We start from the raw sequence: 72,089 nt of genomic DNA, 5'->3' as shown, positions 1-72,089 counted from the left end.
AGGATTTATAGACAGTGTTCAGTGCGTGTCTCATACTGTCCTTGTTAACTAGAGACCGAGGGAGTCAGCACACCAGGTCACAGTTACACATGCACTGTATGGCACAACCCACAGGAGGATCAGAGCAGGTGTATATTGTATTTTGGTTGTGGGATCAAGTCTGTGCTTAAGCTCAAAATTCTTTTTAATCCAGATTGCTTGGAAAGAACCATGGTATTTAAGAGAACTCAAAAGCAGGGTGGAGGAGAAAAGCTGGGCTTATTTCAACCATAAGCAGACCAAACCCTGTTCCTGTGGCTTGTTAACTTTTCTAAACAGTGTGTTGTGTCTTAAAAGTAGCACTACCTAATTTTATTATAATGGCCAGTTCAAGCTATAGAGCAAGCAAGGAAAAACATTTATTATTCTTCCTTTTTCTTTTTTTTTTTTTTTTTTGTTTTTAACTTAATCCTTCTTTATATATGTTGTGGTTTAAGCCCAGGCCGTACATCAGAACCATGCAGTCCACTTCCCCCCCCACCTTCCTTCCCCCGGCTCCTGGAGGGACGGGGAGGAAAATCGAAAGAATGCAACTCCCATGGGTTGAGATAAGAACAGTCCAGTAACTAAGGTATAACACAAATCACTACTGCTACCACCAATAATAATGATCAAGGAAATAACAAGGGAAGAGAATACAACCGCTCACCGACCGGTACCTCACCCCCACCCTGCCATGATCCAGCCCTTCCGGGAAACTCTCAGTTCCACATCCTGGACATGACGTGCTGTGGTATGGAATACCTCTTTGGCTAGTTTGGGTCAGGTGTCCTGTGTCTGCTTCCTCCTGGCAGAGCATGAGACTCACAAAGTCCTTGGTCAGGATAAACATTCTAACCAGCAACTGAAAACATTGGCTTTATCAGTATTATCCCCAGGCCGAAAGTCAAAACACAGCACTGCACCAGCTACTAAGAAGGAGAAAAAAATGACTGCTACTGCTGAACCAGGACAATATACAAATCCTTACAAAAAAAACAAAAAACAAACAAACAAAAAAAAACCAAAAAAAAACCCCAAAAACAAACACAAAAAAAACCCCCAAAAGCCCCAAAACACAAACAGACAAACAAAAAACTCAAAAACCCACAACAAAAAAAAACAAACCACACTTTCTATCAGTGTACATGACTAACTGTGTATGCACACACACAGACAAACATACATATTTTCACAGTGGTACATAGCATCATCCATTACAGATGTATGGTGGCCAACATTTGGCAGATGTGTCCTGGCAGTACAAAAACCTCTGGATGTGTGTCAGTAGAGCACCGTGCCACTGTAGGAACTGACCTGTTGAGGGTTTTACATGGTTGGGGCTCTGAGCTGGGTTCTCATGTCCTTTGAGGACCCCATAAAAAATGCATGTCCCCCATCTGTAAGTGTATTTACTTTACTAAAGAGTCTTTTACTTAAGGATGAAGATTTGAGCTCTCTGAGCTCAGAATTTCCTTCCTGCTACCTGCTCTGGGAACAGGAGTGAGTCCTGGCCCAGCCAGAGCACCCAGCTGCTTCTTTCTTTCACAAAGGAATAGTAGAAAGAGGCAACTGCCCAGAGGAGCTGTGGCTGCCCCATTCCTGGCAGGGTTCAAGGTCAGGTTGGACGGGACTTGGAGCAACCTGCTCTAGTGGAAGGTGTTCCTGTCAATGGTAGGGGTTTGGAGCTAGTTTTAAGGGTATGTTTTAAGGTCCCTTCCAACTAAAACTGGTCTGTGATTCTATGAACTGAAGAGGATAGTGGGTTTTTGCTGCATGTGGAAGTACAGAATATTTCACTTACCTTGTAAGTCTTGAAGATGAAGTTTTCCAGCAAGAAAACATCACTTGTCATGAGGCAGTGCATGATTGTCAAAAAGCCACCAGCTGGTAGCCCATGCCTGAACTGTATATTGCTTTGAAACAACCGTTTGGCTCTCATTTTTTAAATTATTTTAGGAAGGGTCATCACCTTTCAGAGACTCATATACATCAACTGATGAAGCTTCATTTCTTTCTTATTGTGAGCCAGATTTCTCCCTGTGCTCAGGCATCAAACAGGAAGACAGGCAAAGACAGGAGAACCACTCTTATTCTGCTGCTGGTGTGGGTCTTCTTTGCCCCCCACCATCATTCAGCTGCATCATGGGGTCTCCAAAGACCCCTGGAGTTTATTTTTCTGTGGGAAAGGGTGAGCAGGAGGAACAGGGAGTGCAGTTTGGTTTAGCAAGAAGATGGCAAGTGCTCTGCTGTGTGTTATAGCAGCTCTGCAAAGATGCCAAGCAGGCTGTACAGCACCAGCTGATGCCTTTGCAGTCCAGGCAAAAATGATACTCATAAATGATGAAGAAGCAGATTTCAGGTGTGTCCTGGTGGGCAGAATCTGCAAGATGGACAGCTTGGGGGGTGGGCTTTGGCAAACCAGTGCAATTTTCTCTGCCTCTTTATCCATGAATGATGGACAAAAAGATCTAGTTCTTTTGTACAATGTCTTGTAATTTCCATTACTAGTAATACCTATTACTACAAAATCCTCTGTGAGAGGCATGGTGTATTGTTATCTATGCTCCTTTATTTATCTAGGAGTTTGGTAATAATTTTTCATTCCAAATGACGTGGCCTATTTTAAAGGACATTTAAAACCTTCTTTTTCTCATTCTCCATTAATTTGTCCTTGTAAATGCATGTTTCCTTACAACAGGGTATTAGAGTGCTGTGTGCATCAAGGATATGATTGACAGGATATTTTTAGCATAGTGAAAAAAGAAAATCTTGAGAAAGGTCAGTTCTTTCACTGTGCTAATTAAATTGCTGTGAAAGGAGATTATATTATGGTGGTGGCCAGTAAGCTTGCCAGAACATCACACAGCAGCAGGTAGCCTTTGTGAGAGTGCTGGCATGAGCACAGCTGACAGAGATAGACAGACATGCTGACAGATCGCCCTGAGTCATTCAGCAGAAGATTTCTTTCTTTGATGTTTTCATTTCACAAAGCAGGGCAAGCAGATAGATCTCTTCAAAAGAGACTGTTTTCATCCTCTTTTTATTACATTTCCTATTAACTAAGTGCAGTTTGGTATACATGCTCTGTAGCAGCACAAGTGCCAAACCAAAGGATTCATGCAGGGTCGTGCCTGTTCATCACAGCCATCAGTGAGTCTTGCGCTTACACACAGCATGACACTAACACAGCTTTTGAAAGAAACTGAGGATGCCCTGAATAAATGGCAGGAGGGTAATTTCCCCCTCCAGCATGATGGTGTCCCACAGCCTCTGTGTGGTTCACACGAGCTGGCCAAATCCGCATGTGTTTTCATGTCACGACTTTATCAAGTTTACTTGCTAGTAGCACAACCAACTTTCAAGCTGCAAATTACTTGACTTGTTACCAAATCATAGAATCTTAGACTGGTTTTTAGGGGATGGGGCAGCCACAGCTTCTCTGGGCACCCTGTGCCAGGGCCTCACCACCCTCACAGGGAAGAACTTCTGCCTAAGATCTCATCTCAGTCTCCCCTCTGTCAGGTTAAAGCCATTCCCCTTGTCCTGTCCCTACAGCCACTTGTCCAAAGCCCCTCTCCAGGTTTCTCATAGCCACTTCATGCACTGGGAGCTGCTCTAAGGTCTCCCCTTAAGGAGCCTTCTGTTCTCCAGGCTGAACCAGCCCAGCTCTCTCAGTTTGTCTCCAGAGCAGAGCTGCTCCAGCCCTCGCAGCACCTCTGTGGCCTCCTCTGGACTCGCTCCAACAGCTCCACAACCCTCTTGTGTTGTTACCCCAGAGCTGGGCACAGGACTGCAGGGGGGGATCTCCCCAGAGCATAGCAGAGTGGCAGAATCCCCTCTCTGACTTACTGCTCATGCTCTGGGGATGCAGCCCAGGACACAGGGGGGTTCTGGGCTCAAGCACACATTGAAGCCGGTTCGTGCCACTCATGGTCTGACTGGCCTGAACTGGTGGTTGTGCCAGACTTGGTCCCCATCCCTGAAACCCTCTGCACCCCTATCACATGTGCTATCTCTTTCCCAAACTGTCTGCAATTCTGGCCAGCCACCTTCCCTCCTCTGCACCCACCAGTGACTACTCCAGCACTGGTCCTGTGTTCGTGCACCAGCATAGTTCTCTTCAGGGTTTCTGTCTGGGGACTGAGCAGAGGCCAGTTTTCTAGAACATGGTCACAGATCTCCTGCAGAGTCCTGAGGTAATTTAAAAAAGACCTTTCTGGCTAAAGACAATCTTGACTGGTGATCAATGAATGGGACAAGGACTGTTCACGCACCCAGCCAGGTAACTGTCCATTTCCAACAAACGTGAACACATCTTCACACTTCCACCAGCAGACAGCTGCTTGGGATATGTGTCTGTTCAGTGGGGGTATCCATCCTCTGGGTTGGAACTGTCACCGACTTTCAAGACACGGATTTTAATAAATATGTGCACAAAGCATTTAAACTCTAAACTGAATTACTGCTTTAAATGCAGCAATTAAGAAGATGAAGGGGGATAAGGCTAGCCTGCACACACTACATTAAGTGTCATATGCTTCACAAGAGTTCCCAGGCTAGGTGTGATAAATTCATGAGCAAATGGGCCAGTAGAAAAAGATCAGCAGAGTCAAACCTATGTCCTACAGTCATGGACCCAGCAAAGGGAGGTGGTGGCTGAAGATCCCAAAGGGATCAACAAGGCTTCCATCTGGGTCAGATTTAGGATCGTAAATTATTTATGAAATACTTTAACACATTATATTTAAATTCAAATTAATTGCCCCAATCTGCTGTTGGTTTTCAGAGCTGCTGACAGTGCGTCTTTGCCCTCCTAGACACAGACATGAGGGAGGCTTCTGAAGGAAATGCCTCTGGGTCAGCTATCGCCCTGCAAACCAGGGAGCATCGCTCCCAGTGTCATGCTGGTGGCCTCTGTCTCTTCTAGACATCCTCTCATAGACATTCTGGGTTGGATATGCAGAAAAATCGCAGCCCAGCATTTCTGACAATGTTTCTTACAGCAGCGATAATTACATGGTAAAATGCAAACTAACAAGCTGCATCTACTCAGTATTAAGGATTAATGATCTGAGCTTTAGTCTTTGCTTCCCTGCAGGGCAGCAAATTTCACTAAGATCATGCTTCAATAAATGCAGAAAGTGTGATACACAGCCTATGCCGAGTGTAGGTGTAGAAATAAGGTTTTGAATCTTCTTCCCTATTATCTGAGACCAGACTAAATGCTCTGTAGCTTCACTTGCCTGAGGATAAAACAAGATGCAGGTTTGCCATCACCTGTGACAGAAACCCAGCTCTGCTCTCCTCAAGGGTCTTTATCCCCCATTTCCATGCCACCTTCACCAGGTCTTTCTCACCACCCTTAATATGTTTTTCATATGGGTGAGTAGGTGCTTCCTGCATGCTGTGGGCCACACCACACAAAGGACTCGCAACCCAGCACTTTCCTTTTGAGTCCTCTCAGCAGTGCCACTTTTTACTGCAAAGATGTATTACTTCACACACCTTTGGTCCTGACCAGCCTGGACCTTCCCTGTGAACCATAGCACACTTGGATACCCTGTCTGATTGCCCTTTTGCTCTTGTTAGCATCCAGCTCCCATCTGCCCGCTGATGGTGGGCTCTTCTCGGGCTCCTTGCTGCTGGCTGGGTGAGTAGCAGAAGGCAATAAGCTTAAATGGTGAGAGACATGGCCAAGCTGCTTCAGCTTTATCCTCATGTCCGTGTTTTGAGCCTTCTCCAAAGCCACATGCAGCTGGAGTAGCACAGAAGGGAAAATGTTGTTTGTCAGAGTATGTGGAACAGCGGTTAGTATGAAAACACAGCTGCCCATCCCTGTGAAGTTTCTGATAAACCCGTATCTCCCACATCACACCTCTGTCAGCAATGTGCACGTAGAGGCTGGCTTATGTCATCATCACCACAACCCACAGCAGAACATGATTCAGTTCCCCATATAGTTTGATTTCAGTTTAAAGAGACTTTCCACTTCAAAGCAAGCCTCAGTCTCTGTTTGGGGTCACTTGTGTCAGATACTTACCCAAGACAGCAAATCTGCAGGTGCTTTTGCAAGCATGCAAGCTTTAAAAACACTTCAAAGCAGAGTACAAACTTCAACCATAAATGTAACTGAAACTTTCAGGAAGGGTTTTGCTGTTTGCTTGGTTTTTGTGTGTGTGGAAGCTACTTGAAAATGCTGCTCTTTCTTACCTTCCTTTAGTAGCTACTGCATGGAGTATTTTATCTGCATGATGGTGGCTGTGAAGGCACCAATGGGGTGTTTGTACAGACATCCAACTGGTCCAGCTTACCTATACTAGAACTGTGGGAAATTATACACTCAGAGCTCCCCGACAGATCCAAGTTTAACATCTGGAGCAGGAAAAAAAAGAACACAAAAAGTGGTATTTCTGAATGCAGAGAGCTGGGTTGTCTAAGTCGTACGGGCAGGACACACCAGAGCTGCCTTGGGCTCCAGTTTTTGGGGTCTCATTGAGCACCTAGAGGAGAACTGCATCCCTCCTCTCCTGGAGCACAAACCCTCTTTGTCAGGCTTGCTTACCAGCTAGTATATCTGTATTCTGGAAATATGTTGAAGGTTTCTTATTATGTCTTTTCTGTGGCTGATTGTGTGAGTAAATCTTGTAGTCAGGTGATGCGTGAATAGTTTGGCATATATAATTTACTCAATGTATTCAGATGTGGCATCCTGAATACTAAGCACAATGCTCTCATCAATGAAAAGGGCCAATTTTAAATGTCGGGTTTTAATTTTTCTTGACAGTTGGAGTTACATGTAAATCTTGTACTTGTGTGTCTGTTTCAAATAAATTGCTCTGGTTTTGTGGTTGTTTTGTGGTTTGGTTTTTTTTGATAATCTACACAGACTTGCAATAAGACAACTTGCTTGGCAAGTTAGACTCCATGGGGGTAACATAGGAAGAAAAGGCAGCTCTGAACTAAAATAGGTGTATAAACCTAAGGCTCAAAGAAGTGTGCTCTGTCCCACCAGCCCATGGAGCTAGAACATTCAAGCTTTTTTCAGTTCCTGAAGATGGTGTGAATCTCTGTCACTCATATCCAATTCTGTTAACCATTACCAGTGGTATTTCCATTAATTTAAGAGTGCCCAGTGCTCCTTTCATTTGCACCACTGTAAATCAGAAGCAAATATACAGAATGAACAGAGAGTAGAAGAGAGTACAAGAGCCAAGCCGACACACTACTTATGAGAGGTTTGATCTTTATGTTAGCTTACTCTCTCTCCAGTTTTATTCTGGGATCATTCCCTTTGGATTTACACCATGGCTCAGCCCCCTCCGAGGGTGCAGCCTGATGCCCTTGCTTAGGGAAGCCTCTCACTGTGGGTAGCAGTGGCTCTGTCAGGTGAAGCCTACGGTGACACTCCTGCCCCCCATCCCCAGGGAACAGCTAGGAATGTGTTGGCATTCACACTGGGAAATTAAGAGTGTTTAGAAGGAAAGCAGAAAGCTTCCTTTCTTTTCTTTGTATTTCCCCCCCCTTTTTTTTTTTTTTTTTTTTTTTTTTTTTGTAATTAGGAAGCCAGAGAGCACTGTAACATAGCCTGTCAGCTGTAGTGCTGGCAGGCAGGTGGCTACTGGTTGTGTCTTGTGTTTGCTGATAGGAACCTCGCACAAAGAATATCTTCTGCCTTCATCAGACCCTCTGAACTAACCTGCCAGCTCAGGAGACAGGGAACAAGGCTTAAGCCACGGTGATTGCAAGTCTCCTGCTCCTGCTGGGGAGCAAGGAAGACAGGAATCAAACCCCGGGGCTGGTTTCTAATTGGTAAGACAGTCAGACAGTTGAAACCAGATAGCTGCAATTAGGATGAGAGGGACTACAGAGATGAAGAGAAATTATTCTTCATAAGAACAAGCTGGTGCTTCTCCCAGGGGGCGTATGCACGGGGTGGTGGAAAGGTAGTCTGCTTGAAATGGATTAGCTGTGTTAGTTAGAAAACTCCATATATAGACAGAAATGTTTTCCTCCTTTGAGCTCACAACTGATTTCAATGAAATCAGGGCTCACTGAGAAATACAAATTAGTATTATTAATCTGGCAGCTTGCTTAGCAATAAACAACTGTTATTATTCTCTTTACCTTCATGTTGGGAACATAATTTTTAATGGCTTTTATCATTTTCAAGTATTCATGGAAGAGCACAGGGCCAACTGAAACATTTGAGAAGGATGAAACAGTATTTACGAATTCTGCAGTGGAAGCTGATGGCCCATCAGGCAGCTGCTCTCCCAGGCCAGGGTCCCAGAGGGGCTGCTCATGGAATGGTGGAGGTTCTGGCAGTGACTCTACGCTGTACGAATGGTTGCCATTCCCTGGCTTGCTTCCTTCACCTGCACCTTTACTCTCAAAGAGCGGTCAACCAGCTTGGGAAGGAAAAGGGTTCAGAGGTGCTTCTCACCCAGCACTCACACAGGGGAAGTGCACAAGTGTTCACCATTTAGTCATGGCAGACAGTAGCTGAGATATGGGCTGTTACCACAATTTCTGGTAAATAAACTCTTCCCAAAATTATAGAATCATAGAATCACAGAATGGTTTGGGTTAGAAAGGACCTTAAGATCATCCAGTTCCAACCCCCTGCTATGGGCAGGGACACCTCACACTAAACCATGTTCCCTAAGGCTCTGTCCTGAGCCTTGTCCTGAACACTGCCAGGAATGGAGCATTTACCACCTCTTTGGGCAACCTTTTCCAGGGCCTCACCACCCTCACAATAAAGAACTTCTTCCTTATATCTAACCTGAACTTCTCCTGTTTAAGTTTAAACCATCACCCTTTGTCCTATCATTACAAAATTAGTGGTAGAAGGCATCCTCCAGTAGCACAAAGCTCTTATCAAAAAAGTCACTTCACCTTCCTTATTCCTTCTGTGGTAATTTTAGTCTTCCATATTTAACATAGTTTGCAGGTTGCAGGTATCTATGATTTTCTGATGCCACAGAAAATCAGTCATTACACATCTTGGATGTGACCTGTTCATCCACGGAAAACTGGAGATGAAAATTTCAAGCATTTGAAGAATACTGCTTCAGCATATGAATGCTGAATGCAAGCAGCTGACATTTCCCTAGAAGTTATTCACAAACACCACTAATTGTCTTATTTTTTCCAAAATTTTGAGTGGCGTCAATACTTCAAAAAAATCAAAATGATCTGGAGAAGAAGGTTCTCCTGGAAATGTCAAGCAGAGGTCAGGGTTGTAGATGTTAAGGTCACAGGAAAAAGGAGCACAAAAGCTGAATTCCTTCTGACAACCTTCCTGGTGCAGCAATGTTGAGTATCATAGGAAAGCAGAGGTTTCCATCTCTAAAAATAGATTCAGACCAGAACATCGAAGAGCATCTTAGCAGCACAGTGCCGCAGCAGCTGTGGCACTTTCCTTAATCTCCTCAAAGCTCCAGCTGGAAGGAATCAGGCCACTGCCTTTGTATACTGATTAAATTGAAACCCTCAAAACAAGCAGCCAACAAATGCTTGGACACGAAAAACTTGCCTTCAGAGCTTCTGCTTTTCCACATACAATTTCTTTTTCTTCTTTCCTGCTTGTGCCTTGTTCTCCAGCCTTTATTAATACTCTTGTGTTGGGTCCTTTAAAAAAATCCAACCAAAACCCAGGATCAAGCACCTCTTTATGCTGGAGGAGTGCAGCAGAGAGAATAGTAGCCTCTCAATTAAGCTGCTGCCTGAAGCAGACACCCCTACCTGGGCACTGTCCTTGCCCCTTGTTGCATGCAGGGAACCAGGAGGGACATCACTAATATGTCCCCAGGGCATTGGGAAGGGGGTTTCTGTCCTCCCTGTGGGGTGCAGACCCCCAAGCATGGGCAGCACCTGAGGCCTCTCCATTAGAAATCAGAACTGTTGAGGTGACACAGACATCAATTTTCCCATTTTTTAACATCAGCTTTCCTTTGTTTAAGAGAGATACACATTTGGATGGGTAAATCAAATTATTTTTCCTCAGAATGACACCTACATGATCATAGAGAATGAACTTGACATCTACAGCATGTTATCTCCTGCTCTTGAAGAAGTTTTTTAAGGAATGATAGAAATCAGGACGCAAATGTACTTAAATAATAATCAAAGCTTGAGTCATGTTTGGCAGATGGATGCTCATATCCATACTCCATGCATGTCACCAGCCAGATAGCGTTCATGGTTCCCACGTGCGTATATTCTCTGTGGCACAGGGAAGAGGGTGTTTGAGTGACCTGGGCGATTGTGGTAATCTCAAACATGAGCTAACTGAGATCTCTGACTTGTTCTTCCTGGAGCTGTGGCAGTAAGCTATACTAACAGCCTTATAACATGTTATCATCCCTGCTCCTCTACCACTCTGCCTGTAGAAACAGTGGTGGGGAGGGAACTTACAAAGTGTGTGAGGTCCCCATCCTTTATTCACCACTATCATCAATAAAGCTCAGTGTAAATGCAATGGCATCAATGCAATCTATGCTGAAGACATGGTATAATAAGAACAATTACAGGTTATAGAGAAGCTTTCTGTATATCATAACAAATTTTGTGTCTTTCTGAAAATTAATGCTTCTCTTAACGTTTTCAGTAGGTACTAACGAAGTAGCTACTTTCAGCCACCTGATCTACTGGAAGGTGTCCCTCCCCATGGCAAGGGGTTGGAACTTGTAAGGAAGCTATTTCAGAGCTTGAAAACTGACTTTCAACAAATATGAGGAATGAAAAGCTCTCAGGATCTTTTATGTCAACTCACTGACTGCACAGAGCACTGGCCTGGCACTTGGGATGCCTAAATTTTGTCTGCCTGGCTGCATGGTCCCTGGTAAGTCAATGCATCTCCCTCTTCCTCCAGTTTCCCTCTGCATATAAAAGAAATAACAATTCTGTTCTTCACTGTAAAGTGTAAGCTGATGAATCATGCTGTCTTAAAGCTAGACCTCTTAACTTACCATTCTCCCAAAGGAAATTATATGAGACTGTCAGAGTACATATGAAAAAAAAAAAAAAAAACAACCCAACCAAAAAAACAAAACAAAAAAAAGCCAAACCCCAAAAAACCCTGGGATTTCTTCTTCTCATGATTTTCTTCACATCTCTAAAATCAGAACATGTCATTATTTTCTTCAGCTGAAACAGATCTATGATTTTTGGCTTTCTTTACAAACTAAGAGCTGACAAACTGATCCTAGAAATAGTGGTAGAACCTCAGGTCTGAATAGATTTGGGGCTTTTTGATTTTTCTTTAATTTGCACACCAGTGTGAGGCTTCTGCATGGCAGCTTTGTATTTGACAGTGCTTAGTCCCCTTTCATTGTTTGCATGAGCCAAAAGGAGAGGCAGAAATGGAGACTGAAAACCTCTCCCATGCTTGCCTTACTGAAGACCATCACCTGCTCTGTATCTGCAGCCAATGAGGCACCCAGACAGACAGACAGGACATGGTACCAATCTCTGTAACCACGGTTTGGGCACACGAACGCCTGATGAGCATGGCACAGGTAGAGGATATCCTAAACTGCCTATCTGGAAACATGTATTACTCTGGCAACAGGACGGATTTTACTGAAGGAAGCACCATGATAAAATACTAAGATTCTGATACAAAATCTCTTACAGTTCATCAGTAAAAGCAGGAAGGGAAGGGGAGGGGAGGGAAGGGAAGGGAAGGGAACGGGAAGGAAGGGAAGGGAAGGGAAGGGAAGGGAAGGGAAGGGAAGGGAAGGGAAGGGAAGGGAAGGGAAGGGAAGGGGTGGCAATAAAAGGAATGCCATGGTCACTTTGAACTCAGCAGCATCTTTTCACCATCCCCTCTTTTCTCTGTAGTCAGTTGGATAGGTGATACAAGCACTGCAATAGTGCAAACAAACATCTGCTCCAGTGGGTGTGTGCTTACTCACTCCAACATGCTCTTGAATGTAATTGGGAATTTCCAGGCATATATTGCTCATGCTTTTTCCAAAATAACTCTTATATGTGTAAAGTGTATGAATTAATCATCCTTTTAATCCAGCAAAAGCTGTGCTTTTGCAGATATTATGCAGATATACTGCTCAATCACAAGATATTTATTTCTGTCCTGACTATTCAGTATGGAGTATTTTTGTTACATTCTTTTTCTTTTCACAAGTGCCAGGAGGAATTTCCAGCTTAAAGGAAGAGAAGCAGTTGATTTTTGCAAGATTCACAGCCTGCAGTGCAGAGAACACTTAGCAGAATGGTTGTTCTAGGGAGAGGGTAGACGGGGGCTGTTTCTGTTTGGTTAAGTTAGTCCAGAGCTTCACACAACTTCAAAGCACCCAAGTACAACAGCACAGTGTCTTGAAGCTCTGAGTTCAATGCACATGCCAGACAGTCAGGACCGTTACTCCATCATGTCTCCTTGGTGTGGCTGAGAGTGAGCAATATGACCACACAGGCACCAGCCCAGGTACTGCATGTTGTTAAGCATTCTGATCATGCTGTCAGCACACTGGACCATGCAGCCAGCCATCATGGCATGAATTCTGGCACATCATTTAAGACAAGCCTACAGCACAGAGTGTGATGCAGACAGCTGTGGGCAAGGATGACCCAGGCAGGTGGATGTGACACAGCCAGTATACCCTGAGCATGCCTGTCCACAACGATAAGTGACTGGTGCACACCACACATCAGGGCTCCTGAGCACTGGGTGAATATGCCTGTTTGGTTCCTGCTCCTGAACTGTACCTGGGCAGCAGCCAGATTGCTGAGAAATGCACAAATGTCAGAAGACCTCCAAACCCACCAGAGGAACCAGGGGTGTATAACTCAGCCCACTGACATGGGGACAGATTTACGTGCACTGACTGCTCTGCCTGCAATGAGAGGGAGAAGATATACAAAAATAACCCAGTTCCAGAACTACAGTGACCTGTAAGAAATACAGCTTTGCCACTAAAGGAGACACTACTAAAGCCACTGGGGGTAATGACAAATCCACCTGCATGCTGAGCTGAGCTGAACAGGTCACCTCTGTCAGACCCACCACAAGGAGAAACCACTGAGAAAAAGTCCACTTCTCTGCAAGACCCTTCCCAGGCTGCAAAGCATTATCAGCTTTCTCACTTCGTTGCATCTATGAGGCAGGAGAGTGATCATTCACTGAGGCCTCCCTACAAAATAAAATGAAATTAAATGCAAGTGAAAGGACATTTTATGTTTTGGGTTTTTTTTTTCCTTACATGGAGAGTAAGCATTTAAGTGGTTCTCACAACAGTGAACATAAGGAATTTTTTACAGTAGAGCATTTCAGCAAAAGTTTCGGTTGCTGTGATTTGACTGGAGGAGAAAGAGCCATCCAAGTACTGATAGAATAGTGAAAGGGCCCTCTATTTAACATTCAGCCTGTATCACATATTATTCCAAGGTGGTCATTTAATAGTGGAAGCTGTCTAGCAGTTTAATCAAAATGATACCTTTTAGTCAAATAGCACTAGTTTTAATGGGATATATTCTAGAATATGGTGAAGTATAAAATACTAGTCACATAGTAATTTCAGATTATTACAGAAGAAAGCTGTTAAAGGAGAAGAGGTTACAAGAAAGTGAAATGCCTACAGCAATTTAAAGATGTGCTGGTGTGGCTTGCCTTCTATATTGATTTTGCTTTCCGCTTAGCAACAGGATTTCATGCTGGTTATATAAAAATACAGAGAAACCTGCACATATCCTCTTGCTGTTGCACAAACAGCTAACCAAATTATTTAGGATAACCTGATCTTGAAATGTTGCTGGTATTCATTTTAGATGGAATTGTTATTAACTTCGAAGATTTGAACAATAAAATACAAAGCCAAACTATTTGATCTGTAGAGAACTAACTGGAAGCACTTGCTTGTATCTGGAAAAGGCTTTGTCTTCAATTTGATTAAGTCTTTATAGTGAGTCCTGTTCAAACATACAATAAGCAACAGAAGACAGAAGACAAAGAAGATGGGTTAATGGAAAGCAGCTTAGAAGAGCAGGCTGTTCATAATGACATATTTTGGAGAAGAGGGTTTATTAAATATGATACAAAATTTCAAGATAAAACAAATATTTATATTTATGTAGTTCCACGCAACTTCCCCACAATGTTATGGTAGCATATCTTTTGGCCTAGGATATTCTGATTTTAAATAACACCCAATCTGACAGCTCTCACAGGACTTCTGAAACATTTTTTTGAGATGACTGTCCAAAAGTTTCAAATGCACTTGTTTTGGTTATGCTAACCTTTTATGTCTCTTTTCTAATGATACTCGATATCGTATTCCTCAGAAAGTACATTTTTGCCCATGGCTAGACACCATCATCCTGGGGAATGCTTCATGTTTTCAAGCTGTCACTGGAATTAAGTTGAGCTTGTTGGGAGCTGCATTTTTTTTCCTTACACAAGCAGCCTCATTTGCCTCACAGGGTTGTCTCTCCTGTCTCTCCCAGCCCATGGTACTGTGCTCTGCCTGAACCACCTTTTTTTAGAGAAGAGGCTGGAAGGTTGCTCTTCCTTGAACACAGCAGTGGTAGTAGTGAAATCACAACATGCCTTTTGTATGCAGCAGCAAGAAATGTCTGTGATTGTTTGGCATGAGAAAGATGATTTAGGGAAGATTGGTTTTGAGACATACACCTTTCTCCTTCTTTTGTTGCTTCCCCCAAATACAGGATGAGAATAAACCATCCAGTGACATTTCAAGCTGACACTTTTATGAATTACGAAAAAAATAGTTCTTTAGATAACTGGCAGTCACCTTATGGCATTTAATACTAAAATCACAGTCACACAGCTGTGATCAGTGCAGTAATCCTGATGTGTGTGCCTATGGGTAGTTTTCCTGCCTGTTTAAAGAATGCAGCTTTTCCCTTGGTGTTTCACCAGCCCACATCATTGCTCCATGGGTGACTACTGGTTCTGAAGTGCTTGCAGGGTTCAGCTCTCTCATATGCCAGCAGGCAACACTGAGACAATAAAGGTGAGGAAAGGGTCTTGTATCTCTTCTTAGCTTCTGTGTCTTTAAATACAAGTGTTAAAACCCCTAAATCTAAATCACCTTTGTGATCATTTATATATGTTAATGGCATATGGAAGTGGGCTGACCCCTGCCAGCCACCAAGCATCCACCCAGCTTTTCATTCACTCCCCTTTCCTGAGGATGGTGAGAAAAAAATCAAAGGAAGGCAAAAAGACTTGTGTGCTAAGATAAAGGAGTTTAACAAGGAAAGCAAAAGCTGTACACGTAAGTAAAGCAAAACAAACAATTCATTCACCATGTTGCATTGGCAGGTAGATGTCCAGCTGCTTCCTGGGAAGCAGAGACTCAGCTCGATTGATGGCTACTTACAAAGACAAATGCCACAATCTCTAACTTTCCTGCATCTTACTCCCTTCTTTGAGCTTTTATTGCTCAGCATGATGTCATATGGCATGGGATATCCCTTTGGTCAGCTATAACATTTCCATGTCCCCTTCCCCGCCTCCATCCCACTCTCTGCCCTGATGTCATGTGAGCACTGATCAGCAATAGCCAAAACATGGGTATGTTACCAACACTGGTTTAGTCACAGACATGAAGCACAGCATCATGTAGGCTGCTATGAGGTAAGTGACCTCTACTCTAGCCAGTGCTTGCACCAACAAGCACTGTGGTAGGTTGACCTCGGTTGACTGCCAGATACCAACCCAGCTGCTCTCTCACTCCCCTGCCTCAATGGGGCAGGGGAGAAATGAGATGGAAAGGCTCATGGGTTGATATAAAACAGGGATATCACTTACCAGTTACCATCATGAGCAAAACAGACATGACTTTGTGAAAATTGATTTAACACTGCCAACTATAATCAGTAATGGTTGGAAACAAAGACAAAAGCTAAAACCAGCTCTCCCCTTTGGCCTGTGCTTAACTTCACTCCTTTACTACTGACTCCTCCCACCCAAGTGGTACAAGGGGATGAACAATGGAGATTGTGGTCAGTTCAGAACTTGCTCTCATTCCTCCTCATGCTTTTATCCAGCTCCAGCATGGGTCTCTTCCCTGGACTGCAGTCCATTAGGATAAATCCATGCCAGTATAGGTCCTCTGCATGGGTCACAGATCCTGACTGAGAACTGAGAACCAGCTTCTGCAGGGGCACTTTTCCCCACACCATATCAAAATCCAAGTATCATCAGAGCACTGACCAAGGTGGACAATTTTAGCACACAATAAAACTCCACTACTTGGCCCCTCACAACATTACAACAACAAAAAATTCCCCACAATTATTCCCATTTCCGGCGAAGTTCAGTCCAAGTTTTGTCCAATACCACTCCCATGATCAGATCCCACTATCCTTGATCAGACCCTTCCTCCTCCTAACTAGAGGGGAAGGGAGACCCGTGTCCACCCTGATGCCATCCTCTGGTTCTTTCTGCTGACCAGGAAGATGATGTTAGGAGGTGATAGTGAAGCCACCTCTAAGCTGGCAGCCCACAAACACAGACTGATGGGAGAGACAGCTGCTTAGAAGGGGTCACCTCTTCCTTACTAATTGGTGGTATGGATCCTTCTATCTCCTTGTCCAGCGCTTCTTTTTGAGAGCTGGGTGATGGCAGTAATTGGGGGTTAGGTTGCTATTTCATCCACGGCATCCTTAGAGGTGGTGTGTGTCCCTGTCTCATCCATGTTCCTCCAATGGTGCTGAATGGAGGTACAATAGGCACATGCCAAGCCCCAGAAGAGTGGTAGGAGGTCTGAGCCTCCCTGAAGTCAGCAGGGCCAGGGCAGCTCAGCTGGTATGGTGTGGAACACTTAACCATGGTCATGGGTTTAAGCCCATGAAGGGGGGAGGAGGTTTCTTCTTATCTTTTCTCCTCACCATCCTACTCTATATTGAATCATCAATAAATTATTTCAAATTAAATTCAATTAGTTAAAAAAAATTAAATATTCCCAAGTAATAGAATCAATGAATTGTTTGGGTTGGAGAGGACCTTAAAGCTTACCCAGTTCCAAACCCCTTTCACAGGCAGGGACACCTTCCACTAGACCAGGTTGCTCCAAGCCCCATCCAACCTGGCCTTGAACACTGCCAGGGATGGGGCAGCCACAGTTTCTCTGGGCAACCTGTGCCAGGGCCTCACCACCCTCACAGGGAAGAACTTCTTCCTAAGATCTCATATCTATCACCCCTCTGTCAGCCTAAAGCCTTTCCCCCTTGTCCTGTCCCTACCGCCCATTGTAAAAAGTCATGTCTGTTTCGCCAGCAACAGTAATTGGCAAGTGGTATTGTCCTTATCTCAACCCACAAGGTATTGCAGCATATTTCTCCCCTGTTCTCTGTCAAGGAGGATGACTGAGAGAGCATGTGAGTGGGAGCCTGGAAGCCAGTCAAGGTTAACTCACCAAACATAAGAAGATATTATAACTTTGTATCCTTAATACTTTTTATTTAGGGTAACATCTGAGTTTTGTTATTTTCAAATAACAAAAAGTGCAGACAGTTTTGAAAACTCCACCAAAAATCCTCTGGAGAAATAATTCATCAGTATGACAGATGTAGAGCATAGCACATCAAGATTCAGGCTTCTTTAGTGGGCTGGGTATGTATATGAGATGATAGAAATGTGTTACTCGACATTCCCTTCTGGGATCCAGAAAATTCTCTGGCAAGCAGGCAGTGTGGTTCCATGCAGCATGGAGGTAGGGATACAGACCTGTCATTGGATCATGTTAGATGTGGGGGGTTGTATGCCTATGCAAATCTACTGTGGAAATCTTCTGATTTTTCTACTGCATCTTTAAAACATTTTCTAAAATGCATACCCTATCCGTAAAAATTGTATTTGCTTTGGCTACCACACTGCTCAGCACTGGTAAAAATGCTTTCAATAGCATGCAAGAGAGGCATGCAAGAAGGGCTGGCTCTGCATTTGAACAGCAGCTTTGGTCAAGGGTGAGTTATGTCCTTTGAAATGCCATTGCTTTACCATAGCTGAACCTTAGCTCGAAGAATATTTATAAACTCTTTGCCAACTCAGTGATGCTCCAATATCTCAAACATTTGCATTTTTCAAGATGTATTTTAATCACTTGATATAAATCTGCATTTCAGCCATTAGATGAAATTACACAGGTAGCTCCCAAAAGCCTCAAAGAGCACGAGGATGTATAGCAGAGACACCCAAAATACTGCCCCGAGGAGCAGAGCACAGGCACAAGCCTTGCCTATCCACAGCCTAATGCTGCTTTGGCTGTATTGGTCAAACCAACACAAGGATGTTCTAATTTCAGTTTAAGAATGACTTAAATTTATCCTTCATTGGCCATGAGGATGATCAGGGGACTGGAACACCTCCTGTATGAAGACAGGCTGAGAAAGTTGAGGCTGTTCATCCTGGAGAAGAGAAGGCTGCGTGGAGACCTCATAGCAGCCTTCCAGTATCTGAAGGGGGCTTATAAGAATGCTGGGGAATGACTCTTGATCAGGAACTGTAGTGAAAGGACAAGGGGCAATGGGTTAAAACTTGAACAGGGGAAGTTTAGATTGCATACAAGGATGAAGTTCTTTACTGTGAGGGTGGTGAGGCACTGGAATGGGTTGCCCAGGGAGGTTGTGAATGCTCCATCCTTGGCAGTGTTCAAGGCCAGGTTGGATGAGGCCTTGGGTGACATGGTTTAGTGTGGGGTGTCCCTGTCCGTGGCAGGGGGGTTGGAACTAGATGATCTTAAGGTCCTTTCCAACCCTAACTATTCTATGATTCTATGATTCTACTGCAACCCACAGGTAGATGTTTTAAGATGAAACAACGACGAGAGAAATTTTCCTGTTTGAATAAATCAGCCTGATTTTGGGCAAGTTTTACGGAGGGTAGGTGCATCTCCTAGCGAGGTGACCTTGGACACTGATGTGGGATGAGCAGTCTGTGCCATTCCACCCATTCAGGTGCAACATAAAGAAATGCCTTGGGAAGATGGAGGTAAACACAACATGCTTTCACTTACCTCACGTTCACCTGTGTTTGGGGTCATTACCAAAAGGGACTTGACAGGGCACAGGCACTGCTGTCTTCTGCAATAATCTGACATCAGTCATTACTTGCCACTGAAAGGATTGTCAAGTACCAGAACAGGCTTCCTAGGGAAGTGACAGAGTCACCATCCCTAGAGGCATTTAAAAGACATGTAGGTATGGCACTTAGAAACATGGTTTAGTGGTGGCCTTGCCAGTTAATGGTTGGACTTAATGAGCTTGAAGGTTTTTTCCAACTGAAACTATTCCATTATTCTACTCTGTTTTATGATTCTTTTTTCTTTCATGTGTACATTATAGAACTGATGCTGACTTTGGTAGGAAGCACTTTAACTTAGTTTCTCACAGTTTTCTTCAGCTTTCCTAACACAAGAAATTTTAACCTGAAATCACCATTTATTGTCACTTGATGTTACTTACTCTAAAGTACAAAAAGAAAGAGAGAATTTTTTTACGTAGCTTTTATATAGCTCTGAGTGGGGTTTAATCTGCTTATCCATGTATTTTTACTCTTATATATTCATGCTCTCTGTACTATCCAGTCTTTTCTCTTTTTCATCACACTTGAAATGGAACATGAAGAGGAAGAACACTGTTAAGAGTCATTTAAAAATAATTAATCAATGTACTTAGCCTTCTAAAATGACTTCTACAAAACCACCCGCTTTAAATTGAGTAAGTAATAAAAATAGTAATTTTCTCAGAAGTGTTTTCATCAATGCTATTTGTGCTGTTATTAAAATACATCAATGATTCATGCATTTATTGGTCCTCCCTGAGGGAAAAGCTTGCAATACAGAACAATAAAGTCCTTTACTGTAAGTAAAATATTATTAGAAGTATAACCCAAAGATGTAGAATTTATCAATGTTGGAGGTTATATCTACGTAGCTGAAGATGATAAAACGTTCCCTTAAAATATTTCCTTTCTTTGATCACCTCTGTTATCTCCATTATGAGCAAACTGTGCAACTGTGCCTCTTTCTAATGCCGGCAGTAAAATACTTTCGGGGACGGACTTTGTCTCTTCCAAGTAATGGCATTATTGCTGTTTTTTTCTGGGCTTTTCCGCCTCTCCAACAATCCTGGCAGCATGTTTTCCAGGCTTTTTGCTTGAATTAGTTTCAGCTGTACAGTAAACAGAATTAGCCAGGTTGCTACAAACATACGGTTGTTCACCAACTGCTTCCTGCTCACCTGAGAGTGTGCGCAGGCACTGACTTGTGTCATTAGACCCTATTTAAGCACACGTATGGCTTGGAGGTCATGTTTGTGTTTCATTTATACAGATATGATTAGCTGTTCTCAGTGTTCGTCTGCCATAAAACTGAAAATGTGTCATGCGCTATTACCCAGGCAAATGTAATGCCCACAAAATAAACATGCCAGCTAGTTTGCAGGCAGTAATTGATGGAAAAACAGGTGCTTCCCATGTTCTCTGTGATTGCCTACACATATGGCTCCTTTTATACTATTCTTCAATTACTCTGCAGTTTTGGCTCCTACAGAAAAAGAAATAGTCTTACCAAAAAAGAGTGGGTTTCAAGACTGTTCTTTGGTCCACGGCCAAATTAAATATAAGCAGCACAGTCCATTTTAGTATTTAAGTAATTAAACTACAGCAGCTACCACATCCACTTCAGACATCAAACTGCATTTCCAACTACTCTCATTCTAAAATGTGGTGCTCCGACTTGGTGAATTAAAGCTACATAAGACATAAATTCCCATTTAAATGGTTAACATTCATGAATTGTACCTTTCAAACAGTAGAATCAGTGAAATCATATTGAAACCTGAAAATCACTTGGCTTTATACTTTACAACCTGAAGTTTTATCTTTCAAAAGCGTTCAGCTCCTGACAGCTGTTTAAGATATACTGACCTTGCAGTGCTAATAATGGGTGGATTTTATAATGGCACACAGGCAGAAATATCAGAGGTCACTTTATATAACAGGTTTTCTGTGACGTATTGTTCTTCTAAGTGAATGCAGTTGAAGGAGGAATGAAAGAAGGAGGAGAGGATGTGCTGTCCTCTGCAAGGATAAGAGCAGCTCCTCAGCAGTCAGGGTAGAAGTCATGTTGTGCAAAACGAGCGTTGAGCCTGACCCAGGAGCTGCTCCATGCACACCCAGCCAGCAGAACAGCCTGAGAGCCACCCTCAAGTTGTGAAACGCAGTAGCCAAAACACTTAGTCTAGGACTGGGATGATCTTTGATCCCTGTGCATTGATCTCTTCTCCCAAGCAAGTGTCCCCGTCTCTGCATCACTATTTCTTTCAGAGCTTGCAGAGGATGGGTCTCTGCTTCAGCTCTCTGCAGTGGTGGAAGATACCCAGCACTGAGACCTGGTCCCATCTTTCCCTGACAACTCAGCAGCAGGGTACAGGGACAGAGTAACGTGTTCAGGCCATGCTCCTCCTGCCTCTTAAACGTGCCTCTTCTGGCTTTCAAGGTGAGGACTTGTTGTTTACCTGCCAAGAATGACCAATATTTTAACCTAATTCAGGATACGTGTTGAAAGAAAGCCCTGTGGTTAAAGAAAAAAATGCTTAGTTTCATTTTTAAAAATGAAGTGGCTTAATTTCCCTTCATGAAGCAACATCAGAGATGAATTTGCTCCCTGGCTTTTACCTTGTTACTGATTCAAAATGAAATGTGACTACATAATACCCTTCTTCATAAAAAAAAACCAAACAAACAAACAAAAAAAAAAAAAAACAAACACCCCCCCCCCAAAAAAAAAACCCCACCAAACTTTCAAAATAACAAGATGATAAAATAATGGCATTCCCCTGAAATATTTTGATTTTTTTTCTGCAGATAAAGCTTTTTTTACCTGCCTTTGGTTTTCCTTATGCTCTGTTCCTGTTTATGTCTGCTCTTTCATTATTTGCCTCAGCAACCAAGACAATTAATCCTCTTCTACAATGTGCACAAAGATGAAGGAATGCAACATTATCTCTTTCTGCACTGCTTTAATTTCAGTGACAGCTTTGTCACTTCACCAGCTGCAGGGTTTCATGCCTGTGTTTTCCACCTTGTAATCAGTATATTTCTCAGGGTACCACCTGCCATTCAGAGGCAGTGAAGCTTTTGAAATCCCCAGCCTTCTCCCACATGGCAGATTTCACCTAAGTGCATGGTTCTGACTGATGGGATGGGTTTGTGCATGGTGTGGATGTAGTGAAGCCGCACGGTACCAGCTGTAGAGAGCAGTTCTCAAGCCAGCCTCAGCCCCTGCTGCTCTTCCCAGGACTGTTTGCATACAGCCCTCTCCCTGCACCAAGTCCCACAGCAGTCAGGAGTGGCTGTCCAGAGCAGTGCCACAGAGCTGAAGTGAAGAATTGGGCTGAAGAAGATGGACTTGAGTCTTGAATCAGAATTGCTAGTTTTAAAATGTGTTAGCCCAAATAACGAGCAAGGAAACATGGTGTTTTGTGTTAAGTGCTTGGCTTTTCAAAGCCGGTCTGCCTCCCTCTCCAGTGGGCAGGATCAGAAATGCAGGTACAGAAACACAGCTGTGGCCTGAAACCTTTACATGCCTTTTGACAACAAGGAAATAAAACCCAGTAAGTTAAACTCCTAGGCATGAGAGAGCTGGAACACTGCCTTTGGCTGTAATGGGAGTAAGTTTTCACTTGGGGTGTGTAAGGACATTTCCAATATGATTTTCATTAAGATGTTGCAGACCAAGTTACCAAACATAAATAAAAAGTTCTTCAAAGTACCCCTGCAAGCTAAGCATGCTAAGGAGGGCATCCAGAACCTAAACAATGAAGATATGTATTTATACTTGCTGAAGCAATATGGGATTTGAGAAAAGACTCCTGCCCCACAGGTTCTGAATTGGGTTCATTTATGCTGCTGCAATACACTCTTCATAATAAAACATTTTATTTAGTGGGATTACTGGTGATTTACTGCCTTGTTATGTCAAAATCGGAACTGAGGAGTTTCACATGTGGCACTCCCACAGCCAGTGGCTACAGGCCTTTGTGGGTTAGGATTTCATACTCAGTCTTATACACTGTATTGATGGACACCGTACTTACGTGCAAGGAAACATTTTGCACTTGATCTGCAAGAAGGCAGTTCAGCTTGGGAAATGTAATGATTCCCACCCAGCTGCTATGCACCAGAACAGCTGCTTTAGTAACAATTCTCCACCAGATGCAAAGAGGTTCTTCTCAGGATGTAGATCACATAGAAGCACATCTGACTTGAATATCATGTTAAACTGAAGTTATACACTAGAAATAATGTTTTTACAATAGGTCTTGTGTTCATTTCTGATTTTACATTCAGGCAGAATACCACTGGTTGCATTAGGGGCTAAATAAATCTCTCACTGATAAACAACAAACCTAAATTGTTTGTGGAGCATGAAACAATTCTCTTTGGATCCACCTGATGCTGCTGAGCAAGCTGTTCCTTTTTATCGTGCTGTTATTAGTTGGGAATGTAGTGGGGTTTACAGCATTCTTCATTAATTGATGGGATAACAGTTTGTGTAGCACACAGCTCCACACAGACTAGTTCGGGGTGGAAGGAACCTTAAAGCTCATCCAGTTCCAAACCCCTTTCACAGGCAGGGACACCTTCCACTAGACCAGGTTGCTCCAAGCCCCATCCAACCTGGCCTTGAACACTGCCAGAGATGGGGCAGCCACAGCTTCTCTGGGCAACCTGTGCCAGGGCCTCACCTGGCACAGGCAAGAACTTCTGCCTAAGATATCATCTCAATCTCCCCTCTGTCAGGTTAAAGCCTTTCTGCCTTGTCCTTGTCCAGAGTCCCTCTTCAGCTTTCCTGTAGCCTCTTTAAGCACTGGCAGCTGCTCTAAGGACTCCCAGAGCCTTCTCTTTTCCAGGTAGACAACCCGAACTTAACCAGGTCCTCACCACCCCCACACAGAAGAACTTCTTCCTGAGATCCCATCTCAATATTCCTTCTGTCAATTTAAAGCCATTCCCCTTGTCCTATCAGTATACACCCTTGTCTAAAGTTCCTCATTTAAAAAAGAGTAACAAGATTTTCAAAACACTCTTTGGGATGTAGATGTTCTAGCCACTACTTAAGAGTTGGGAATAGAAATTTTCATTATATACATGCCTCTCATTTAATTTCTGTATGTAGATGATGTTTCTGCACAGTTGCTTAATATGAGATGTAAAATTCAAGCCAAGTTGCAGTCATGAGAAATAAAAAGGCAAAAAGCTCTTTGTATTGTGAGTAGAACAGCAATGGTAAAACAGACAGAGGAAAAACCTTTGTGGACCCAGCAGTTGCTTGGTGAGACAACCACATTTTAACAAAGCCTCAGAAGCATTGCTAAAAATGGAATGGAGGGATCTTTAAGGCATCTGTCCAGGAAAGTGAAGAAAATACGTTTTTGGCAGTGAACGCTGAGAAAACCATGCAGTGAATACAATAAATTAAAATGAACAGAAAACACTTCCTAGTCCCTGGCTTGACTTTGATAAACTTTCTCTTGTCATCTTATCATGGAGCAGAAAACGGGTATGGGTGGATACCAGGATGGTGCTGTACTGTGATTTTATTGGTGTTTTATTTGATATCGATATTAATTGATATTATATTGGTGTTTCCAGTATAGTTATTACATATTCATCCTTTTCTGCCTCCCTTGAGCCATTCAGATTCCCATTATTTTGGGCTCCTGCCTACATCATGGCTGGTCCTTAGCTGCAGTGGTTAAAATTCCCTCATCCTTACGGAACACATGCATACTCAGGAGGCTCTTGGAATGGGACCTTTCCAGGCAGAATGATGTCCAAGGCTGAGATTCCATACAGTGGAGTGCTGGCCATTCGCAATATTTTCCACTCTTTGCTTTTTGGTATTTATGTTTTCCCTTATCTCCCTATTTTAGAAGCATTTTTATTTTAATACACAGAGGAAGGCAATATTGAAGGACGTCTCTGACACCTAAATGCAACTTATTAAAATCTCAAGTTTAAAAGTTGGGAGAATTGAGCAGTGAAATATAGTTAACTATGACCCAAAGCTGTTAAGAGGGTCTATTTCAGAGGCAAAGGCTAGAGCATTTAGGGTGCATCAGGGAATTTTTAAGAGGCAGGTTTTTTTACATGTGGGAAAAGACAATGAAATGTTAGTGGGAGAGCTTAACGAGCCAGAAAGGAGCTAGGGAAGTGCAGATGCAAAATGAAAACAGGAAAATGAGCGAGTCTTGAACAAACTGCAGCGTTTGATGAGAAAGTGCAACGTGCAGACTACTGGATGTGATTGAAAATATAGTCTTTTTTCTTTTTAAGAAAAAAAAGTTAATTTAATATAATTTTAAAGCGAGTGACTTTAGTTCGGGGTGGCGGTGCCCGTTACATAACCAGCCACAGTAGCGGTGCCAGTGAATACCGCAAACCTACGGTGGGGTCGCAAGTACCGGGGGATGGAGCGCGTCCATTGTGCAGGTCCCGGGTGATGGGATGGATCGGAGAGAGGTTGCTGGCCCAGCTCTGCCCTTGCGCCGGGAGTGAGGAGGGAGAGCGGGACAGCTGAAGGGCGAGGGTCGGGACCCATCTCCAGCCGCCCCTCGTAGCCCACCGCCGGCAAGACAGGGCACGGCGGAGCGCCACTTACCGTGCTGCCGCCAGGGCCACGACCCTCGTCCCAAACGGGCCGCAAGCGGCAGCGGGAGGGCTGGCCCCCGCCGCTTCCCGCCCGCGTCCCGCCCGCGTCCCGCCCGCGTCCCGCCCGCGTCCCGCCCGCGTCCCGCCCGCGTCCCGCCCGCGTCCCGCCCGCGTCCCGCCCGCGTCCCGCCCGCTTGCTTCCGCGCACGCCGCCCGCCCCTCCCGGGAATTACCACCCCCCTCCCGGCTCGGGGGCCAGGTACACTTGACGTCAGGATGTCTGTCGTCGTTTTGACGTGTAAACACTCATTTCCATTCCGACTCCAGAGGGTCTGGGTGCCGCGCAGCCCCGGGCAGCCGCGCCAGCAGGCAGCAGGCAGAGACCCCTATCCCCGTGCTCGCGTAGCAACACATCGCCTCGCCGCCGCCGCGCCCCGCGGCCATGGACCGGCGCCGCTGGGCCGGCCGGTGCTTGGCATTGGTGTTGCTGGCCGTCTGCTGCCTGCCCCGCGGCGGCGGCGGCTCTGAGCGGCAGTTCCTCAACGAATGGGCAGCGGAGGTTCCGGCGGGACACGCCGCCGCCAGAGCCATCGCGGAGGAGCTGAACTACGACCTCGTGGGGCAGGTACGGCTGCGCACACAGGCGGGCTGCCCCGCGCCGGGGTCCCCTCAGTCCTTCCTTTTCTGCATCCCTCCCTTTCTCCGTCCCTTCCTCCGAGCTGCACCGAAACTTGCGCCTGGCGGCTGTTCGCAAGGCTCCGGGGAGTTTGAAGCGCCTTCTACCCTCGCCTCCCCTCCCTGGACCCTGGTCCACACAGGGCGGAGAGCCCCGCGATAGCGGCGCCCAGCAGGGGACTGCTTTTCCTGAAAGGGCCGGGCAGGGTCGGGCTCTCCCTGAGGATTGCGGAGACAGTCAGACTCTGCTCTCCCCGAGGGACCAGGCAGGGTCGGGAAGGGCACCTCGTCTCTCCTTGAGGAGACCGGGCAGTGCACCCCAGCCCTTCTTGAGGAGACTGGGTAGAGCACCCCGGCTGTAGCTGAGGGAAACGCGCGGTGCACCCCGGCTCCCCGCCGGGAGTCCTGGCAGGAGGAGGCCGCGGGCAACCCACCCCGGAGGCTCTGTCGCCATCGCGGGTCTCCTCTCCATGAGGCCCTCCCGGCGCTTTTTTGGGATGCTGTGACGTCAGCGTTGTCAAGGATGAGTAACCGCCTTTAGGTGATAGTCCCGTATCCCCCCACTCCCCGCCCCCCCCGGGTGGGGGTCGTGCGCCGGGCAGCGGATCTGGGAGCGCTGGGAACCCTGCTACCGCCCGCCGAGCAGCGGCCCTACGCCAGGAGCAGGCCGGGAGCGGCGGAGCCGCCTCTGCCCGGGCGGGCCGTGTGCCTTAGGGCAGCCCGTTCCCGACTGCTCCCCGGGCGGGCGGGCACGGCCCTCCTCAAACCTGGGGTGTGACCGCACCGCTGTGGGATTGGACTTTCCGCCTCTAGAATGAGAGGATTCGCCCCTGCCGATTTCAAACAGCACTGCTCGGGGAAGAGGGATGTTTAAACCCACATCTGCGGGTGAGCGGGTACTGTGCCTGTCAAAATGCCTGTTCGGAAGGTGCCGGTACGAATCAATCCTGCAGTGAGGCTTCTGAAACCACGCAGTTTTTTTTACACCTGTTCAGCAGCTGAAACTGGTGTATGATTACATTAAAACCTGTCCTTTGAAATGTGGCTGTGTCAAGATATGTCCATGACAAAGTATGTCCATACTGGTCACTACTACAAGTTACTACGTTACCAAGTACTGTAGTAGTAATGACTGCTGCCTCACTAGCTCAGAATATTCCCCCAGCTTCTTCTTAGCAGCACACAGGCTGTGACAAACACTCAGTACTTGAAGACTGTTTTTTAGTTTAGATTAAAATAGAATTGTAGAATGGTTCAGGTTGGAAAGGGCCTTAAGATCATCTAGTACCAAGCCCCCTACCATGGGCAGGGACACCTCACACTAAACCATGTCACCCAAGGCTTTGTCCAGCCTGGACTTGAACACCACCAGGGATGGAGCATTCACAACTTCCTTGGGCAACCCATTCCAGTGCCTCACCACCCTTACAGTAAAGAACTTCTTTCTTATATCCAACCTAAACTTCCCCTGTTCAAGTTTTAACCTGTTACCCCTTGTCCTGTCACTACAGTCCCTAGCAAAGTGTCCTTCCCCAGCATCCCTTATAGGCCCCCTTCAGATACTGGAAGGCTGCTATGAGGTCTCCACGCAGCCTTCTCTTCTCCAGATGCTCATTTCTTGCTCTTTTGTCTTTGAAGCAGAATGAATTCGGTCAGGTTGCAATTGTTGGTACTTGTTTGTAGTATGGAAATACCTCTTGATAATTAAAGTACACCTGTAACTTACAGATTGGATCACTCAAAAATCACTACCTGTTCAGACATAAAAGCCATCCAAGGCGGTCTCGAAGAAGTGCCATTCTTATCACCAAAAGACTTTCTGATGATGAGCGGGTGAGTGTTACATTTACTCCTTGTCATGCTCTGTGTTTATTCTGTCTCCCTATTGCTAGCTTTATGATGAGGTCACAAGCAGGCTTTCCTTGTTTTGCAAGTCTAAGCTATTCAGACATCTATACTCATGCTGAATAATACTTTATTATTCTGTCCTTAACAAGGTCTGACCCTCTCTTACCATATTTTTTGCAAGTGCTTTTTAAATTAAGATTTAAAATATGCAGCAATGCAGAGGCTTGGAATTTCAGATGTTTGTCTGTTATTGATGAAAATACAACCTCAGGGCTTGATTCAAAGTAAAAACCCATGGATGCACTAAGTTTAATCAGGCCACACCTGTGCAATTACCATGGGAATTACATTTGATTTGAAGTGATTGAATATTAAATAATAAAAAAAAAAGTAGGGAAAACAGGCTGAGGTTTTGCTGGATTCGCTTCTGTGACAACCTAAAACCACTTCTCAAAGGATCCATCACACGTTCCAGACTTGCAGTCTTTAGGTACAGTGGGATCCCATGGCAGTCAGAGAACAGGCAGAGTGGAGAGCCAGGGATCTAAGAATCTACACTGGTGCAGTAGACACCCCAGTTATCTGACTTTAAGAGAGAAGCATGTCTGTTTGTAAGTGTACTGAAAAACTGTGGTGCATGGCAGATTTAAGGAACAGACCAGAATGCTGTCAACCCCTCCTAAAACCAGTTTCTGGCAAATTTCAGAACAATGAAATTTTAATTTCAAATCAGCATTATTGCAGCAGTGATTGTAAAAATACAGGTAGCCCAAAACATGAAGTAACCCAGTTGTGAAAACCAGCAATTTATCATATAAGGACAAACCACTTGACGGGTAATGGGTTATATGGAGGTTTTAGAAGCAAGTGTCATCTAGGAAGAAATATTCTATATGTAGCTAGAAGAATTAAAGGAAGGGGTGAGATGGGTTACTTGCCTGTTCTGCCTCAAAATGGTACACTCCCATCTATATATCCATGCAAACATTGGTTTAACAGTTAAAGTCTTCCTGGTGAAATTGCTCTAAACTAGGGATGTTCAAGACCACAGCTTTAGTGTAAATTCTACCTTATATCCACACCCATGACCAGATGTTCAATGTGGTCATAGTACAATGTTCAAGAACGGTTTTGGTTCCAGTTCCTCCCTTTTTCAGACTAACTATATCAAATCTATCTCTGTAAGAGGGAAGCATGACTGTGTTTAATATACCAAATTCTAATGCCATAAGCAGAATGGAAGCAATTGTGTTACACACGTTACTGCCAAACATTATTGCAGACTTACATACTCAGATTCAAAGCCAGAGTTTCAAAGTGCTGGAGGTGATTCGATAAATTTACTCCAATTTCACTTTTATTTACCAACTAGTATGCAAATTGACTATGTGAATGAACAAGATGTAATTATGTGATTATGTAAGAATATGAATACAAAGCAATCGTGTACTACTATGTACATGGACCTGCCCACAACAGGGGGGTAGGAACTAGATGATCTTAAGGTCCTTTCCAACCCTATTCTGTGATGCTATGACTGTCTCTCCAAAAAACTGCTCTTCTTCAGTAATTACCTATTTAAAAAGATTTAAATTCAGTCTTTAAAAAGGGAGGGAGAAGGGAACAGCGCTTTTGTTTGAGTAACGCCTTCATGAATTTTACGGTATGTTAAGTGTGAAAGCTGGGGTAAAACTTGGCTCTCATCTGAATATTTATCTGCTTCCTATAGATATCCCAGTGTTTGTTGTAAAACAGATAAAGGTTGTGAATATATTGAAGGGATATAATTATCTGGTTCCCTTACTTCTTCCAGTATTTGCACTAGTTCCACAGTCTACTTGCAAGATATCTGCAAGGTTATTTTCACTGCTTTATGTATCATTGACTGGAAGCTTGGCACAGGGCCTTCGGCTTTTGCTGTAGATGGATGGTTGGAACCTCATTCAGCTGCTGAGTGACAAACATTTGGCTTGTTTGTCTGACATATGTGCTTGGTAGTTTCATCTAATTTCACTCAGTGCAGTTGTCCACATCGAAAAAAATAACAAGCATGGAAGTTGTCAATTGTTAATTACTGTTGGGTGATGAAGAGGCCAAGCTTTGCTGTGGGCAGGGAATAGAGATAAAGGTAATTGGTCTAGCCTGTTCACACGTATGTGTGGCCCTGGGTGTAAATAGGACAATTTAAAATGCTTATACTTGCACTTGTAATATTCATCTTCTGTGACTAACTGCAGTTTATAGGGGCTTTAACACTGACTATATAGCAAGGGGAACAGTATCAGGGAGTTTTCAGTAAGCATGCTTGGAGTAGTTACCATTTGCAAGGGTTTATATTATTGTAGTGAATTTTCATTAGGGTCTCACTAGGAAATCACATTTTAATCAAATTAGTATCATTTTTAATCATTATAGTTTCTGAGTGACTCATTATTGTTTCATATATGGTGACAGATGTAAGGATCAGAGAGAAAAATAATGAAATCTGTTCAGACATTGAAAACAAAAGGTTAAATCCAAGTTGTCCTCTGCTTTAGGCTTATAGCAGGATCTTGGCCATCTACTGAACCTGAGTTTGCTTTGCTCATTTTGAAGTTGGGATGAAAAGCACCAACTTGATCTCTGTCAGAGTGACCATTCAAGTGCTAGCAATTAATAACATTTTATACCCAGTTCCAAAAGGAGCATGCAGCATGGAAGAGGTATTAGAATCAGAATTTGGTTTGGACTGGGTTTAATAATGCCTTCAAGGGAACTAAGTGGGGTGCACTTTTAAAATGCAGCCTAGTGGCTTAGGGATTGCTGTTTGAGTGCACAAATGCTGTGCCACTTGTACTGATGCTCCAGCAAAACATGCTGAAGCATTTTAGCTTTAATTTTCCTGAAGTTGAATTCTGCTGTGATGAATTTAGTCCAATATTCATAGCTTACTAGTTGATCACACTTCAAAACACCACTGTGAAGGAGACTTGAAGGTCCGGCTGAGCTATGAGTAGCAGCATCATTACGATTGCTAAACTAAAGCCAGACATAATCTTTCTCCTTTCCTTTTAAATCCCAGTGGAAATAGATGGGGTTTAAAATGTAGGTAGGAAAAAGAAGCAGGCTGTGGTTTTGCTTGTTTCAGTAACCGCCACTGCTTAGATAACCTTCTAACAATACTGAACATTCGGTAATAAAAGCCTGCGTTGTGTGGCACTCACAGGAGTTCTACTGTTCACTTGTACTAAATGATTTTCTATTAATTGATTCTAGAGTATTGTGATTTCACTGAGTCCTCTTCCCCAAAGTACACTGTGCTAAAATAGAAACAAATCTCTCTGTATCAAGCATTGCTCATTTTTTCTTTAAGCATCACAATTTTGCTGTGTGAGGAAAACCCTTATCCCCTAAAAGAAAAAAGTCATAACCCATAAAGGCTTACTTGTCATATCTCTGCAAATAATTGTAGGTGTCATGGGCAGAGCAGCAATATGAAAAAAAGAGAACTAAGCGTGCCATCGTGAGAGACTCAGCAGACAATCTTTTCAATGATCCTATGTGGAATCAGCAGTGGTATCTGGTAAGAATTTATTTCACTATTGAACTGGGGAATGGTAAATTTCAGTTGTGCGATCAGCTGCCTTATTTTACCAGTATGAGTGTGACTGCAGTGAAGAGAGTAAATGAAGAGTCCCTCTCATTAGCATATGCTATAAAAATGAGAGATCTCTGCACATAATGTTTCTGGGCAACCTTCTATTTTCCCTGAAGTGTCATTGGTACGAAGACTCTAAAAGCCAATTGAGGCAGCTGCTTAGGATGGTGGTTGATGTTAGAAAGCGTAGCAGTTAAAAGCTACCTTTATGATAATTTTAAAATATTTATTATTGGCATATTAGTCATCCCTTATCATGTCTGAAGGTGGCCATGTATTTCTCTATTAAAATTAGTAGTGCAGAGTGCATGCTCCAGACGAGAACAAAAGCATACACATGCATATGACAGGCACCTTCAGCCTCTTGGACTAGGATTTATGCAGAAGTGGGTCTCTACAGCTCACATGTTCAGAACCGCAAGGAAGAGAAATTTCCCGAGTTCTGTAGTTCTTGTTTGCATCTGACAACTCAGAAATACAGTTGAACATTTATGTTTTATATGGTTTCTTTTGAGAGTCTGTATTTCCACTGTGCATTCTAGCTGTACCTTTGTTCTAGGCTTCATTGCTGTCACTTAGAATAGGGGTGGGATCAAAAATGGATGTAGCCAAAAAAGTTGGCTGCAAATATTTTTCTCTTCTTCAGCTCAACTTAGAGAAAACAGACCAAACTCTATGCTGTTTGTATAATGTTTTGCTGTTTCTTTCTTTTGTTTGAGCTAGGAAAAATAGATTAGAAACTGCATAGCATAAAATAGTTCCATGAAGATTCCTGCAGACTTCCTTTTGACATAAAAAGGATTATCATTAGGAATTTAACTTTTACTTGAAGCTGAATATCTGTTTGCTCCTTTGCCTATTTCCAGTCAGAAGCAGGAAATTCCCAAGATGTCTGTGTTAGACATATATGCAAACACACACAAAGAGCAAAAGAGCAAATTGTAAAAAAAACAATGTCCTATTCTCCAGGAGACATAGCTCCTTTTTCCACCTTTCTATGTTTTTCACTTCTTCCCTTTAGTTTTCCCATATGAGAAACAGAAACATGATGCTTACCTTTTTTGCAGTGCACGTTGACTTTTTTTCTGATTAAATGCATAAATGTGTTAAATATTTTCTTTCAAAATACATTTCTTCCTTTGTAGTAAATAAATTAGTATTACCTTATTATTATGATTTGCAACAGTTTTTAGCTTCATTCAGTGTACCTTCACACATCACCAGAAAAATGGATTATTTGATGGCTTCAAGAGAACAAAATGTGAAACCTCAAATAACTCCCTGAACGGCAGCAGTGAGAACAGAAAGCATAAAATGAAAGAAAGGTCATTCCCATAAAAAATTTCTTTTTCTAAGCCTCATACTTTAATGCAGAATTCCTGTGGAAACAAAGAAATGAATAACTTGCGATCAACTAATATAATTATCCACAGAGAAACAGAAAAAAAAAGGCTTTTTTTTTTTTTTTACACCTTTGTTTTTATGGGTTTTGTTAGCAAGTAATCTAAATTAAATGTATGTACTGCACATCTAATATTAGAGAGGAAAAATTACCCATTTAGGAGCTACTCTGCAAAGAATTTGCCTTGGAGGAGAAGGCTATAGATGATTCATGCTTCCAGTTGATTTACCACAGGAACAGTAATGAGGATAGTCAACAGAAAGTTGTGATTCAGCACAGTTGTTCCTAACCAAAGATCTACCTTAATTGTTTTATCCATTAATTGCTTTGTTCTGGCCAACTTGAATGTCAAAAGAGAAAACACATTTGGAGAAAACACAGCTCACTGTATGTGGGGTACTGTCTTGGCTTCTCTTCAAGGGAAAAAAACAAACATTAGCAGGTCTGATTATTAATGTTCCAAGGTTCATTGGTGCATCCTCACCATGGCCATGTTTCTGCTGCCTTACGCCCAGTAAATACAGGATGCTCTTTGTTCTGGGATGGTTTTCACAGATCTTGATTAAGGACATGAATCCTTCAGTGCTGCAACTAATTTTTATTTTATCTTTGCAAAATATGAGCAAAATCTACAAGCTCAGGATGGGATGGTTTACAGTGTCCTTAAAATACGGCTTTAGACCTGCGTAGTGTAAATGGATAAAAATGTTGACATTTTTTAATCCTTTCTGTCTCCCAGCAAGATACAAGAATAACTCCATCCCTGCCTAAACTGGATCTCCATGTTATTCCTGTATGGCAGAAAGGGATAACAGGCAAGGGCGTTGTCATCACAGTATTAGATGATGGCTTGGAGTGGAATCACACTGACATCTTCTCTAACTATGTAAGTTTGGCCATTAGAATGCTATGGAATAAATTAATCAACTGTAAATTTGATATACAGGCACTCTTACTCATCTTGCTGTCTGTTCTGTAAGTCAGCTCCTGCAGTACAGAGACTGATATATTTGCCTTAGGCATAATTTGGAACCTGGTCTGTGTCACAGGAACTGGAATGTTACTTAGCAATGATAGTGGGGTGGTTCTTTCGTTGTTTTGTTTTTCCCTTGGTGGGTTTAGTTCCAAGGCATGTTTGTTAAAGCTCCGTGAAAATTTATGGAATTACTAATGCCCATCAAATTCTACCAACTTGATTGCTGTCAATATGAGGTACACCAGATAAATAAATACAGACTCTAGAACCCATTTTGTTACATATTTTAAAATGCATTTTGTAGCTGTCCAAATTAAGCAAGTCTGTTGTTCTTTTTGTTACATGTAGGATCCAAGGGCAAGTTATGATTTCAATGACAATGATCACGATCCCTTTCCTAGATACGATCCAACAAATGAAAACAAGTGAGTAGCCTTCTAGCTGCATGAACAGAACAAAACAGCACAGTGTTAATTTGTCTCTTAGAATGTGCAAATGCAGAAATACCTGTGTATGTCCTTTATGACAATCATATAATAAAAGGAGGAATTTGTGTAACAAAATCACAGGATGGCTTAAGTTCAAAGGGACCTCTGCAGGTAATCTGGTCCAAACCCCTGCTCAGTCAGGAAGAGCTAGAGCCAGTTGTCCAGGACCACATCCATATGGCTTTTGAATATTTCTGAGGAGGAGGGAAGACTCCACAACCTCCTGGGCAACCTGTGCCAATGCTCCCTCACTCTCACAGTGAAAAAAGTGTTTCTTGGTGTTTGGGAGGAACCTCTTTTGTTTTAGTAATCTCCCTCTGTTGTTTTAGTGATCTCCCTAGATGTGCCCTGAGTTTCTTCATATCTTTGTCAGGTTAGCTACTGACGTGTTTCTGTAAACTGAAGGGAACTATCTGTTCATGTCACTGTGTGTGATTGTAGAATGATACCTCCCTAAGTAGAGTTTTACTTCAGTTTTTTGCTTTGCACGGTGAATTTTAGAAGAATACGCTATAAAGGGCTCTGAAAGAGACTGTATCTTAGAGGAACCTACAAAGGAACCTATTCCTTCAGGTCAGCTGTTGTAGCCAAGGACACTCTACCCCAGTTTTGGCAGTACCTTTTGGACTGATAGCATAGCTGCTAGCTCAGTGTGCACAGCCACAGGTGAAGTCTTGCTTCTGACCTTGTGAATTTGACACATGGTCAGACACTGAAGTAGGTTACATTCACTCCCATGACAATCTTTCTGTCTCTTCTGAGGCATATGGAAGCTTTATTTAGACCAGATGTGGCCTAGATATCCTCAACGTAATAACCTAGGAAGTTACAAAATGCTTGAACACAAGACAACCAGCCAGCTCACTTAGTGGACTTGGGTGGCCTGCAAGGTGAGAGAAATTTTTTCTGATGCCCTCTGTAGAGCTACCTTTCTGATACTCTGTGGAACATCTGGATGGGTCTGTCATATCCAGTCATGTCTGTCATGCTTCAGGGAGGGATTTTGTCTGTCAGAAAGGGAGGAGAATGGACTTCTTTAAAAGCTGGTACTTGGAAGAAGTCAATTTCCTAAAACAGTTAGGATGCTGCTACTCAATACAGATACAGCAGGAAACTAATGCCGTGGTTCTCTATTGTCTCTCAGACAACACAGTAACATCCACAACATAAATCAGTGTATAGGGAAAAAACCCAAGCAATCAATCAAAGGATAAATATCCCATGAATAAAACATTTGAAAAATGACATTTCTACTTTGTTACAGCATTAGAACCCATTATCCTGTTGTTCTGATGACATTATCTCTTAAATCTACCTGTTTTACCTCTAATCTTTAGTAATAAGTAAATGGAATTCTGCCTAGAAGCCTTGAAACACTTCATTGAGTAACAGTCTGTACTATTAAATAATACAGCTCTTCTACAATTTACACTTATATGAAGATATTCTGTATTGTGGCATCAGAATCACCTATGGAAAAAAAAAAGAATTGCATAGAAAGTAGTTGGTTACAAGAAAAAATTGGTTATGATGAAGATACTTTAAAAGCTTAGTTTCTGAAATCCTAAATACTGGCATCTAATGGATCTATTGACTTTAGTGTGTCTTAGGTAAGGTATTTATCATCTCCTCACAATGATCATGAAGTAGATGAAATTATGTTGCTTGAAGACTATGAGAAACAAGTATTTTTGTATTACATAGATACAACTGAAAAGCTATTCAGTAGCTGCATTGCATCCATTTAAAGGAAGACCTCCACCAAATCAAGGTCACTGATGACTCTTTGTGTACATTACACAGAGATGAGATGTTACTTGTTCTTGCTATATTTATTCAGGCATGGAACGCGGTGTGCAGGAGAAATTGCCATGCAAGCCAACAACAGAAAATGTGGAGTTGGAGTTGCCTATAATTCCAAAGTTGGAGGTAAGAAAACAAAAATTATTAGATGCCTAATATGACCAGAAACCAGGCAGATCCTGTGTAGTGCTGAGCGTTTTCACCTTCCGTTAATCTGAAACACCAGTGACTGTTCCTTTTCAGAAAACATCAATCTTGCAGTGTTAGGCTACAAAATCCTAAGTCTGGCCATATTGCTGAGGGTTATTCTATATGACAATGTTTCATGAATATCAGCACACTGTCTGGAATCTGGTTATCAGTTGAATATAGGCAGAATATATAGCAACAGCAACGACAACATAGGTAGTGGTGATGATGATGGTGATAATAGTAGTAATAGTAGTAATAATAACAACAATAGCAACAACCTATATTGTACCCAACAACAGTAGCAAGAACCTATACTGTACTGAGAGATAAGACTGTATCTTTTAAGGAATGATAGACACAATTGCTTATCCTGGAAGGAGGTGGCTTGAGGAAGAAGGATTGAGTAGAGTGAAAGTAAGAATACACAAATTTATGCCTACGCTTACTTGCAGAGTATTGTTTGCACAATTACATTTGAAAGGTTGTATCAGTGAGGATATTCAAACTGCTGTGGCTTCTGTTTCAACAGCCTACTTCTCTACTATCATCTTAAGTTAATTTTGAAAACAAGTATTATTGCTTGCCCGTCCATCAATATTGCCATTTTTTTTGAAGTGGTGACTGAAAGCTTAATCCATTAGAGGTCTATGAAATAGTTGTGATCAAAGCATCAGTGGCAAGTGGTTATTTAGCTCAGAGGAAGATACTTGTACAGAGCTAGTTTTTCCATTACTCCCTTTTTCCCTTTTAAACACAGAGATGATGCATGGCAATTGACAGCCATAACTGCTATTCCACCATTTCAGTCTTATGCTTGTACGTTCGCATTTACTCTACTGAGCTGTCATATATGTCAGCTTTGCAGTCTGCCTTTGCCATAAAGCATTATGCTGTCATGCTCTGTTTAAGTAAAATACCTCACTCATAAGAGGAAGACGCCAAGGTTTCAAAGCAGGGGAAAATGGATGAAGCTGCAAAGATGTCTGAACTCCCGCTGTGCCTATATTTTAAGGCACTGGCATCTACAGAGAAGATTCTTCCAGTTATTTGCATATGCTCTGTGTTCATTTGCAGATGCAAACTACAGATACATGCAGGGTGATTTGTCTAGAGCAGGAAAATAACAGGATGAAAAGCAATCCAGGAATCCGAATTACACAGAAAGCTGCTTATACCTGGGCTGCAGAGGAGGAATAATGGAAAAGTTGACAGAAATTGTAAGCTGTTATATACAACAAGCTTGGTTAAGATAGGTACATAACAAAAATGTGTTCAAAGAGCAGTGGAAGATAGGAGAAGTCTTCAAAATATTCATGTAAATTTGAAGTGGCTAAACATTGGAAGGCTTTTTGGGTGTTCTGTGCTATACAGGATTAATTTCTTCACAGTGTTTTTTTCCTTCTTTTTTTTTTTTTAAGTCCATGAAATGACACGCTACACACTTCTATTTGGCATTAGTTCAGGATGACTTCTTCAAGTGGCTCTTTGCTTGTAGCAGTTGCCATACTGAATAAATCCAGTGGTCTACAGCCAATGCCTTCTCTTTGATAGTCAGCAATAGCTGCTTTAGGGAAAGAAACCCTGACATGTGGAATACTGTGTTCTCTAACCTTCAGTGTAAGAGGTTGGTTTAACTTTGTCTTGAGGGGTGAAAACAAAACATTCACTTCAGAATAACATGAAAACATTTCGTTTAACATGAAATAATAAAGCCAAACCAAAACATTCACTTCAGAATGTTTTGTTTTCCATGAAAATACTGTCTTTAGTAGTCCTGAGTGTTCTCACTAGTAGCATCAATGTCTGGATCTGTTCTGAAACCATGATTAGTCTCTTCAGTACTCTGTGCCTGTGAATCCAATAGGCTTTTCACTGCCCTCTGTAAAAAAAATAAAAATGGCTCTTAATACCAGTTTTCCAAGTGACTCCTTTCAGCGTCCTTTAATACTCACTTCTTGTTCTCTGTAGTGCTAAGAAATACGTGTGTATCAATCACTTTTGGAGTAAAACAGGGTGTATATGTTTTACATGTACCTAACCATAGCACTGTGCTCTGATATTTCCATGGTGCTACCATGGAAATCAAATGATTTAGAAGCTTCATTTTACAAAGGACTAGGCTGAGAGATCCTGCACAGTGACATGTTGCTAAAAATAGCCTTCTGCCAGGCAGATACATGTATGTGTCTGAAATTACTTTGGCTTTGGCTTTTGATTTTGTGGGACTGATGATGGCAGCAAGCATGTGCAAGAATACGAAAGAGTTTATGAAATAGGACATAATTTGAATCTGCTTAGGGAAATATCACTGCAGCCATCAAATCCCGAGTTGACTTAGGCAAGCAGGATTTTTGGCGATCACAAAGACAAGACAGCGTTTTTTTCCTTGCACTGTTTTCACCAGTGTGTCGTCAGTGTTCTTGCTTTTTCCCTTATTACACCATTTATCTTCAGAGTTGGCTTAGTCCATTTCTGTGGGAAATATCTGTACACTACTCTGCATTTTCAGTACCTCATTATGTGTTTCAAGCTCACACCTGGAGCTCACAGTCATATTTCCATGCAGGCAGATCTTTGCTCACAGTGCACTGCTATGAGAGCATCTCACAATTCTGAGCCAACTGAAAAATGAGTATTCAAAATGTTATGAGTTTAAGCCTATCCAGGGTAAGTGGTATTTTTACTACCTGAGGCACAGGAGATATGGATATACCTTGATTCTTTTTCCAGCTTTGTGAGTGATAGTCGATTAGCAGTGGTTGAGTGGATTAACTCCTTTGTCTGGTTTTGATACTAATTAACATGAAATAATAAAGCCAAGCTTTATCTCGGAAGTAGTATGAGTCTTAGAGACCAGCCATATGGGAAAAGGATTATGCTTACAGTCTTTATTTTTTCCTGCTTTATGGTATGAAAATAATATCAAGGCACTGAGGTGCAAGAGCAAAGTTGTTTATGGGTTTTTTCTCTTTTTTTTTTTATTTTTTAATAAAATGATCACATTTTTCCTACTATACTTTGGGAGAAAAAAAAAAATCCCCATTTTGTGAAAAACACAAGAAAATGAAACCTCATATTTCACCAATGCCAGTAATGCTGTAGCACTAACTTCCTCCATTCAAGAGAACCCAGACATTTTTACTGCCTGAAAAAGAGGCTTAATCCTGACAGCCATGGCTCTTACATTGCTGCTGTTGCTGGGAAAACCATATCATAGTGGGAATTTTGCCAGACTTCTGTTATCTCTTTTCTCCTCCAGCACTGGACAGAGGTAGCAGTCCTACTGCAGAGCTCCAGTGCTGATGAACCTCTGTCTGCCACTGAATTTTAAGTGATCAGGCTTGCTCTGAAAAAGATTAGAGCATGCAGTTCCTAATAAAATGTTAAAGGCTAGGTGTCTCTAGCATCTTGGTATTGCATACAGGAGAAAAAAAAATGGTCTGTAAACAACAGTGGGAATTTTTTGTGGTGAAGATTGAAGAGCTAGTGAGATACCACCTTCAAAGACAGCAAAACTGTAATAACTGTGAGGACAAAGTGGTTTAGTCGGAACATTCGGAGCTACGTCTTTGAACTAAAATTCTCAGAACTCTTAGAGATAGAAGTAATGGTTATAAAACCTATTTCATTTTAGTGACATGCTAGCAGTTTCAATTTGTTACAGATTTAACAGAGAGGAAGAGTAAAGGAAGAGCTCAATACAATAGGAAAAAGCAGGAAGAGTAAAGAAAACATCTTGGCTTTATGTAGAAAGATAGAAGTAAATAATAGTCAACTAAGATTTTTAGGTTTTTTTTTTTTTAATGTTTGTAGACAGCGCTGACATCTGCATATAATGGGTAAGTATACTGTTTCACACTGACATGGATGTTGCTTACATGAAGAGCAGTAGGCTGTGCTCGCAATAGTTACGTATTGATTTTGCTGGAAACTTCACAGTTAACAAAGGAGGGAACAGAATGTAAATACAGTCTGCTTCTTTTTCTTCATTAAGGTATTCGAATGCTGGATGGAATAGTCACTGATGCTATTGAAGCCAGTTCAATTGGTTTCAATCCAGAACATGTGGATATTTACAGCGCAAGTTGGGGCCCTAATGATGATGGTAAAACTGTAGAGGGACCTGGGAGACTGGCACAGAAGGCTTTTGAGTATGGAATAAGGAAGGTATGATGCTTAAGAGAAAGATAGAATAAAATGTGGTAGAGAACAGAATTATAAAATGGTTGACACCAGGGAAAAAAAACCCACCATGGTTTGTGCTCTTTTTGCTCAAATGTATTTAAAAAGGAGAAGATATATTTTAATAGTACAGGTCAGAGAAATTACCAGCCAAAAAAGCACCATTGAAGCTTTCTAACTGGTTTTAAGCTGTTATTCTCCACAGATAATCTTTCTTTTTCCATCCTCACTTTTTCTGCCTTTGTCTCACCCTGCCACCCTTCTCTGCACTGAACAGTAACTGGATTTCTGCACTGAAAGCCTATACAATTTAATATAAAATTTCTGCTTTGTGAATATTTTGCTGTGTGAAATAGTGATGCGTTTCAGCACCCTGTGGTTGGGCTTGTATTGTATTAATTGCATTAGTTTATAAATTGGTGCATATCATAAACCAGTTAAAAGGAAGATAGTAAAAATGCATGATGAAGAGAATTGGAAACAATGTTTTTACAGTTCTTTTTCATGTTATCCTCTTTAGATCTGGTTGGATGATAGAGTACAAACTGAGAGATACTGGGGATGTGTTAATACTACGTTGCTCTTGCCAGTGAGGTAAAAAGATACCCAAAGATGGACAGATACTAATACAGAGAGGAAGACAGATTCAGAGATGGGAGAGGAGAGAAAGGGAGGGAAGCTTGAAGGACAGAAGCAAAAAGAATGGATTTTGAAAGAAGGCCAATTAACATTAGCAGACAGAAGGAGAGAAGAAAGAAGAGTCTGACAGCTGACAGGCATACTCTTAGGGAATAATGGAGACCAAGAGAAGTGGGCTGGCGATCTAAGACAGATCTAAGTCCATAGGTAGGCTGCAAGAGAAGAGGGAGAATTAAAGGCAATAAAAATTAGGGAGCAAGTGTTCAGTGGGCCTATTCTGAAAAAGCAGGTTCTTTGGTGAAGAAAGTATCTTTTTTTACAGCTCATATTATTTCTCAAGGGGAGCAGATTTGCCCATTCATTTGTCAGGCTTCCTTTTGCGAGGATCTGGATGATCTCCACTTGGCTTAAAGTCAGACAGAGTTGGGGTGACCAGTGACTTTCATGCCTGGCACCTTCATTGCTGGCCTGTATGCTTAGCCTTAAGTGTCTTAAGAGGCATTAGCAGTACTCTTTAAGTTAAACCAAAGCAAGTATTTACATATACTGGTGCTTTTCTGGACTGCAACCTTTATTCTCAAAGTAAGATAAGATCTAATTTTCTGTAACTGATGTAGCTTGTTCTTCCCATTTTAACAGTTGCATCACAAAGAGTACAGTTTGCTTTTTCTTTATTTTTGGCATTTTAAGTGCTGCAAATGTCTTAACACTTCCATGAATAATTTCAAATCTCATCTGAGTGGGATGATAAAAATCTGTATTTAACTGCTGTTTCTAATGAATGTGCATAAACCAATAATGAGCAACATATGAACTTTTGCTCTTCATGTGAAACTTTTTCTTCCCCCTGAAGAACTAGCACAGCTTAAGGTAATACATGTTTCCTCTACGATAGCTCTGATACTTTACATGCTGTCAGCTGCCAGCATCAGTTGTTAGCTGCTGCTCTCTCTTTACATACTGGAGACCAGAGCAGGGAATGAACATGGTTACATGTGGAGACTGGTTTTGCTGGCCCACAGGCCTGTAAGAGAGGATTTTCAGTGAGATGTGCTTGCTGGTATCCTGTGTTTCAGCAGGTAAAGGCCAACCATGAAAGGCTTACTTACAAAAAATGAGTTGGTGGAAAAGTCTCATCATGTACATCATTCATACTGTTCATGCATACCTCCATGATTGCAGGAAAGGCAAGTGAAATACATAAGTTTTTACTTCCCATTTCTTAAAAAAAAAAAAAAAAGGCTTTTTTTCATAGAAATAGTCTGAACTAAAATATCACTGTGTGAGAAAACTTACCCGTTGAACACAGATTCTGTTTTTAACTTAAAAGCCTATTCTGAGGAAAGTTGCTGTACCTGGAACACTAACTGTTGATCAGTCAAACTAAGATACGTACTGTAGGGTGTGTATTAAGATACCTCAAGTAGCTGGTTTCTTCTGTATCTGTCTTCTACAGTGTGCATGGAAAACTGTCCTTTTCTATCTGCAAATGTTTGATTTATCAGGCTTTTTTGGGGGGAGAGGTTGTTGAGAGTACATTACAGAGACCAAAATCTCTTTGATAACTGCTCATTTCCATTTTCTCTAGGGCCGAAATGGGAAAGGCTCCATTTTTGTATGGGCTTCTGGGAATGGAGGCCGTCAGGGTGACAACTGTGACTGTGATGGTTACACTGATAGTATCTACACTATTTCCATTAGCAGTGCTTCTCAGCAGGGCCTTTCTCCCTGGTATGCAGAGAAGTGCTCTTCAACTCTGGCCACAGCATACAGCAGCGGGGATTATACAGACCAAAGAATTGTAGGTTGTTTTTACCAGATTCAGAACAAACATAAAAATGTATTTCATATGCAAATAACAGGGAAGAGCTCTTAAATGCTTGTTTTCTAGTACCCGCTTTATGTTATGTGTTACATGCTTAGTGCTTTTGCCTTGGAAAACAGAGGGTTTTGTGTTTCAAAAAGTGACTGCATTCCTGGAACATCTTCCATTATAAGCAATAGCTAAACAAAATCATTGTTGATTCAGTTGATTCAGTTGATTCAGTGTTGATCCAGTTAAATCAGCATTCTGAATTTGCCTGCTGTTTTTATTGCAGAGGTCTCTGCATGAAGCTTTATATGGTCTCGTTCTTCAGAAAGGGCAAATGAAGGGAGTTTTAGAGGAAAGGCGAAAAGAACCTTTGAATTTAGTGAGTCAGTACCTCTGTATACCTTGCCATTACCTTTTGTAAGATTGTTATAGCAATAGTACTTCTTGCAAAACTTTCAAAGGTACTCAGCAAACAGGCATATCAGTCTGCATGCTTTCATTACTGTGGAAGAAATAACTTGTAGTGAAGAAAGTTCATGTGATAAAATAATGTTGAAGTACTTACAATTTCTGTTCGGCCCTGGTGGATGCTAATTTTACTATAAACTACATTGATGGGGATTAAAATGTCATTCCAAGTTAGCCAGGAGATGTGTCCTTCCTAAGTGGTTTCTCTTCATACCTGAGATGCAGATACATGGGTAGAAGAGCTTGGTATTTGATTTCCAAATAAAGCACATGTTTCATTGCAAATTATAGTTCTTCTGCTGAAGAGGGAGCAGAACACCAATACTAATCCTATGAATAATTTTTTAGCAAGCAATAATTTTAAATGTTCTAGGCCCAACACAATGATCTGTTTTTATGATTCACCAGTAAGCCTGAAACACTTATTGTGAAACCTGAGAATAAAATAAGATACTTAGTGTGGGAGTATTTTGTTCCAACACAAAGCGTTTTGATACAAAAATTATAGTTGAAGTAAAAAGAGTGGATTGAAATATGAACAGATTTAAGCATCCATCGCTTTTGTGCTGGTGAGGAATGTATTGATGTGCACCAAGTAAAAGATATATGGTTATGCTTGTGAGTGTGGATATGACTGTATTTACAACTGTTTATTCATGCAGTCCTTTTTTGCTGTTGTTTTTTCTCTCAGACAAGTGCTGATCTTCACAATGAATGTACAGAGACTCACACTGGGACCTCTGCATCTGCACCACTGGCAGCAGGAATTTTTGCCTTGGCACTGGAAGCAAAGTAAGATGCCACACAATTACCTTTGAAACTCCTCTTTCTCAGCCACCCCACCATCTTCTCTGAAGTGTTGTCTGTATGAAGTGGCACCATCTCATGCTGCAACTCCACTTTTTATCAGTCAGACTTGCTCAGGCTGATGACAAAAGTAAGCAGCTACTTGCCTCAACACCTTCCAAGCAAAGAAGAACCAACATCAGTAATATGTGATGACAGAGGAATTTTAGTCCATTTCATGCATTGGTCACAATTGTTCACTGAATTCTGTCAATTGCACTTCAAAGCAGTGAGATTGCACATGTATCAGAACATAATTTGAAGACAGTAGGTTGGAGGAGTTTAAATTAAGTCTTTAGTCAATTTACTGAAGCTTTTTTGCTGATGATGAGACATAAAATGGAAAATACCCGACCTTGACTGTCAGAGCAGGCTGGGAGCAGGCAGGTTCAGATCCTGTAGGGCTGGTAGTCAGAATGTAGGACTTAAAGAGGATAAGAAAGAACAGGATAAGACAAGACAATGGCTTTTTCACAGAAAACACATAATGCATTAAGGCGTAGGCTTAGTGCTCGAATGGTGTGGGTTCAGCTCCAGTTGCCATTGCATGCTCCTTTGATGACATAAGCCAAGATACGTAGGGCCATAGAGTTAGCCACAGATAGAATCAAATACCCAGTTAATTTTCAAAGTCCATGTCCCATAAAGACTGATGAGACATACTGAAATGCCTGAATAATTTGGAAGAATTTGACTCTTAATTTTGCAAGATAACTATTCTTCATTTACACGAAAACCTTGTCTACCTGGAGAAGCATTGTGAGGATAAACATGTATATTTTAAGCACTGTATATTTTTAAATAATGGAATGCCATATACCTTCAAATCGCATTCTGTTGCAAGCTAAATAATAATAATAATAATGTAATTATATCATTGTTAATAATAATCACATTTCTATTATTTAGCTGCATTATTATTACTTGTAATTATTATTAATAATTATATTATTATTATTGATATTATATTACTATTATTACTATAATAATAAATGAGAGAAAAATAGCCCTGAAACAATTAACGAGGAACATTTTCTCAACAGCCCAAATCTAACATGGAGGGATATGCAGCACTTGGTAGTGTGGACCTCAGAATATGATCCACTGGCTGGAAATCCAGGATGGAAAAAGAATGGAGCGGGACTGATGGTCAACAGTCGATTTGGGTTTGGACTACTCAATGCCAATGCGTTGGTAGATTTAGCTGATCCCAAAAGATGGAAAGGTGTACCAGAAAAGAGAGAGTGTATTGTCAAAGACAAAAGCTTTAAACCAAGGTAAGAATTTGCATTGCAGTAACTAAGCTTATATCTCTTTTATTAAAGCCTGAAAGATACTATTCCACACAGATTGCTCTGAACCAGACTAAGAGATTTCTTTTGATTCATTTAATTTTGCCTTACTCTGTTCGTCAGGAGCAGGCAAGGAGCATTTCTTTGCTTGCTTTTTTTGGTGTAAGGCTGATGGAAATTGCTAGCATGAAGCTGTAACAAAGATAATTATGTCTGCTTGTGCAGCTGTTGTATGAATGGATGACACTGTGAGACTGAAACCAATCAGGTAAGCTATGAATGTTTAAAATGCTGTCAGATGATGTGTAAAAAGATACCAAAGACTCCCAGGGATTTAAAAAAACCCTGGGTTTTTTAATAGGTCTTAGCAATTCTTCTCTGTGGTAGGCACAGTACATGTTGAAGTCAAGGTGATAGACTGAGCTTTAGTCACATGTGACATGTCTCTTATGAAACACAAATCTCAAAGACTCACTAAAAAGACTTACCAGCCACATTCTGAAGTGCTCCCAGCATAGTGGGCCTAACTGAGCTCAACATGCAGGTAAGTTATAATTAGTCACTAAGCTGGTTAATTAAGAAGGATATAATTTTTATCTCCACTTGTTCATGTACAGATTTGTTGTCTATTAAAAACACAGCTATTTCAAAGATTGAAATTATACTGTGTGAGTGCATTAAAAATCTTTCTGGAGAAATATATTACTGTGTTTCGGAGTGTCACTTCTTGGTAACCTTATTATTTATACTGTTTTACTACCAATTTGCTTTTGTGAGCTCTCCTTTCCAAAGAGTGTTGACACAATACTGATGTATGTAGTACTTTCTGTTTACGTATGTGTATTGCAGTCCTCTATGTTACATTATAAAAACAAGGATCTCACGATTCTGAGTTTAGAATAATTTATGTGGAGGTTTGGATACCTCATTCTTATTAGAAGTAACGAAATTTGTACAAAGAGAGGTTTGCATAGTAGCTCTTTGTACAGACAATGTACAGATGTTAGGTTTTCTTTCTTGAGATGGTGCTGACTACAAAAGGTTAAAACAGCTGTGCCTGCTGCAGTATTTTAACTCCATGATAACAGCTCTTCTGAATATTTGAATGAGGCAACTAAGTCGAAGCCTGATACAGTCATGTGATGCAAAGATTGGTATTTTGTAGTCTCTGTTGGACAACAAAGTTTTGATAGAAACCCTCAGTTGTCAGACTTGCTTGCTCCCAGGGTATGTTGCACAAGTCTGTCTTAAGCAGCTCTTATCATTTGGTCCACTTAAGTATTATCTGTGCTTCCAGAGCTCCCAATGGTTTTTACTGGAGCATTCAAAAAAATAATGGATGTACAGTTTGTCTTTACTTCTTTCTTTCTTATAATTTTGAAATGAGTGTTAAATTTGTCATTTGCACTCAACATAATGATCCCAGAATCAAAAGTTTCTGTGCATGATCAAAGAACCCTTGTAATTTTGCCAGAGTATTAAGAGCAAATGAGGAAGTCATCATTGAAATTCCCACTAAAGCCTGCGAGGGTCAAGAAAGCTTCATTGCATCTCTGGAGCATGTGCAGCTGGAGGCAACTATTGAGTATTCCCGTAGAGGTGATCTTCATGTCACTCTGGTATCTCCAGCAGGTACAGGAGGCAATTACATGTTTTGTTTGTGTTGCTGTGGTGTGTAACATTTATTTCCTTAAAAACCACCTCTGTGTTCTTCAGTGGTTTAAAAAGAGCTAAATACATCATCAGACAAATGTAGTGACCTCCAGTGGGAGAGCATGAGTACAAAGCACCCTGGGAACCAGAAAACTGGTTCTCTGAAACCCCTTTTTAGCCTTCATGTGCTCTGGGGAGAAAATCTTCTTTGTGAGAAAATGTTTGAAAATCAGACTTCAGAAAATGAAGGCACTGTTTATAATAGGTTTTTGTTAAGCAACAGGGCCTATAAAAACTGAGAGTTCCTGGCAGATAACAAATTGCAGTTCAATAGTGCTTGTCAGCCTTACTACAATTAAACAGACTAATGGAAAATTGAGGAAATCTCACTCCCTAGATTTTGTGTAACTGTGTCTTCCCACTGGTGTATTTAGTAACATGGTGTCTCTGTCAGGCACCTTTGTACAGCTATACTAAATGTGTTAGAATATGGCAAGCCATCTTGACAATGCCCAGAAAAACACCATGAGGAGAAGAAAAAAAGAAAAAGAGAATTAGTGTGAACAACTTGGAAGAGAGTAAGATCTGTTAGATGTACTGATGTAAGAAGGAGAAAGACAGGCGTTCAGGTATGAATTTAAACATGAGGCTGATCTAACTGACTGAAATTAAAGGCTAATCTAGTAATTCAGAGAAAAACTACTAGAGTCTTAATTTGTATTATTACTGTAGGATCTCACTAGGGAGCAGGGTTAAGATACTGTATATGCAGTGTATTTCAAAACCCTACCTTGTCTGGGATTCCCTTTAGGCCTAACCTTAGTTCTTCCTTTCCTGAGTCTACCTTTTGTCCTACAGGAGCCATGTCATTGTGAGATGTTTTACCCTTGGCTCTTGGTGGTATTTTCAAATTTAATTCCATCTTAGATAAGTTTTAGTTTGGGAGTAAATATATAGGCTGTCTCTAGGTACATCATGGAGATGACAGCAATAGTAGCTCTTATTCTACTTTTATAGAGGTATTTCTCTCCCAGAACACTGTTCTGTTGCTAATCTGTAGGAAGCATGGCTTTATCTTAGAAAAATACCTCTTTTTGAAAGACTGATGACAGTAATATGTTCTTAGTCTTTGTATGTATTTCTAAGAGTTTAGCTGAGATAATCAAGTGCTGCTGCCTCCACAATAGTATCATGTTTCCTTCATGGTTAAACTATTTTTCCCTTGGTTCTTGCTGTTTTTCCACTTTTCTGCAAAACAGTACTACCAGATGTTTGTCATTCCTTCTCTGTATTTATGGTGTTACCTTTAAATATATTTATAGCTTGTGATCAGGCTCCCTGGGGCTTCTTTGCTTCTTATTATGTAAACATAACTCACTCTCTCCTGTTATATGCAGATAAGCACAAGAAATTTCCTACTATGCAGCAGGATCTTTTCTGCTGCAGAAATATTCTGTGAACTGCAGCATTTTTGTGATAATAATATCAATGCAAATTCTTTTCACCCTGTTGAAGTCTCAGGCTGTATTTCACACAAAAAAACCCCAACCCAAACCCAAGAAAAACCCCAGCTATGATAAATTTAGGGTAAGGCTTTGGTTTCACAATACTGTGTAAACTGGTTTGCCTTCAGAACTTCTATCTCAGAAGTTTCTTAAACGTCAGTGGAAAAGGCTGCTTGCATCTGACCTCTGTTTCTTATGTTTCTTTAGGTTCATCCACTGCTTTTTTGTGTTGGAGATTGAACACTAAGCAAGATGTACCTTTTTAGCATGATCTAATGTGATAGTTTTTATGCTGTTAAATACCGCTGTGAAAATAACTAAAGGAACCACTGATCAGAAGTAGCACATTTCCTGTTCCACACACCATTATGCAATAGTGCATTTTCCAGGTTACCTATGCACTAGATAATGTACGAGCTGAGCAATATGAAGAGTAAAAGCAGTCACGTATGAACAGTCACTACTGTTGATCTTGCACTAATACAGGGACCAGCACTGTCTTACTGGCTGAGAGAGAGAGAGATAGATCTCCCAATGGCTTTAAGAACTGGGATTTCATGTCTGTTCACACATGGGGAGAGAATCCAACAGGCACCTGGGTTCTAAGAATTACTGATATGGTAAGTATGTCTGTACATTAACTAGCTACGTTTGGAAGCTAACACAGGTAAAAGGATCATTAACTGCTCTTCTCATTAAGCATGCTACAAGAATTCATTCAAACTAAATCTCCATCTGTATTAAAGATATGGGGCTTTGAGTAACCTTGTCTAGTGGAAGGTGTCCCTGCCCATGGCAGAGGGGCTGGAACTAGATGGTCTTTAAGGTCCCTTCCAACCTGTACCATTCTAGGATTCTATGATTAAAAGAAAAAGATAGGGTCAAATTTTCTTGTTCTTTACATAAGTGCAAAGAACCATCCTCATTTCACCAACATGTACCTGTCAAAGAAAATTTCATGCCTGTGTTTCTCACATATTATATGTCAATGAAAGAAATCACTTCATATAATTTTCTGTGATTGATGGAGCGAAATATGTAATCAACGTATGATTAACTATTATTTAGTCAATAATATTTATTTTTCTGCAGAAGAGAACACAGGCTATATCTAGTCTTTTCTTGGTGTGTACATAATTTTCATTAGTTAAAAGTTTTTGAAGTAATGAATTTCATGTGAAATTCATTTCATTTCATTTCATTTCACATTTCATGTGAAATTCATTAGTTGAAAATGAACCTCAGAGAGCTGTTCTGATGTATACCTTTCCCTAACTTCTTTCTTAGAGTAATTACTGCTGAACAACATTTAAGGATTAAAGGCAAAGAATCTACAGATAGGAAATAAATAAGTTTACTAGAACCACCTGGGGATATGGATTACAACAGCAAAACACCAGAATAAAGCTGCTTGATAGGCAACTGAAAAATTCTCTTCAAAGAGAGAGTGATCAAGCACACTCATCTCTGGAGGATTTCACTGAGGTTGTCTGTTAATAAGCTTGTCATTAGGGGACAGATTCTACCAGAAACTGAATGCTTCCTAGCAGATACTGAACCTCCAGTCCCTGTTAGCCTCAGACTGTAAACAGGATAATGCCAAATACTAAGCAGATGGACAAGGCAGTAGAAGTAACTATCAGTATCAACAATGTAGTGTTAATGCTGCAGGCTTATAGATAACCGCATGGTTACAGATACCCTGCTCTTTGTAATCAATATAATGCATTTTTTAAAAAAGTTTAGAGCGTTTTGTTTGCAATTATCTCTCATTTTCAATTTTCAACTGAGAGTTTTCTGAAACTTATAATAAACCAAGCATTTTGTCCTCTTTCTTCAGCTTGTAGTGTTTTGTGATTCCTGAAATAAGCAGAAATCACAGATTCCCATACAAAGTTACTCATCATTTAGTTGTCGTGTGAGCTGTGTATGTTAACTTTGGCATAGACTTCTGTTAGGAAAGAAGAGCTTCAGTCTCTGTCTTCAGTCACTAAAAGAGCAAAAATTCTGAAAGAAGCTTTGGTAAAATAAAGTTTTCACAGTCTCTGTACTTGTCTCTTTCATTTTCTACTGCTAAAATACCACTGCCAAACCTAATGGACCTAAAGCTGTCTTTCAGATTGCTTTGTACATCACTACAGAATATTATTCCAAATTACTGTTGCAGTGGTAACTTTTGTGAGGAAATTGCCAAGGAATGGCCTAGTGAATAAATAGTAATAACACAAAATACTACTTCAGTGATTTTTAGCATTCTGTGTTCTAACAAAATTCCATTGATGCTCACACAATTAATTAATAATTATGTTGCATCAAAGTGATATTTGGAGTAGTTAAACCATTGAATTAAATCCCACTTTCTGATCTATCCTGTCTCTAATATATCTCTTTTATGCTTATAAATAATTGTCCTAATTTAGATACTGAAAGTCTTATAATTTATTTTAGTCACTTCTGTCTACTTTACAATCAAATGTCCTGTTTCCTCTTCTTATGTCCTGAGAACCTATGCTAATGCCATGTCTTTTAGTCCAGAAGAATAGAAAATGAAGGAAGGATTGTAAATTGGAAATTGATTTTGCATGGCACTGCCACACAGCCTGAACACATGAAGCAGCCACGTACATACACATCTTACAATGCTGTGCAAAATGACAGAAGAGGAGTGGAGAAGATGACAGATTTTGTAGAGGTAGTGTTCGGTTAAGTTTTTTCCCTATCTATTTTACAATTTATAAGAAAATGGTATTTTTTCCTAGTAGGAAGATATGTACTCATCCTGTGTTTATGTCATCTAGCCCCTAACCACTTTTGAGTTTTGTATTGTAGTTTTGTCCATGTCCACAACTGATATTTGTATTAGTCTCTGTTTTCATATGCCCATATGTAAGGGTTTTAGGATAGTAAGAGGATATTGTTACTAAAGCAAGAGGATATTGTTACTAAAGCAGTAAACTCAATAGCTAATGCACTTGAGTGATACAAGGAGAAGGAAGACACCTTAGATGGACACACTAAATTTATGTAGTTCTGGTAAGAACAAGTGTCACATTCAAAAGGAGCTTTGCCTGCTGGAGTGCTCCCAGGATGTTTAGAAGGAAGTTAGTAACAGAAAACATGACAAAAGTCAGGGATTCACTGATTCAGGTTTGCTTAAATGGATGTGTTGCTGCTAGCTCCTTTGTCACTCTTGCTTTGCCTATCAGGTAGAGTGCTCTAAACAAACTCCAGGCTTCTGAGAGTGACAGTTTGTTTCTAGATACACAGGGTGGTAGTATTGTACATTTTCACAACACTTGATTATGTCAACATCTTTAGAATACTTAATTAATCACATAATCACAATAATGTCCGTAAAGTATAGAGGCGTTAACCTTCTTCAGCTGGGTTTGAAGGAGAAGATTGAGGGAAACATGATTATGATCTTTAAACACATTAGATAAGTGTCTGCAGGTGTAGCAGCCATGTACGTGAAAATAAATTGAAAGAAATATGTCAGTATGGGAGGCATAATAGACACTGTTGAAACAAGGTTATGCCTCTCACCAACTTCTCTGTGCATCTGTATCTGGCATTAGTCTTCCAGGGTTTCCATGGTATATGTCATGGCCAACTGTTAGCCATATTTCACCATCTTTTCTCAGGTGAGATTACCTGCAGAGGAGGTTATATGGAAGCACAATGGTATGTGACACAATCAGAGCTGCCATCACTACTGCATATGCTTCCTTCAGTTACACTGCTGAGGAGCTGTCTCCCATAGTACAAACTGAAGTACCTCTTAAGACTGGGACAAATCCTACTATAAAATGACATGTTGTAACCTGCCAATGTGGAATCTGAGTTTATAACTTCCTACGTTGGATATGTGGTGGAGGGATTTGACAGTTTATAGAATATAGTGCTTTGATAGTCTCTTTTTGTGTACAGTTGTCTAGTTCTTTTCTAGATGCTAAGTGGCTCCTGAATGAAAAAACATCTACCCACACATAGATAGAAATAGATAACCAGAGCAAATCTGAATCCAGTTGGTTTTCTCTGTCACCTAACTTTTTTATGCTAATATATATTCTAGGACCATACCACACAAGAGAACCTGCGTGAAAAACCCAATGTCACAGAAAATACCAGTAGTAGCAGTGACAAAGCAGAAGATAAAATCCCATCAGAGGCTATGCTACATTTACTGCGAAGTGCTTTTAGCAGACAGATGGCTCAGAAGCGACTGCCAAAGAAGACTGCAAGTGACAAGTTAAACATTCCGTATGAGCACTTCTATCAAGCCCTCGAAAAATTAAACAAGCCCTCCCAGATGAGAGACTCGGAAGAAAGTCTGTACAGTGACTATGTTGATCTTTTTTACAATTCCAAACCGTACAAGCATAGAGATGATAGACTGCTGCAAGCCTTGGTTGATATTATAAATGAAGGAAACTAAACTACAGGGTCTGTCTCTGAGCTGGAAATATTAATTCTCCTCACTTCACTTGTAGGCTTTTTTCAGAAGTCTGTTGTATGCTCTAGTTGTGTGATTGCTGCTTTGATTGCTTCATATTTAATGCAAATATCAAGGAAGAAAAAAAAAAAAAGTGCGTGGGAGTATAAGCCAGTAAACTGATGCTTTTTAGTAATAGCTTTTTTCAAAGCCTTTCTTCATTACCATCAAGAGTAGATTTGCCCCCTCAGGCATGAAATCCGGTAGTATTCCCCTGAAAACTCAAATGCTCTATTTTAAACAATTTTCACATTACTTATTCTTCTACCCTATTCAAAACTTGAATTACCAAGCCGTTTTGAGGCAAACTACCAGAGCTATGGGGAGGTACTCTCGTCCCTGCATTTTTAATAATATTGAAGTCTTATGTTTGGAATTTATCGCAGATTTAACATGTGCAGCCAGTACTGCTTCCATCGTAGGTTTTATGTTCCTTCTCCAAACAGCAGTGCTCCCTTAGCCTTCTATTCTCCCATAAAGGAGCAACTCAGAGGCTGGAGTTGGACTGGAGCATCAGTGGACACTGATGAAGTTATTCACAATTTAGAATATAGACTGACACTAGCATAAAATATCCCAGAATGAGGATGGCCTTCTCGCCACCTAACTTTAATTACCTAAGTGAAGTGCCTGTATTATGAGCCTAGTCGTTCTAGGCTGTATTTAATGAGGATAGAGGCTCCTATAGATAGCACTTCAGAGCACTTGGATAGTCTTTATGCTGTTTTTAATTATCTGGATGGTGTACTGATCTTTTTGTATCAACTATATGAGCTTTGGAGACCAACCACCTACCTATGGGGCCTCAGTCAGATTTTTAAAATTAAGTAATATAAATGAGATGCCTGTGTCTGCAGTAGTCAGAACAACAAAGCTGGGATCTCTTTGTCCTTTCTTTGAACTGCAGCCAAGGTGGAATAGAAAGGGTAACTGCACCAGCAGATCCCACTTAAAGACTGGATCTTGGAGTGTCTAGGATAGATTGTAACATTTGCCAAGTATCTAGGAAGTTAAGGCAAAATGGAGGGGGAGAGGTATGAGATACAAAAAATACTCTGAGAAGGGACTCAGAAATTTTCCACACAAAGCTCTCTAAGTCAAGACTGACATATTATTTTGCTTTTCATAATTAAAATAATGCAGTGTTGGATGCTCAGAAATTAATGGGGATCTAGAACGAGGAAGTGGAGATTCCCGGGGGATATTTTTCTCATTGCAGTGCCTAAGATAATCCAAACAAGTGCTGAATGGTTTTTACTTTATTTTCTCTCTCATCTACTACTGAAATGTGTTTTCCACACTCTAGATTTGGTTCTCCTTCACTGTCTACTCTTTAAAAGATGATGCAAGTGTCTCTAAGTCAGGAATTTAGCTTTTTGCTCATAATTCATCAGTTTGGATAGCGATTTTTCATACTTCACAGTAACTTCTGTAATTTAAAGGCAAATCTATTTATTGTAACAATATTTAGGTCATCTTCTGTGGAAAAAGGGACTGCTCTAAAGACAATTTTGAGAATTGTCTTTCCAAACTAGAGATTTAAAAATCTCTGCTTATTCATTATTTGTGATAGTTTCATGCCTATCATGGGCTTAGTGTGCTTTATTGCCAGCTTTAGATAGATTTAGCTAGTTGATTTAATAACTCTTCCATATTTCTTGTCCATACTTCAAGGATAACAGCTCCACGATTCTGATACTGAATCATTCCCTCTTTACTAAAAAAATTTGCTTAGAATGAGAAGTCATTTAAAAAATCCCCACAAGTGGTCCAGATCAGAAAGCTTTCTTCTGCTGTCCCTTACATGTACAAGCTTTCTGGCAATTTATAACTACTGAACAAGCAAAACCATAAAAATTTCTAATTGCTGCCATTGCCGAATGGGGGCACTAACTTACTTCCACTAATGTTTCATTTTCAGAACTAGGAGTTTATCTCCATGGTAAATATTCCCATCTGGAGAGGTAGGACCACTTCTAGTCTTGTGCATTGAAACTCTGAGGCTGGTTCCCTCAAATAACAGTGATTTTAACCAGTGTTTGTTCAGGTATGTTACAGCAAGGAAAGTACTAGCAACACTAAATCATGCCTTGAAAGAGGTTTTCAGATAAAACGGGTGGAAAACGTAAGACCTTCCTTTCTTTTAAGATTAGTTCCCACATTGTAGCCAAAGTTTCATCAGAGGACAAGTTTAAAATCTCTCTTCTGAATGTTTCCAACACAGAGTAGATTGTAAAGGAGTAAATTATTTTTATTGTTAGTCTTTCCTTGGTGCCTATATGGGTTTTGTGAAAAATGTAAAAGGAAAAAAAATAAGTTTTCTCTCAGAATTTTAAATTATATTTTCGTTACAGGTATTTATAATATAGCAAAGATTTTATTGAACAGACAGAATTTTAAAAGGCATAATAAATTATATTGAAGAACCAGATTTTTCTTGGGAAAGAGACAATTTCATCCAATAAAGATATTTTTTAAAAGGCATGTTCTAATAGCAACTGTAACATGTATGTAATGTGATGTTAGATTTGTCTACCAGTGACTTAATACAGTGTGTTAGCACAGCTCAGTGTGTGGTCTTAACATTTTTAAAGAAAACAATAAGCTAAAGTCAAGCTATTGACTTAAAAGGACTGGGAAATACAGTTTAGAATTAAAAATAATGGCTTGAAGAAATAACCTGGCATTGGATGGAGAAAGTGTGTGATTTACTGAGTATGAATGGGAGAGGATTTCTTCACCATGAACACTGGAGTGCTTACTCTTCACAACTGCAGCCAAAGTAAGATTTGCTGCAGACTTCAGTGACAGCAACACTGTCTGTAATTAAGATCCAGCGGCTCTTAATTACAAAATTCTGCCTTTTTCACATACAGGTGTGTGTGTCAGCAGCACTATAATGAAATAATGCAGCAGAATGATATAGGGGCTCAGCATTAAATATGACAACCTTTACTTCTTGCATCAGAGCAGGAGCAGTTAAAATATTTGTTGTTCCTCCCAACCGCCCACTGCTTGCATTTCAAGCCAGTAGAGAAAGAAGACCTTATATACCATTATGTACTGGAAATAATTGTGGAGAACTGCCTTGTAGTGCACCTGTGTGCTGTCCTATACCAAGGATTGGGCTCTGTGGGGACCATGTGTCCATGCACACAATTTGGGGTGTTCCATGGGCTCTAACCTGCACTGATGCACAGACATATCCAGAAAATTCCACCTTCATTGAAACCTCATTCTCCCACTGTTAAGCTGAAAGGACATCAAGAGCAAACACTGCAGAGATGAGCGAGTCTGCTTTCCAAAGCTTTAACACCTTGAGTACTTATGTATCATGCGTCTATTCAGTTTGCTTCTGAAATCTCAACTAACTACTGCTCAGTTACCAAAATCCTGCTTTGTCAAGTGCTGTAAGGATAGTTAAAACATTTTCTGTGCTTTCAATAAGTTACATTTCTATAGCAGAAATCCTTTTAGTAAATGTAAAAATAGATTTCTGCAGTAGCATTAGGGAAAAAAAAATCTAAGTTTACATTTGAGCAGCATTAACTGGCTTCCACACTGAACAATGGATTTTCTTTCAAGTTGGCTGGGCTTTTAAATTTCATGCCACAGCACTTTTGAGTTACCCATGCAGAGTTTTTGATCAGTCATGACTTGTACCTCCAGACTTGAAATGTAGTTTTCAAAAGAAGCATCCTTTTACCTCTCTCAGAGTCACTTTTGAAATTTGAAAACAATCACAAGCGTTTTCTGTAAAAAGAAAGGTATTTTAAGAGAGATGAGGGGACTTTAAAAGTAGGTTTTAGATTCATCTTAGTATCAGAAGTTAAGAGAGGATGTAGTCTATTCATGCAAAGAGCACTTCATGGGAAGGGGAAACATGTTGGTTATGAGCTCTTAACATGTCTTAGGTGCAGATCACACCATGGAGGTGACAGCCATGCTTAACAGCACATGCATCAGCACAACAGCAGGAGCAGTGCTGTCCCTGGGAGGCTCCTTTCCTGCAACAGCAAACCAACCTCCACCACTGCAGACATTGCAAGCACAAGGAAAGTTGGTTTCTGAAGTAGTTCAGCTCTGACAAAAAAATATAGTTTAAAAATTACAGGGAAAAAAATTGTTGTTATGCAACACCGCTTTTGTGTTTATGCAGACACAGAACATCTGTGCAGCCTAAAGCCTTTCTGTTAGATGTCTTTCCTTTCAGAAAGCTTCAGGAAGCTGCTTTCCAGAGTTCCTAGGAACCATGTCCTTCACAACAAACACTGTAGAAAGTGACAACTCCAAAAATGTATATTTTGGTCTGAATCGATTACATGGCCAGCTAATATTTCTGACTACAAACATATATTGTGACTGCATCTAATATTTCTGACTACAAACTACAAAAGGCTCAAACTCCAACACTGCTAGACAACTAATAGAGATGATTTCTGTAAACATTTTTCTATTTAATTACACAAGTATTCATTAAAAATATTGCTTCTGTTATTGCAATTTATCAGGAAAATGTAACCAGAAAGAATGAGAAATTTTGCTTCCAGCAATGCCGTAAATGCCCATTGGAAAAAAATAGGTCAAATATGTTCCATGTTCCACTAAGATACCAGGGAAAAATAAATAGATAATACGTGAGTATGGGTAGTTATCAGGAAAATGTATCTTAATGGTTATATGATTTCAGCTATTTGACTACCTCCAATCAAATATAGCTGAGCATATATCTCTTTCTTTCTGGCGTGGTATGCTTTCCCTAAAACAGCTGAATTGGTTGCTGTTACATGTACCATTTTGTTTGACTATGCCCACATTATTAGCTGGTGTTTCAAATCATAAACACGCATCATAAAGCAATACCATATATTCTGATAAGGAAATGCACTTAGAACTGAGGACGTGCAGCTTTGCATATGCCAGTGCACAAACTACTCATGTGGAAAAGACCTAACGTAAAGGTTAGACAATGAGGAAAGACATATGCCAGCTCCATTAGGCCTATTGAATTAGTCCTGTTCTTCCATATAGTTATGGTATGATGCGGAGCATCCCTGACATCCAGGAAGCCAAGGCACCATTCAGTACCACAGTTCAGTAGTGAAGTCAATCATCTTCATACTAATTCATTTGTAAGGGATGTATTAGAAACTGAAATTTTAGAAGAAACATGTAGATACGAGTTTCTCCTCTTTTATGTTGCATTTCAATTACCCTGCTTTAGGGATGCACCATACTTGAATGAAATTTTTCTGAAATCCCAGGTTGAATGGGGCTTGGAGCAACCTGGGCTAGTGAAAGGTATCCCTGCCCATGGCAGGGGTTTGGAAGTGGATGAGCTTTAAGGTCCCTTCAAAGTAAGTAAAACTCAAAATATTTTAGGATTCTATGAAAATAGCTGTAGATCTTAAAACTGCTGCTTAAGCCGTGAGTTATACCAGGCTGTCTGAAGCCCCTGCAATTCATTGCTTATACCTTTACACGCAAAAAATAGCAATTATGTGTTCACCTCTCTCTGTGTAAGCTCTCTTTGATGGCAGAACCTAGCAACTTTTAGTGGGAACAGCAAGAAGGAAGAAGCTGCAGCACTAATTTGCTAGAGGAGAATTTAAGCTAAATTTCAGCTCAGATTTTGCATCACAGTAGTGTTGATAATGCAGGTTATTTTGAAGAGGAGCACAGAACAAAAGCAGATTTGTTTTTTTGATAATCCTTTTAAAAGCGGGAGTGCATTTTGCCAAAGAATTATGTATTTCTGTAGCTGTGTTAACGGAAAAATAATCCTACTCTCATAAAAATAGCCATAACTGCGTAGGGAGCCTTGAACAGTTTAGACAGTTAAGTAATGCTGACTTTTGTAAGCCAACAGGTAAGTATTTTATCAGGATCTGTAAATGATGGATCTTGGCTCTATTGTGAAAACACCGCAGTCAGAATTCCTTCTTGGCTTTGAACACTGAGTTTGAAATTCACGAGGGAAGGTTATTTATAGTACTCTGAATATTTCTTTAGATTTCCCTTAAAATTAATAGAAAATGTCTCCTTTAGAGCATCTATTAGGATTCAGGGTTTATTCTGCACCACATCATGGAGAAAGCTGTCTCACCGGGAACATAGCAGCTCTCTCCTGAATGGCCCAACTCAGGTGCTGAATTTATGTTTCTGAAATGAGGCAGTGTGGATGCTGTCCTCATCTCTTCCCACTCTTGCTCCCAGACTGGTGCTGAGCCATGCTGAGCATTACTGGGTTATCTGCACACTGCTTGAAAGGGTAGGCTGAAGCTGTAAAAAAAACATCCCTTCAGTCAGCAGCGGCTCTCCAGTCCAGTGGTGGCTACAGGAAATTTACAAGGATGTCAGTGCAGTGTAGCTGTGCATAAAGAGACACCATATATGATCCCTGCCAGGCTAGAGGAAAATCAACTCAGAAAACAATGGGCATTCTTCAGTTTAGCAAGTTGTTTAAGCACATGCTGCAGGTGATGTAAGGACATTAAACCTGTGCTTAATATTATTTGCTTGCTTCAATCACTCTCCTGACCTGTTTAAGCATAGTTACAGGATCAAGTACTTGGCTGAATCCCAAAGGATTGCCTCTTGAGGGAGCTTCTGCACAGAGTAAGGGGATGTGATGTTAAAGTTCTGCTTAGTTATTGCTAATGTCTGCTTGCAATTCAGTATTAAATGTTGTGAGTCAAGCTTAGATTTTCTTAGAGCATTCGGGTGAGTTTGGTGAGTTGATTACATTGTAGTGTACTGTGTCTCAGCCTGGTGTGGTGAATCACTTTCCCTCAGGGAAGTGTGCACAAGACATTCTTTATCAGGGAGGCAACACTTATAGAGCCCCAGGTGAGACCTGTACAGTGGAGACCTTACTTCATAGAGGTTAACTTTATTTTCTTCCCCCAACATGTAGGGGAATGGTTTTAAACTGATAAACTGACAGAGGGGAGATCTGGATTAGACATTAGGCGGAAGTTCTTCCCTGTGAGGGTGGTGAGGCCCTGGCACAGGTTGCCCAGAGAAGCTGTGGCTGCCCCATGCCTGGCAGTGTTCAAGGTCAGGTTGGACAGGGCTTGGAGCAACCTGGTTTAGTGGAAGGTTTCCTTGCCCATGGCAGGGGGTTGGAACTGAATGAGCCTTAATGTCCCTTCCAACCCAAACCAGTCTGGGGTTCTATGATTTTATGTTCTTACTAAACATTTCAGGATTCAGACATATCTAACCTATATGATCTTAGTCTTCTTACGAGGTTCAGAGAATGCTGCCCACTTTATAAGAAGCTAGACTGAAACTAAATTAATTATCATAATTATTATTGTATATTCTCTCTATATTATATAGGTAATATATATATTTTACACATATATATGTTCAAAATCCAATGGGGTTTCCCCACACAGGTCAAAGAACTGTTGTGGTTTAAGCCCAGCCAGTAACTCAGAACCACTCAGCTGCTTGCTCACTCCCCCCACTTCTTCCTCCCGTGCTCCTGGAGGGATGAGGAGGAAAATCGAAAGGATATAACTCTCACGGGTTGAGGTAAGAACAGTTCAGTAACTAAGGTATAACACAAACCACTACTGCTGCCATCAATTATAACAATGATAAGGGAAATAACAAGGGAAGAGAATACAATTGCTCCCCACATCTACTAACCTATGTCTCAGCTATTAACAGAAGGTGCCCTACTGCACAAGAGAAAAGATACAGGAGAAAAAGAGAGAGAAGATATAGAGGATAGAGAAGATATAATATATAGAATATAAATTACATATAAATACATAAATATATTTATAAAATATATTTATATTTTATATATTTTGTATATATATTTATAAAATATATATAAATATTTACGATGTATTATAACCAATTATAATAATTAATGTGCTGTTACTTTGACATGATGTGCTGTTAGTTTGCATGAATTTTGAGTAACTTTGCTGTCCTTATAGGCTCACTCCAAATTTTCTCTTGTACCTGACAGATGAAACTAGAGGAAAATAACTTCAATCGAGTGTTGTTCCACAGCAGTGGAAAGGAAAAGAGGAAGACAATAGAGTTGAGACAGACCCAGAAAAGAACAAATTTTGTGCTTTCTTTATTCAAGCAGTTCTCAGTTGCACTACTCTGGCTTCAAAGGACAAATTTTTAAGATCTTTCTGCTGGTCATGCTGATGAGTCAGATATGGTTTGTTTTGTAACAAAATTCATTGCTTTCTTGATCTTTCGCATCTCCTAATCCTGCTAGAATTCTAATTATAAAATCCAAACCCCAGCATTACAGATATTCAAGGTTCATCAGCTCTGCAGCTAATCTGAGTTAATCAGCTCAGTTCCTTGACTTGGCGTCTGTAATTTTACATTGAAAGTCTAAGGCATTATCCATTTTTAAGAACATTCATCAACGTGTGCTTACCTTTGAAGTCATTCAGTGTTTACTTTTCTCGGCAAATCTAATGGTGATTGTGTGAGCTCAGCTTGTTGCACAATTCAAAATCCCTACACACACCTATTCGAAGCCTGACCACAGCTCTTTGTTCTTGCAGAGGTGGGCTGACGGACGAATGTGTCATTGCTGAAACTTTAAAAGGGAACAGAAGGAAGTAGGGGCTCAACATCCTTCACCTGTCAATGGCATCCAAGGACCTAAATCCCTTAGGATTTTTGCTAAACCCCAGCCTACATTGCATTCCTCTGGAACAATATATCCCTGACAGATTGTTAAGTGTGGCTGGGGGATTATGCACAAAATTGAGTGTAATCATCTCCTATTAGCACAAAGTTGAGGCTGAGCCTGCGTCTTCTGTTTGCCTGCATCTGCAGCATGCAGTCATAAAATTAATTTCATTGTGTAGGTAGAAGTAACAGTGGAAGAGGTTTGATTTACTCCAGCTCACCTTGCACATAAAGAAGACTGATGCCTAGCTTACCCTCTCTCCTTACAGAGGCCGATCAGCTCCCCGTTTCCTGAGTCATGAATGGAGCTGATCCACTCATGATCTTTGTTTTCATCCAGCAGTACTGCTGTTGGTCTGTTCAAAGAATTGAGTGATGAAAAAGAGTTAACAAACTCATTGGCTTTACACATTTAAGAAAGAACCATTTTTTTCGTCAAGGAGACATCCTCCTTGCCCTCTCAACCCTCAGTAAATGGTTGAAGGTGATTTTCATTCTCCTAGACGCTCCCTGCAGGGAAATGATCACATGATGTACAACAATTTAGCAGGAATGCATCTTTTTCCCTAATCTGGGAAAGCTTGAATAACCTGTGAAACCCAGAGTAATTCTTGTAGTGTTGACAGAAGCAGGCTGGTATTTCACCCGCGTCCAGCCCAGTCCTGCCTAGCCTGAAGTCTTCTGCCAAAATGCCCAAATAAAAAGTCTCTTTGCTGATCACCACTCTACCTACAATCAGCTAAGATGTCATCTGTGCTGGGCACTGTTTTCTGGTATGCCTAGTCCAGGAGCACTTACTTCAGTGAAACAGTGATTCTGCAGCATGGCTTATATTGATTCTCCAAACAGAACAAATTATAGCGGAAGTGCACTTGTTTTCCTGGTTTATGCTTTCACCAAAACATTCTAGCAGTCCAAACACTTCTTGTCTCTTTTACACATAAGTAGAAACACTGTCTTTTGGATTCCAGTGCATTTTTTGTGCAGTGAAATTAATGACAAAACACAGTATCTCGTGTATTTAAATTTTGTTACCATCAATAAGATCTACACACTGTGTGCAAGATTTGCAGGTCCTGTAACACGGCGGATTTACTGGTTCCTTTGCAAAACAGACTCCAGCCTGACAATAAGGGCGTGTTCAGGACTAGAAACATGTAAATCAGCCAAGAACTGTGAGATGTGAAACAGAACTACCCAGCCTGAAAGTAATGGTTGTTCTCCTCTAGAATTACTGATAACATACACATACAAGCACTCATGTACCTCTGTATAAAACAATACAAACGTTATAAAAATAAGCATCACCAACTCCTCTTTTGGGTAGCATTAGTGTTCCTTCAGTGACAATGTTTGACACTCATTTGTATGCAGCAATGGGAGAGCAGAGTGCTGCAGCTCCCTCATTCCACAAGCTGCCCTGGGTTTTAACGTTTTTCCATCCTGAAGATGGCTAGGAGAAAGAAGAACACTAGCACTTCAGCTAACCAGAAAAGTAACACAGAAGAGGCAAGATCACCTTTTGTTTACCCTAAAAGAGGGGCAGGCTGAGTCATCTTCAGGCATACCGCATGTTGAGTACCTTGCTGTGCCATCTGTGTGACTGCTGTTCAAGAACCTTCTGATTCAGGGTTATTCTTGGCATGCCCCAGCTACTGCCACTGGCAAACAGGTTTTTCAGAAGTGTCTCAGAGAGATTAAAATGTTATTTGTGATATTTATAGGCTTAGGTATTGTATAATCCACAGCAGTGCTTTTCTCTTAATAACACAAGCTGAGCAAGGTAAAGTGGTGCTGCATGAGACAGCTGTGCGACACAGGCTGTGTAGGAGAGGCCTTACTCTGAGCAGATTGTAGTTGGAGCAAAATGCAGCAAGAGGAAAAGTGAAAGCAGGATAAGGATGTCAGACAGCATTTGAATACTTTGGCAGAGACTTCTCTGCTCATATACGTGGAATCACAGAATCATAGAATAGTTAGGGTTAGAAAGGACCTTAAGATCATCTAGTTCCAACTGCCCTGCTATGGGCACGGACACCTCCCACTAAACCATGTCACTCAAGGCTCTGTCCAGCCTGGCCTTGAACACTGCTAGGAATGGAGCATCTAGCCAGTCTTGCAGTAATAGCAGTAATCACAACTCCTTGTCTCTGTCTGGTTGCCCAGCAGCTGTTCACTACAATTTGGAATGGCAAAGACCATGCCTGTGATCATGGTATTCACATTTGGTGCTCTTGTCATGATCCTTCACATGCAAATAAAGCATATTTGTTTTCTGAAGAATCACACTCAGCCTGGGAAATTTTCTTGGCAAGAATGACTTGCTTTCCTCTGCTGTAAACAGAAAGACTGCAAGCTTCGCAGGGAGCTGCCGTCTTCCAGAGCTCCTGCTCCCCAGATGCTGCTCAGCACCTCCCTCAATTCAGTTCTGCTTTCTGCCCAGGACTGGCAGAGAAATCCATGTTCCACTAACATCCAGATGCAGAAAGATCCTCACAGCTTTTGCTGCTCCTCTGCTAAGGCAGTGTTTGTCTTGCAGGGTCAGCAGTTTCAGACGAGCAGCTCCCTTGTGATAGCACATCTGCCTGAGTCCTTTCTTGCCATCCACAGATTGTCTGAAAAAGAACAAAGCTATGATTTACAATGACCTGTAGATAGCACTGCTTGCCAACACTGCCATGGACAAAGGACTCAACATTTTCTGTAGAGAGAGTAAACTGGGGAGCAAGATGTTAGCCTGGTGTTTGTCTCCCCAGAGCGCACCAGAGCCTTGGTTTTCTCACAGCTGTGTGTCTGTGAGGACTTGGCCTGCACTGGGTACTAGACATTGCAGCAAAGCTGGAGGACACCTCCACACAACTGTCTCTAGGCAGGTAACAGCTCACCTCCTGCACTGTTCCAGTCAGCAAGCCTTCTGCTCCCTTCTGGGAGCAAGGTGCGGAGTCTGGGCCAGGTGTGCAGGGATGGGTGAACCATCACTGGGCCTGCTGAGCTACCTGGATTTCTGCCACTGCCCACCTGCCTGCTGATGGGGCTCAGCCCCATCCAGCCCAGGAGAGGATCAGGGTCCAGTCTGGTACCCAGTCCTGAGCTTTCCAGGTGGTCCTGGTGTGAGCTGAGCCTTGGACAAGTGATGGTCAGACACTATTTCTGACATTACAAATAACCAACAGGACCAGAGGATTCCTCCTTGCCCATATGATGTGGAGGAATTAGTTCTTTGTGGTACCTGATTTTTCCTGCGAACTTGAATGGAGTACTCTTTGTACACTTTGATTTCCATTTGACATGGCTCTGTTGAGATAAAAAAAATGCCCTGCAGTCTTTTTGCCTTCTCTTTCGACTGTTTAATGTAAGAGTCTTGTTGCAGCTACATGAACACATGGAGTACCTGTAAAGATGCTCCTTTTTTGCTGCTGTACTGCTATGACCTTGATGAAATTCAGAGCAAGGTAAGTAGAGGTGAGTGCATGGGAAATGGATTTGTGACGCACCTGAATTATCTGACAAAACTGTTAGGAGGAAGTTACTGAATTTGTTCAGGATTTTTGAAAAGATTTTAACAAGGGAGTGGAGCTAATAGAATGGTCAAACAACACTTAATTCCTCTAGCAGCTCAAATCATGAACCAGCAAATTGCCCATGAGGTTTTGGATGCTAAATGCCCTTCCTTTTACTGCTTGTAAAGCCCTGCTAGCCATTTGCTTGTGAAAACATGCACAGTGCACGAGACTGCACTGAGGGATGCCACTGTCTGTATGAGAGGGCAGCAGACAAGCTAAAGAGTGGGACCCATGTTACAGGCGGCTGCTCACTTTGCAGGTCTTCCAGGGAGCTCAGCAAGTGCTACCTAATGGAAAGTTGCTCATCTAGTATGGTGGAGAGGGGCTGCAGTCTGCCTCCAAGTCATCTGAAGGCATTTACTAAGCCTTTTGCATTACTCTATGGTATAACTGTATGATCAGAGTCTGTAATCACCTGAAACTCTTTCTATGCTGTCTCTCTGCTGTTCTGAGCTCAGATAAATAAGAAGCCTTATTTGTGTAAGGCTGATTTTCTTTAAGCAGGTATTAATGTTGCATCATAGCCATCTTGATGATTATATATGATCTTACAGGTTATCACTTTCAATAGAATTTACTCAAATTGCTCTTATATTCTCAAATGTGGGAATTTCCTTATACACTATGGCCCAAACACATTGTGAAGAGACCTCTTCCAATACCTCAGAATATATCTTCCAACACCAATAGCCTTCCAGTAACTAAAGGGGCCAACAAGAAAGCTGCAAAGGGACATTTGACAAGGGCACACAGGAACAGGTCAAGGGCGAAAGGCTTTAACCTGGCAGAGGGGAGATTGAGATGAGCTCTTGGGCAGAAGTTCTTCCCTGTGAGGGTGGTGAGGCCCTGGCACAGGTTGCCCAGAGAAGCTGTGGCTGCCCCATCCCTGGCAGTGTTCAAGGCCAGGTTGGACGGGGCTTAGAGAAACTTGGTCTAGTGGAAGATGTCCCTGCCTGTGGCAGGGGGTTGGAACTGGATGAGCTTTAAGGTCCCTTCCAACCCAAACTGTTCTATAATATGATTCTATGATCTTCCTTGCTTGACAGGTGAAGCTGTGGTTTCAATGCTCTGAGCTGCATTTTGCTTTCCTATGCTTCCTCCAATAGAGGTGATGGTTTTGCCCCCACAAGTCCTTCCCAAGCTGTGGATTTGCTAACCTGTGCTACAGCAGCAAAGTTGCAGCACTTTCAGGCTTTTCCCAGAGGTTGAAATGCCTACGTCCTTTGCCACCGCTTTTATTGGATTGTTCACCCACTAATAGGGAACGTGAGCTGGGTTTAGACCGTTGTGAGACAGGTTAGTTTTACCCTACTGATGATATGTTGTTGCAATAGTAATCCTGCTCAGTATGAGAGGAACCGCAGGTTCAGACCCCTGGCTCGCGCGCTTGGCTGAGAAGCCACTGGAGCAAGGCTACCATCTGCGGGCTTATGACTGAACGCCTCTAAGTCAGAATCCCGCCTTGACGCTTTAGTGTTCTGCTGTTGTGTCATCAGTCTCTCGAGACTGACCCAGGAGATGACAGTCTCGTTCAGAATGCATGGGTAAAACCCTTTCCAAATCTTCGTTAGCGAAGACAAGCCATCCTCATAGGAGAAGGACAACTCTTCTAACTTCAAACCCGGGCTGACAGAGCTTGTTTAGCTCTGTAAGGTCTTCCATCTAAGAGAAGGATACTCTAACCAAACCTACAACCTGAGGACTTTGCTGTCACCGTCCAAACTTGCTAGGCCCTGGCAGATAAACCTCAGGTGTAAAGGGTGGGACCAGTTCTGCACACGCTGCGCCTCACCTAAAGAATCCACTGCGCAGGCTGGAAGGGTTTACTCACACCTGCAAAGCCCTGTAGCGACAGGTGAGGGACGAAACAGCAGGTGACAAGGTGCACTGGAAGCTGCAGATCCAACCTTGCCTGCTGGCGGTTCAGGACATTGGTCACTCGAGCTTGTTCTAGGAGATGACAGTCCTGTTCGGAATCTTCCTGATTGCCTATGCAGCTCTTCTCCATCCAGATTTCCCTACTCCACCTGCCCTTAGTCATTGTGCTTGTAGTAAGTGTGGGTAATGCCCTTCCCAAATCTTTGTTTGCGAAGCCAAGCCATTGTCATTATTGGTATTTTATAGGTTCTGGGAGTGTTCAGATGCGCAGGTCACAGGGCTGAGCACAAAGGTGCTCTCCAAAATGGTGTCGAGATGTGGAGGCTGCTAGGCTCCCCACTGGACGACGCAGCCTTATGTGACCTCACCTTTCACTACAGCATCTTTGCAGCACAGCCTAGTGCATGATAACTCATCTGCTCTCCTACGGAAATTGCTTTCCATGTTACTGCTTCCCAAGTTTCCTCTTACCCAAGTGATGTTTCCTCTGGCTGCAATTTCCTCAGGTTTCTCTTTATTAAATTTGGTTTTCCACTGTGAGCTTTGTGCCTTTTGTTCTCTGCTCATGATTCTGATGTCTGTTGCTTTGCATTAATTCACAGCTTTCACCAGTGCTAACTAACCCTCTCAAGTATCAAATCTCATTACATGCTGCTTGTTTCTTCTTCTGGATCATTAATAAGGATGTTAAATAGACTGAGCCCTGACACTCGTCCCTTTGCCATCATATTGAACAAACCCTCCTCAGTTTGCTGTATTATAACTTATCATTTTGTTTTCAGTCTTTCAGCCAACTTTAAAATGAGTGTTCCTTCCAAGCTGAATTTACTTTAATTTATCAGAAGGAAATTTTATTAGTGTGTGAAGTGTTTCACTGCAGTCCAGTCTGGCTGGTTTTTCTCTCCTTCAGCCTTGACCTCTAGTGCTTATTTGGTGTTTCTTTCAAAATAAGAAAATCAGTAATATTGTCAGGCAACAACTTGTTTCTTGCTGCTCAGAGGTTTGGCCATCTAAATTATCGGCATTACAAACAACTGCATGTTAGTTGCGTTTCACTTCTGTGCTAAGATTCAGCTGCTCTTTCCAGTGATGACGATTGCCTGGTACAGTGTACTGTTTCTTAAGCACAGCCTGCTGCAGATGTCACATATTCACAGGAACATAGGAGTGGAGGACAACATGTTTTTTGGATGGATGTTTATTTTTAATCATGTGCAGCTGCAAACCCTTGTTCCTTGCCATTCCAGGTAATGATGCAAAAAAAAACCTGGGGTGGGAACAGAGAAAGGAAGGATGGAAATGTGAATGAGTACATAAATGCAGGGAGGTTTTGCCTGCTCACTTAAACATCCTGGTGCTCTCAGCTCAGGTTTTGTAAAGTGTTTGCTAGAGTTCCTGTTGTTGTGTGTTGCTTTGTGCATCACAGCTTGCTGTAGCCAGCCCAGGTCCACATCCCTCTTATGTTAGGGGCCCCAGAGCTGGACGCAGGACTGCAGAGGGGCTCTCCCCAGAGCACAGGAGACGGGAAGAATCCCCTGCCTCAACCTGCCGCTCACACTCTGGGGATACAGCCCAGCACACAGGGAGGTTCTGGGCTCAACATCACACTGAAGCTGGGTCACGGGCAGATTCATCTCATCCAACACCTCCAAGTCCTCCTCAGAGCTGGTCGCAATCAATTCTCCTCCCAACCTGTAGCTGTGCTTGGAATTACCCTAGCCCAAGTTCAGGATTTTGGACTTGGCCTTGTTAAACTTCATGAGGTTCACATGAGCCCACCTCTCAAGTCTGTCCAGGCCCCTCTGGACCTCATCCCTTCCCTCCAGCATGTTGCCTGCACCACACAGCTCAGTGTCGTCAGCAGACTTGCTGAGGTGCATCAGTCCCACTGTCCATGTCACCAACAAAGGTGTTGAACAGGATCAGTCTGAACACTGACTCATGGGGGTCACCCCTTGTCACTGATGTCCACTTGGACATTGAGCCACTGACCGCAACTATCTGAGTGTGGCCATCTAGCCATAATCCAGTGGGATTGACCATACTGAAAGCAGGGTACGAGTTTTCCTCCTCCTGCTCCAGGGAAACATCAGCCTCCCCGGGGGTAGGTGCGTCCATCAGTAGAGCGTATATATATAGATTTAATATTGTATATTTTTATATTATATTAAATAGATATGATATTAATATGTGTAAAATATATAAATTAATATAAAATACAGATTTACAGTCTACCAGTGGTATAGCACCTATCTAGTTTTAACAGTGCAACCAGAACCCTTGTGGGTTTGGTGCTATCTGTCCCCACTAAACTAAACAGAGCTCTTTTCACTGGGTTTCATCTTGTGCTCTGGTAGGTACTAATAAATAACATTTTTTTTTCTAGTGCAAAGTGAATTGAATAATATTTGGTTTGTGTTCTGGTGTGTGAAAATGTGATGTCTTTTCTTACATTCAGCAAGAAAAAACATTCTCTGGTCTTATTTTCATAGTTAGCAAGAAGACCGTGTATAATTATAGCACTGCCAGGTGCCTTGTTATTTAGCATGCTTACAAACCGTGCAGAGCTCTCAGGCTGCCTTGAAACTCACTGAGCTTGTTAAAACCTAAAAATGGTACAAAATAATTGGACAATTACCAGTGTTGAGAACATCCTTCATTTTACCACGGGAAAATTACACCCTTTACTGAGAAGGTAATTCTCATAAAATCAACCCTTTGGGATAAGAATGTATTAAGCAAATAAAAAGGTTGATTACCACTACTTGATAAAAGCTTGAAATGGTAAATGATAAAGTACTAATAGCATGAAAACCTCTTGCTCTTTTTTTTTTTTTACCAAATCATGTTATCTATGGATGTAATAATTACAGCATACAAGTTCAAGAGTAGACTTAATTTTGCCATCACTTAAATGGAGGAAAATCCAATATTACCATGAAAAATTGAGAATTATTTTTTAATTTTCATATCACCTTGTGATCTTCAGAAAGAATTGCTCTGTAGCATTGCACGTTTTCCTTCAGCTCTTCAAGGCTGTCCGTTTTGTTTCTAATTAAAACATGACCTTGCAATGAGGGTGACAGTGGCCTTGTCATTAGTAGCCTGAAGTGTTCTTCTTGACTTCCTTAGGTGCATAAATGCCATGATTTAATCAATCTTTCCATATTTCTCTAAGGCTGACAAGCCCCCTGCTAGCTGAAACATTTTTCCCTTTACCTTAGGTTCTGGTAGCCCATTCTTAAGGAAGTGCCCTCCATATCGTAGTAAAATTGATATAAAACTTGTAGGATTTCTTTTCTAGGTTTTTTTTTTTTTTTTTTTTTCAGCCTCACTGTATAAGAAAGTGTGAAAGTGAACTGCATTTGAATCAACACCCGAAGTCCACATTTATTTGCAACTATTTGGTTGTGGTTGTGCCAAAGTTTGAAATGCTTTAACAACCCTCAGTTAAAATGAAACCCCATTTCATGAGAGAAAGGAAACTTTTGGTTGGATAATGGAGTGTGAAGGAACTATGTGTGTGTATATTACATGCAAAGTGTATGCTTATCCTCTGAGCAGGATTTTCCAAGTGCAAAATATTTTGGCCCTGCATATATTAATATACCTTAATTGGATCAAAACTTCCGATGTACTGACTAATGTAGCAGGAACAAAGACAGCACTAATAACTTTTTATCTCTGCTCTGTAACCTATTCTTCCTAAGCAGGTAATCTATTCAACCATTACTAGATTATCTTCTCAAAACTTCATCTGAGTACATTAAAACCAGGTTCTTGAGTAAGGAGAATTAGAAATTTATTAGAAGTTTTCTGTACAAGTAGTGAAGTAAAAAGTGCTGCCATTAAGCACAACCTAAACTGATGAGGAACAAAATAAACAGCAAATATATAGCCAATCTTGCACACAAAATACATGAGATGTTGTTCCCACAGCAAGACCCAGCTATTGAGAATTTGAAAGTTAATAGTTCTGTTTCTGGAGGCCTACCTTTAGGCTGGAGCTTGGCAGTGATGTGCTCAGGCTTCCACACTGAATAAATCTTTTCAAAAAAATATTCCAGGAAAAAACATCCTCTTCCAGAGGGCTATGCTGCTCTGAATTCCCGTGGAAAAATAATGATTTGTTCTTATTTATCTGGTAGGAGGAGAAATCCCCATGAAGACAAGGTAGTTATAAATTGGATGAATTAGGGTTAGATTCTATGAACTTGCACGTTGAAACGCTCAGCAGCCTATTTTTCATCAGCCAGCTCCTGAGGCAAAAAGCACATCACACTAGAGACATGGTGAGAATTGGGACAGAAAGGTGGGATGTCTCAGGGCTGTTATACCAAGCAGAAAATCTTGGAAAGGGTTTAGCTTTAAATCCTGCTGCCAGGG

General features: G+C 41.4%; 1 protein-coding gene across 1 annotated transcript; it reads left to right on the top strand.

The window, feature by feature from the left end:
• Positions 1 to 26,108: 26,108 nt before the first annotated feature.
• On the top strand, positions 26,109 to 53,523 carry PCSK1 (proprotein convertase subtilisin/kexin type 1; the record flags this gene model as incomplete). Its single annotated transcript, XM_080638446.1, has 14 exons — positions 26,109 to 26,291; positions 28,070 to 28,174; positions 31,641 to 31,751; positions 33,968 to 34,114; positions 34,553 to 34,629; positions 36,533 to 36,621; positions 40,682 to 40,854; positions 43,097 to 43,309; positions 44,481 to 44,581; positions 45,679 to 45,912; positions 47,402 to 47,559; positions 49,572 to 49,705; positions 51,616 to 51,777; positions 53,161 to 53,523. The coding sequence occupies 14 exons, from the start codon at positions 26,109 to 26,111 to the stop codon at positions 53,521 to 53,523; spliced, it is 2,250 nt and encodes a 749-aa protein (XP_080494572.1).
• Positions 53,524 to 72,089: the final 18,566 nt, after the last annotated feature.

This window comes from Psittacula echo (genome assembly GCF_963264785.1).
Source record: "Psittacula echo genome assembly, chromosome: Z".
Classification (NCBI taxonomy): Eukaryota; Metazoa; Chordata; class Aves; order Psittaciformes; family Psittacidae; genus Psittacula; species Psittacula echo.
Note: the sequence above shows the minus strand (reverse complement) of the source record. Positions and strands in the feature narration are given on the sequence as shown.